General features: G+C 51.4%; 1 long non-coding RNA gene across 1 annotated transcript; it reads left to right on the forward strand.

Moving 5' to 3' along the window:
• The first annotated feature begins 30,238 nt into the window (after positions 1–30,238).
• Positions 30,239–32,282, forward strand: LOC120395004. The gene is made up of 4 exons (XR_005592456.1): positions 30,239–30,296; positions 30,473–30,545; positions 30,932–31,096; positions 31,513–32,282. It is a non-coding gene; the product is annotated as an uncharacterized LOC120395004 (long non-coding RNA).
• Positions 32,283–52,723: the final 20,441 nt, after the last annotated feature.

Below are 52,723 nucleotides of genomic sequence, written 5' to 3' on the forward strand. Positions count from 1 at the left end.
CACTCCTGCAGAAACACTGAGCAAAGGGCAGCTCCATCCCCACTGAGGCTATGGTGAGGACAGGAGGAAGGAAGCCACATGGCAGTCCCTTCCCCAGCACCCCCTCCAGCCCCAAACTCTGTCCCAAAGCCTGCACTCACCCCTCTGCATGCCCTCCCAGGGCCTGCACCCTCCACCCTTCTGCCCCACCCCGTGCCCAGTCAGAGCCTGCAGCACCCAAACTCCGTCCCACTCAGCCTGGGCAAAGCTCCTTAGTCTGGCTCCAGCCCCTCTCCAAGGGTTGCAGCTGTCTGGAGGTGCTGCCTTCACACCTTCTCATTCCACCTCATTCATTCAATAGGGCAATTGATTACAAAGTGGAGAAGATCTTATTCTACTTCTAGCAAAAGACATTTTTCTTTTACCTTAATTACACTACCTTAGGGGCCTGCTATAACATATTACTAGGTTCAATACAAAGTCATGTAAAGTTATACAAAAATGCATAATGCAGCGATTTATCTACAACTCCATTGATTGACTGCTGTGTGCAGTAATATAGTGACCCCTGGGTCTTTGAATGAACTATATGCTGGGGCGGGGTGCAGCAGCGAGTCGAGGCGGCGGGTGGGCAAGTGGCAGGTGGGCACAGAGGTGAGCAGTGAGCCAGCAGGGGGTTTAGGGGCGGGCATGGGGGTTTCTGGCAGGGGAGGGAGAAAGTGAAAGGAGGCGAGTGGTGGGTGGGGGACTGACTAGGAGGGACGCAGCAAGTCAGTGGGGGACTAGGGGGTGAAGAGGAGTGTGATGGTGGGGCCGGCGGGGAGGGTGGGTCCTATTTTACTGCTGTGATCTGGTCACCCTATGTGTGCCAGGTTTCAGAGTCGCAGCCGAGTTCGTCTGTATCTGCAAAAGAACAGAATTACTTGTGGCACCTTAGAGACTAACAAATTTATTTCAGCATGAGCTTTCATGGGCTACAGCCCACTTCTTCGGATGCATAGAATGGAATACTTCTTTTTGCCTATGGGTGCCGTTTCTCCCCCCTCCCCCTCAAACCTTCCTCTTTGGCCCACAGCTGTTTTGATGGGGTGGCGCTGAGGAAGGAGGGTTTGTTTCTGCGGCGAGCAGCGCTGGTGAGGCAGTGTTTCCACGGGGCTGGGCAGTGCTGGGAAGGAGGGCATAAAATAAACATTATTGAAGAAAATCAGTTGTACAACTATCAAAACAAATTATTTTCCTAATATGAAAGTGAAAATCTATAATTAATATTCTTTTAGAATGTGGTGACTTCTATCAATATGGGCAAGAGATCAAGAGATATTGGTAGAAAGTACCCAAGTGGGAGTAAGAAAAGAGCCATATACAATATTATGTAGTAATATATCATTTTGTTATGTATCTAGTCATGGAAAGTAAATAATACATGTAAGAAATGAAAGGTGGTTTTAAGTGTTTTTTTTTAAGTCATCCCTGCAGGGGCCCGTCAAAACTGTTGAATTAGGCCCACTTCCTAAAGCTGGCCCTGGGAGACAGGTACCTAGCGCCTCCCTCCCCCGCAGTCTGTAAGAGAACCTGTGTCTCCCTGTTTGGCTGCAGACTTTAAAGCCTATCATAAAGTATCCACATTTCCTCATATAGTGTTTATACAGACATTTCACAATGATATTAAGCACCAGGGGGTCATTTGTTTTCAGAAAAACCTCACCCCGTACTCTCGTATAACACAGCACTATTGTATCCAGTCAGTTGATTCAGTTGATTATCACATGAAGTTCAGACCAGTAAATCTTTGCAATGGACCCTTCTGAAAAATAAAACCCAGAAGAGCTTCTCTCTCCTGCTGGGCGTAGACACCAGGCTGCCTTGTCCCCCGCTTCTCAGTGTGAGCTTTGATGGGTCTGTGTGCGGCAGATGTAAACTGAGGTAAACACACAGTCCTTCACTTAGGATCGATCTGTTTAACAACTCCCCCGGCATATGGGTTTGAACTCATTTTAGTGACCATTCCAGTGTATGTCCATAACTCTTAGCACCCATCGTGTACATATATCCCACAGGGATATGAATGGTCAGAGAGTTATCAGTCTTCAAATGATACCTCACAATGCGTATTGTGCACAAAGATTGTTACAGTCGTGTGTAGGGTGTGAATCCTGGGGTCTAGTGTCACTGCACACATGGTCTGTCGGCACCAAAGATGAGGAAGAACTGGGGTGTGATGGGAGCCAGTCTAGGAGGCGGGGGACGGGGTTCAGATGACCAGTCGCAGAAACACAACAAGGAGAAGGGCGCTGGGAGCGGTGGCAGACAGACTGGCACCATTCGGACTGACAGTGGTAGTGAAGTTCACCACCTTGAAAGTCACACCAGGCACGTTCTCCTGGATCAATCGTTGTGGGCGTTCGGGCGGTTGTAGACCCGAGGTAACCAGGAGCAACAGCAAGTTCAGAAGGAGATGGCAAGCCTGCTGGACAGGCAATAATTAAAGAGTCAAACAGTCCCTGGGTTGAGAGGTCGTTTTGCTGATGTTTACAGGGAGCTCCTCCCGAGTGTGGGGGGCAGAATGGGAGGAAGCACAAAGGGGCTTGTTTGAAGATTTAACCAGGGAGTGATGCGGGTTAGCATCATGGGCCATGCAACTGCGGACACTGTGTGCCCTTAGCCCAGGGTGGGCAAACTGCCCTGTCTGCAGGCGCCGCACCTGGAGCTCCCATTGGCTGTGGTTCCCACCAATGGGAGCTGCAGGGGCGGTGCTTAGGACACAGGCAGCGTGTGGAGCCTCCTGGCTTTCCCTAGGCATAGAAGCCGGATTGGGGATGTGCTGCTGCTTCTGTGAGCCACACGGAGACATGGCACTCGCGTTTTTGTCGCTCTTATCTGGACTCTCTGCAATTGGGCCACATCTTTCCTGAAAAGTGGTGCCCAGAACTGGACACTAGACTCCAGCTGAGGCCTAATCAGTGCGGAGTAAGGGCAGAAGAATCACTTCTTGTGTCTTGCTTACAACGTTCCTTCTCTTGCCTCCATATTACAAGTGGCAAACAGAGGGAGACTAACCCCAGGTTTTTAAAAGGTATTTAGGCCACATAAATCCCATTGGTTTCAATGGGAATTAGGAACTGAAATCCCTTTAAAAAATCTGGCCCTAAGTGATTTGCTCAAGATCACAAAGGAAGTCTGCAGTGGGCGGAATTTAAACTCAGACCCCTCAAGTCTTAGATGAGTGCCATAACCTCTGGACCATCCTTCCTTTCTCCTGTGTGTGTCTAATGACGTGTTTCTGTCTATCTAACCCCAGACATAACCATGTCTCTGTCTATCTATCCCCATAGAAAAACATCCGTCTGTCTAGTGTCTACCTGTCTATCACCTTTTCATAATTAAAGCAGGAGCTATGCTACGTATAAGAAGTCAATTAAAACCACAAACTAGGAATAAACTCTGATAAGTTCAATAATCAGCATTCTTGTTGAAATCAGTAAGATTATGTTCACACTGGTTCACTGTATATTAACTGAAGAGATGAATGAAGAGCCAAGTTAAGCAGCAGGAGCTGAATTAAAACTATGGGTGAGACCCTCATGCCTACTCTGGCTTCTTGCACAGCCTAAAACTGGAGTTCTGCAGTGGGGAAGCAGAGACAGCAAGTGAGTTTGGAAAAGCTTCCGCCTCCAAAGAAAAGGACCCTAATGAATACCAAGTAAAACATCTCCCTCTCTCCCGTGCTCACATGCAGTATCTTATCATCCTGTACAACCTATGGCTACAAATCTCTATAATTTACCGTGAGTGACTGGAGACAGTGGCAGGACCAGTCTGTCCTTCTCAGAAGATAGTTCATTAGCAGAGTCATAAAGCAACTTCCTAGAGAATCTCCACCTAATGGGCCACAATGAATTGCAGGTCAAACAGCATCAAGAAAGATGATTCCCTTGGAAGCTAGGTGGGTCCTGATGATCCTGTTCCTTCTCCCGCTTCAAACTAAGAAGAAAACTCAACTATGCAAGAGAGATTTCATTCCATTGTTGGTGTGTATCCACCCGAACCCATGAGACCTTCCATGGGGGCAGAGAATGGTGCACTGGGAGCGCAGTCCAGTCTGTACTGTCTTTATTCACAAGATTCTCTCTCCAGAGCTGTCGACTGGGAATATTTCACCAGCACAAAACTTACTCTGGGAAATTTTAAATGAAAATGTTTGATATTCAAATAAATGAAGCACCTTTTTAGAAAGAAAAAAAAAGAAGAAAAAACCCTCCATTAAACAAGATTCTTTGAAACCAAGGGGTCTTGCCCCAGCATGCAGCCTGACTCGACTACATGAGGTCCCTTCCACCCTACATTTTCATCTTCATATGCACAGCGTATGAAATCTTTTAACTCGTTACAGCACAATGGACCAGACACGCGGTTGGTATAAATCACCATAGCTCTGCTGATGCTGATGGATCCGTGACAACTGATGCCAGGTGATGATCTGTCCTGATATTCCCAAACTCTGACATGCAGCGTTCAGGATAGTTTAGGCAGTTGGTCCCATTTCACTGCAAGTTATTTTGTGAGAAAGCGAAGACAACATTTTGGGGTCAAAAGCATCAGCACTTTGAGAACAGAAAAACCATCTTTTCTCTTGGTTGACAGAATGGATTTTGGAGTTTTCCTCGGGTATTAGAACTGCAAGAAAAATTGACCTCTCATCTTAGTCTTTGCCCCGTAATGTTAAAGCTTGTTGCAAGATAGAGATCTCGCTCTCTTGAACTCAAATGGATTGTGTAATGGGAGGTGGGGTTTATTTGTTCTGCCAACACCAGGGGACAGAATTCCTCAGAGCTCTGAATCACAAGTCAGGCACAAGCGGAGTGAGTGTGTCGTTAAAATACCAGTTGCATTTCCTGGCAGCAGGAGGTAGTTAGACACCAATATATGGTCTTCAAATATTGTTCAAGTTCTTAGACATGTTGATGCTTCCTTTTGTCTTTCCCTCTGTTTTATGCAGTTCATGTATCTGAAAATCCCCCCTAGCAAGAAGCACGTCCAATCACAAATACACTTAGAGGAGCATGGCAAGATTTTAATCAATATCTGCCAGGATTAGAGCTGTGAAGACGGTTTCTTTCAGAGCAGCAGGACTAGACGTCTGGATGTTGCACAGCCAAAGGGCAAGGAGCATTCTGCTGCTGAGCGCTGAGCGAGAAGGAACATTTGCAGCAGCAGCATGAGAGGGTCCAGGACTCCAGTAAAAAGTCAGGAAATGCACCTGTTGAGTCTGAACTTTTTATGAACTGAAACTTAACTCAGACTTCATGTCTCTATCTGAAACTTTTAATCAAAAAGCTCTGACCTGCGAACTACTCATGACCCCTCCCCTCCCAATAAGTAGCCATAAGTAGCCATCTCCTCTTTTGTCTTCTCCAATTTACATTTTAACCTGTTTTATCCTGTAGAATCTTGATTGATTATGCATAACCATTATAATCTGTTAATCACTTTGTTTACTTCTGTGTATAAACATTGATGCTCACCCCTAATAAACTTGCCACACTTACTCCGAAGCTTTGCTTTTAAGCTAAGGATTGTGTAAGCCCGTTGATCAACGAGTTGTTGTCTGGTCTCTGACAGATTTCTGAGCCCTATACCAACTCCGCACGAACTCGGGTGCTAAAGAGGTAAGTAAAACTTGCTTTTTACCTAACACACCTGCCGTGCCGTCCGATTCAGATCTCGATTGAGTGCTGCCAAGGCCCCAGCAAAGAGCCTGTCATGCCACATGCCATTTAGCTGAGCCCTGGTGGGATCCTTATCAGGCAGGATAATGAGGTGATGCTGCAGCTGGGAACAGGAAGATCCTGCCAATGGCCTAAAGGCCAGGATGTGACCTCACATCAGATCAGGAGGACCAGTTTGGAGACAATAGCAGTGAAAACTCTGCAGAGGGGATGTGCCTGGCCAGAGACCGGAAGTCACGTGGTTACTGCAGCTCTCGAACCCCTCCCTCCCAGTGTTCTCTAGAGAAATTGGACTTTCAACACTGAGGATTTGGTAGGTTATGGCCAAATCAGTTACTGTCCTGGATATTATGCCCTTCATTGCTGTGTGTGTCTGGGGGGTTGTGCAGATGCCACAACATTTGCATGGCCTCCTCTCCCTTCCCCTCCCCTCCACCAGCCTCTGCTGGGCACAATCCCAAGTGGATGCAGGGCACTGGGGTGGAAAGGTTTCGGAAAAGCCAGCTTTGCTGTTTATCCAAGAGTTCAGAGTATGGGCTGTGCGGCTTGTGCTGAAGCCCACGGTCGGTAACAAGTTCACAACTAGAAATCAGTGCCCCTCGGTCCGTTTCACCAGGCAGGCAGGTGGGGTTGGAGGTTCAAACACGGCAGGTCAATGCTCTCCATCCTAGCTCAGGCTTTGGTTGGTTTCCTTCATTTCTCTCCCAGTCCTGGTAACTTATTCTGGAAAGTTTCTCAGGCAGCAGGAATTCTCCATGGCCTTTCAGGAGAACTGGGAGTGCAAACCTGCTCAGGCCTTCATAATAGCCAGGTCCCTACCAAATTCAGGGCTCACTTTGACTAGTTTACAAACCTCTGGCCTTGAAATTGACCAACGTCACCATTTCGATGTTTCCACCTGACATTTCATGGTATTGTAACCATGGGGTCCCATCAACCTGGGAGAATGGGAGTTCAGAGGTTGTTGTGGTGGGGTCACAGCATTGCCACCCTCACTTCTGTGCTGCCTTCAGACCTGGGCTCCAAGGGCAGCAGCCAGCAACCTTTCTGAAGCTAGAGGAGGTTCCCACATGTGCAGGTGGGGCCCTGCTGTTGGCAGCACCTCAGCTCCTACCGACTACTTGGGAGCACCTTGGCTCCTACCATTTTCGGGGCATCCAGAGAAATGGACCCTTGAGCCCCAGAAAGAACTGCAAGGGAAGCCCTGAGCACTCACTGCAGAGGCCAGGCAGAAGCCCGAGCCCAGGCACCTGGGCGCCAGCAGAGTGGGGAGGGCATGAAAGTCCTGAGCCCGGTGCCCCAGCACTGGCTGCAGCCACAGGGGCCAGAAGCTCTGAGTCCGGGCACCCAGAGGCGTGAGTGGAGCAGAACTGCCAGAGCAACGCCCTGAGCCCCTCGCCGGGCTGATGCAGCGCACTCACTTCTGCATTGCCTCTGCTGGTGCGTCTGATATCCCCACGGAGAGGAAGTCCGGTCCCCAGCCGGGCAGAGATTCAGCTTGGAGGCCCCTACTGGGTTCTCCTGGCTGAGGTCCAACAGGACAGGGAGATCGGATTTCACAGGGCAGGGCTAATTCGATCTAGCCAAAAAGGCACAACAAGAACCAACAGCTGCCAGCTGAAGCCAGAGAAATTCAAATGAGATGTAGGCACACAGTTTTGACAGTGAGGAGACTAGCCACTGGAACAAATTACCCAGGAGAGGTGGAGTCTCTGTTTCCTGGTGTCTTGTCGTCAAAACTGCCTGTCATTCTGGAAGGTGCCTTTTAGTGACTTACAAGCAATTGGGCTTCATATGGTGCAAAGTCGTGAAATTTCATAGCCGGTGAAATAGAGGCCACATTAGGAGACTGAATTGTTTCATAACCTCTATGAAAAGCTCAGTGTGGGGTGCGGAACAGACTCTGCTGTTTTGCTGGGTGGCCTGGCTGGTCCCAGAATCAATAATGAGCAAGTGGGGTGATCAGGCTGCAGCTCAAACATCCAGCTGGGCTGGCCAGGGGCAGACATCAGGCCTGCCAGGGAAGGTGGAGTGCGGCAGTGACTTCACAAAGGCCTTTGGCAGGAACTCAGCCTATTGGGCAAAGATGATGAGGCGTCTGTGACCTCACAGAGCTCCCTTGCCAACAGCCAGGCAGGACAGGGATGCGGGGCAGGGGGAACCTCGCAGAGCCCTGTAGCCTTGCTGCAGCAAGCCTCCAGCTCGTGGTCTCTCAGAGACAGTTGCTGTAGGAGAGAGTCTGTGCGTGTGTTTCTCATTTCTGTGTGTTTCTCATTTCTCATTCCCCTCAGCCAGGAGAACCACAAAGATATTGTCATCTGTGTAGAAGGTAAGAAAAAATACAGGCTCTAAATACAAGATAGGGGACTCTATCCTAGCAGATTCAAAGGCATCACCACCCTCCTAGGGAAAAAGTTTGTGCTAATATCTGAGCTTTCCACCCTGCAACTTGAGAGCATTGCTCCTTGTTCTGTCATCTGCCAGCTCTAAGATTTCGTGAGAATCAATCTTTCATTAGGAAAATAATTCAAAAACGCAAATACAAAACACTTTGAGTGAAATCAACCCCTCCTGATCTTTACTGTCTGGGAGTGTGGGCCTTGGGGCCAGACTGAGACCCTCATGGGCTAGTAACACCCAGAAGCCAGTAAAATAATTCCAGTTCTCTTACCATCCAAGCCTCCTAATCCAAGGAACAGCTGAGGGCTGAGGAGACAGAATGTCTAACTCATGACTGAAAATACAAAGATGTGTTATTGGCTTTGGTTGGGGGACAAGTAACAAATCTGTTGGGATTCTTGCCCCAAACAACAATCGCCCATTGTCCTTTAGAGCACGAGGACCCTAACGCGCCTGACTTGCTCAAATCTCTCTCCTGCTAGGGCTGAGAGAATTTTCTCCATCCCCCATGATACCGAGGAAGAGAAAGAAGTGACCTCTCTGGTCACACAGCAAGAGCATGCCAGAGCTAGAAGAGAAGCATAAGAAAGAAGTTGTATCAAAATGTTTTGCATTTCAAACTAACAAATTTCTTAAACAAAGGCAATTTGATGTGTGGTTAGTGAAGTGAAATGATACATTCTTGTCTCCACGAGTTTCTAGATTGATGAACCAGTAGATCTATCCCTAGTTTTTATCCTAGATTGAGGAGGAAAACAAGTTTGCCTGTTTGAGAATTCCCAATGGTTTTCTTGAATTTCAACAAACTAGTTGATTGAACTGAGCGATTTGAATAAACTGAAAGGAAGACACTATTTTCTGCACCTTTCAAGGAAGCTACTGCTGCCCAAAGCTGGGTTAGCATTTCAGCTACTTTGCTTCCGGGGCCTTAGCTATCACATCAGTGGTGCGACTGTCTGAAAAGCTTGGCAGTGAACATGTTCTACTGAGCGTTATTTTTCTCTTCTATTTAAATTATTTAAAGATTGTCATAAATTGGGCCCTTATCAGAGGTTGTCAATTTCCAATATAATTATGACAGTGAGGAGACTAGCCACTGGAAGAAATTACCTGGGGAGAGGTGGAGTCTCTGTTTCCTGGTGTCCTACCATCATAACTGGTTGGGAAGGTGCCTTTTAGTGAATTACAAGCAATTGGGCTCAATAGGGTGCTAAGAGTGTGAAATTTCATAGCCCGTGAAATAGAGGCCACATCAGGAGACTGAATTGTTTCACAACCGATGCCTCTATGAAAAACTCAGCGTGGGGTGCGGAACAGACTCTGCTGTTTTACTGGGTGGCCTGCTTGCTCCCCAGAATCAATAATGAGCAAGTGGGGTGATCCAGGGTGCAGCTCAAACATCCAGCTGGGCTGGCCAGGGGCAGAGGTCAGGCCTGCCAGGGAAGGTGGGTGTGGCAGTGACTTCACAAAAGCTTTTGGCAGGAACTCAGCCCATTGAGCAAAGACAATTAGTTGGGAATTGGTCCTGCTTTGAGCAGGGGGTTGGACTAGATACCTCCTGAGGTATGATTCTATGAGTGAGGCATCTGTGACCTCACAGAGCTCCCTTGCCAACAGCCAGGCAGGACAGGGATGCGGGGCAGGGGGAACCTCGCAGAGCCCTGGAGCCTTGCTGCAGCAAGCCTCCATCTTCCCTTTACCAGTTAAAGGTTATGAGCAGACAATGGCTGGAAGTTGAAGCTAGACCAATACACACTGGAAATAAGGCGAGGAGCATTTTTAACATCAGAGTTTGGAGCAATTCACTGAGGTTGTGCTGGATTTTCCACAACTGGCCTCTTTTAAAATCAAGCGTGGGTGTTTTACTAAAAACCTGTTCTAATTCCTATGGGAATTATTTTGAGAGCACATTCTATGGCCGAAGTGAAACAGAAAGTCAGACGACAGTGGTTTCCTCTGGGCTTGGAATTAATCTGTGACTCGCTGGGGGCGTTTGGAATGTGGCCATTTTGCTTCCCTCTTCCTCCTTCCCTCTTGTCCCTTCTTCTCAATTGGAAAACGGGTCACCAGAAAAGCCTGATTTCCACCCTGTGCCCCTTCCATTAGTGCTGTAAGCTGAAGGGCATTGTGACTTGAGAGTGAATTCAGCCAGTCAGTGCTAACTCTCCACAGGTGATTTGCATAAGTCAGTAAATGAGCCTGCAGGTTTCCGTGGGAGCGATGCCCAAGGCAGGGCTCAGGCTTCGGGTTTATGCTCCGGGTTAGTGGAGTCAGGGAGCGACAGGTGGCTGAGTTACCTCTGGTGTCACAATGTTACTGCTCAGGTTCCTCTGCCTGCTGCACCACCTGGGCAGTGACTGTCAAGGGGAAGGTTTTGTGGATTTGAAACTTAGAAACCAGGAGCGCAGGAGAGGAATGGCTTAGAGAGTTTGGCAGTAAAATGTAGGTTTTGAGGCAATATCCTGTGCAATTGCTACTGGATCCGGGACGGAGACAGCATTCCTGCCCTCCCACCACCTCTTAGCTGGGCCTACATAAAGAGACTAGCTAGAGTTTTGCACGCTTGTTTGATTGAGTCTTAGCAAATTAGGACCAACAGTTTACTGCTAGGATGAATTTTGCTTCCTCCTCTCATTTACTAGAATACACGCAGTTTCTTTTTCTATCAGATGTAGTAGTTCTTTTTAAAATCAAGGGCAAGACCAATCAGTGGCTTTTTCACAGCCCAACCCCCGCCCCCCAAAAGAGATTTTATTTTTATTTAAACTGGGTGTTTTAAATTTATATTGAAAAAGTTTTTTTTTTAACTTATCCAGTATAAAATTTGAAATGATGACAAGTGATGTTAAGGCCTCTAGTTGCTCCAGCCTATTAAAGTAATTTAAATAAGTACATATATGAAGAAGTCCATGTTTGCTGCCAAGTGTCAGAGGAAGTCAAAGCACTGAACTGTTGGAAGTCATTGCCTAAGCACCTGGGCATCCAGAAGTTATTGAAACACTCAGCCAGATTTTGGCAGCACTAGCCTCTTCTGCGGGTGCAGAAAGAATATTTTCTTCATTCCAGTTGATGCAGCTACTTCATTCAAATGTAAGAAACTGATTGGGAGTTCGAAAAGGATGAAGGCTTCTTTTCCCCTTGTAAAATATGAATAAAGGCTAGAGAGGAGGAGGTGTGAGCTACTACTTCTAAAATCTGGAAGGACATTATGAGCAGGAACAATCAGTTCAGGGCACGAACTAGAGATACTTCTTTACCTCAGTTTGTTTGAAATGAAACCAAATGGTTGAGTCAACCTTTTTGTTTTCTGTATCCTGCAAAACCAGCAAGTCAACATGTTTGAATGGATCCCTATTCCTAGCATCATAGAAGACTAGGGCTGGAACAGACCTGAGGAGGTATCTAGTCCAACCCCCTGCTGCAGGCAGGACCAACTAACTTCATCATCCCAGCCAGGGCTTTGTCAAGCTGACCTTTTAAAAACTTGTAAGGATGGAGATTCCACCACCTCCCTAGGAACCCATTCCAGGGCTTCACCACCCTCCTAGTGAACTAGTGTTTCCTAATAGCCAAGCTAAGCCTTCCACAGTGCAACTTGAGACCATTGCTCCGTGTTCTGTCATCGGCCACCACTAAGAATTTCATGAGAATCAATCCCTCATTAGGAAAATAACTCAAAAATACAACTACAAAACATTTGGAATGAAATCAATCCACCCTGACCTGTAGTGTCTGGGGGTGTGGGCCTCTGAGGCTAGACTGAGACACTCATTGGCTAGAACCACCCAGTGAGCCAATAACAATATCCACTCCTGTTACCGTCCAAGCCACACGCAATCCAAGGAACAGCTGAGGGCTGCAGGAGACAGAAGGGTGCTGAGAGGGTCTAACTCATGACTGCCAACCCAGAGATGTGTTATTGGCTTTGGATGGGGACAAGGAGCAAATCCGTCAATCACTACAACAGGTCCCACTCAGAGCCAGGAGACTGGGAATCGAGTCCTGCTGGCACTTCCCAGCTCTGGCTTTCTGGAGGAGGAGGAAGACCCCAGCTCCCTAGCTGACCCTGAGGCACCTTCTGGGCCCAAATGGAGGTGGCCCGGGTACAGCTATGGAGTGTCCCAGGAGCGTTCCGCTAGTGGCATTGTATTGTTTTCACAGCCAGTTTCGATATCTGGTGTCTACCCCTTGCCCTGCTGTGGGGCATTGGCCGGCACCGTTGCCGGCCACCTGGGTGTGGAGATTGAAGAGGGTGAAGAGAGGAGCAACCCTGAGCATCTGCCATCCTGCTCCATCTGATCTAGAATAAGTAAGTGGAGTTCTCCAGAACCATCCCCAGTGTGGTGGGAATATCCCACCACTCGGCTCCCAGCCGTCCCTTGTCAGGGTTTGTTCCCCAGGTTGAGGTTCCTGTGCCCTGGGGTGGGATGTGACGGGAGGAGAAATTGCCTCAGCAAAGGGAGGTGGGCAGGGAGCAGGCAGGCTCGTTAATGAGAGGCTGCTTTGAAGCCAGACTCATGGCTGCTCCCCACTCTGTTCCAGGATGGGCGAATCAGGCAGATGCTCAGGAGGAAGGCCGGGCAGGTGGCTCCACAGCCAGAAGACGACATCAGGCAGCCTGCCCAGGCGGAGGCGGCCCCTCTGTCCCCACGGGCGGGAAGAGGCTCGTGGCCAGGGAAAGGGAGGAGCTGCTTCTCCTGCTGGAGGAGGCGGAACACAGTAGCTCCTCTAGCTGACCCTGAGGCACCATCTGGGCCGAAACGGAGGTGGCCCCGGGTTCAGCTGTGGAGCAGAGAGCCAGGGGAGGGCAGGAGCCGGGGACGGCAGCTCTGGGGCTTCCTTTGCAGGAAGCCAAGGAGCCAGGAGCTGCGCCCCAGGGCCCAGCAGGAGCCGCCAACCACCATGGCAGCTGAGGCCCTGCGCCAGCCCAACCCTGGCCCCCGAGGAGCCTCCCGCCAGCCCCAGCCTGGCCCCAGAGGAGCCTCCCGCCAGCCCCAGCCTGGCCCCGGAGGAGCCTCCCGCCAGCCCCACCCTGGCCATGGAGGAGCCTCCTGCCAGCCCCGAGCAGGAGTTGAGGGACTGCGGCGCTGCAGACACCAGCAGCTCCGCATTCTCCTGCGGGGCCAGAAGCTCCTCCGTGCGGTCTGGCAGCCCTGTCTTTCAAGGCTCCTTCTTTGGAGGTGAGGGGAGACCCAGGGGCAAGGGAGGAGGACTGGGGCGGTGGGGGACTAGTAACACCCTGTGCCCATCGGCGCGCCAAGGCGCCGGGACTGACCCACGTGACCCCACTAACACCAGTGGCGGTGGCACACACACGCCCCATGGCAGGGGATGCTGGGCGGAGTTGGGGAGCTCAGCCTCCTGATCATGTTGGGGTGGGGCTGACTGCCACAGGGCCCTGAGGCTGATGGGGCTGAGGGCATCTCTGGGAGGGGCAGGGTGGGGCCCTGGCCGCCATGCGACTCCTTACAGAGAAAGGGAAACATGGAGCCTTCTCTGTCCACTGCATCCCCCCAGCAGCAGAAGGGATTAAACTTTCTCCTTCCCTCCCTGGTGCAGATACCCCCAGTGCCCAGGTGTCGTGGCCTGAGGAGGAGGAAGAGGAGGAGTGCGAGGAGGAGGAGGAGCAAGACATCATCTTGGTGATCCAGCAGCACCTGCAGGGCAGAGCTGAGGTACAAAAATCCCCCAGCTGCGCTGCCACCCAGTCTGTCCTGCTCCTTGTTCCGTCCCCACCCAGGCAGGGGGTCTTGCACAAGAGAATCCCTCATCCCCAATGGGGGGACACATCTCCTCTGTTATCTGGCACCCCAAAGTGGGGACATTTGTCCCACACAGGCCAAGGTCCTCGCAGACACTGTCAAGTTCCAACCCCTGTCTGCGCAGGAGACACTGGTTTTGGGAGGCGGGCGGCTTTCCCTGTCCAACCCCATGGAGGTCCTGAGCCCTGGAGCTGGTTTGGGTCTGGGGTCCAGGGCATGTGCCTTGATCCTGACGTGCTGTTCATGGATCAGGGGTTCAGAGGGGATTGCGTTACCCCTCCGTGGCTGATCCCAGCCTTCCTTCCTCTTCTCATTCTCTGATCTCCTGCCTGGACTCTCCCAGGGATCCTACCTCCCACCCATTGCAGTTTGGCTGATCCATACTCTGCTGGGTACCAGGCCCTGCCCAGAGAACTGCTCAGAGCAAGGATTAATGAGGCAGCGGGCCTCCGGCCCTGAACTCGTGCGAAGTGTCCTGGGTGATGTGAATGGGAGAGGCCAGGATCGCCTTTTGAGTCTTGCCAGGGCTCCTGGAGAATCCTCCTCATTGTCCCCTGACTGCTGTAGCCCCGTGTCCCATGACTGGCCAGGTGCTCCCTCTTCTTGCAGGCTCTGCACAACCGCCATTTGCGGAGCCTGGACACCCTCCTCCGGGGCTGCCTAACCGAGACCCCCACCGTGGAGAAGCTGCAGCACCTCCTGGAGGTGAATAGAATGGACGGTCTGGGGTGGAATTGCCCCTGAACCCTGTGGGAGGGCAGCAAAGGAGAGACTAGAAGAGCCACGTTTCCATTGTGTCCTCCCAGCTTGGACCCAGCCGGCCACACTTTCCCAGAGCTGCCAGTGCAGGGGGAAGGAGCTGGGACTGTCAGCCAGAGCTCTGCACGGTTGCATTAAGCACTAACAGTGAGCACCAGGCCTGGCTGGGGCCTGAGAGACTGAACCCCCTTTTCAAGCTCTGCGACCAGGGCTCGGCTACTCCACCCTGAGCACAAAGTCTCAGCCCCTTGGGGAGGGGGAGAGGCTGGTTTGTAGAGCATGTCGCCTGCCCGCTGACCCTCCTGCCTCCTTCTCCGCAGCACATCCATCGCTCTCTCCTGGCAAAAAACACCCAGGAGAGAGCCAGGGCCGTCAGACCAGCGCGGCCCTGCTCCAGTTGCTACCTCCTGCCTGGATTTGACGTAAGTGACCTCTGACCCCAGCGTCCTGCAGAGTCAAGTTCCTCATCCCCTGGCTAATTGGTCCCCCCGGTCCGTAAGGGACTGCGTTCCATAGGCCGCTGGCTGGCAGGGTCGTGCCTGGCCCTTGTTATTCTGGAGCAGCGAGGCAGCGAGTGCTCAGCGAGGGCCCTTGCCCTGCTCCCTTTGCTCCGAGCTCCCTTGGGGACAGAAAGGAAGAGGGCTCTCGCTGCTCTCCCCCAGTGCCTCCTACAGAGGGGTGGGAGCAGAGCTCAGGTCCAGGGGCGCTGGGGCGCTGAAGGGAGAATGGTGATGGATTCCCCTCTCCTTCTCCTTCCACCAGACCTCCTCCACCTTCTCCAAGGCAGGTGAATTTGTGCTGCAGCTGGGTCTCTGTGCATACCACCCAGCCAGTGACATCAGTCGGCATGCCAAGGGTGGGATCAATTGGCTGCACAAGCTCCTGCTCCAGAAGAGGGGTAAGAAACCCAGCTGGGCAATGGGACCCCATGGAAACGAGCCTCTGGGAGACTAGCTCCAGCTGGCCATTGGGACGCCTCTAGAACTAAGGCCTCTCTGCTTAGACCCGCTGTAGCGGGAAAGAGGAACCCCAATAGAAACAAGGCCCCTCCTTTGAGACTCCCTCTGCTGGGCAATGGGACCCTACAGAAAGAAGCCCCCTCCTCTGAGACCGACCCCAGCTTAGATGATGACTCCTTCTATCCCCCTCTCTCTGAATTAGGGAGATGAGTGTGAAAGTGCCAGGGAAATTGGCTGCTTTATCTCAGAGCCCGGCTCTGTCCCCCAGCCCAGGGAAATCAGCCCACCCCATATGGGGCAGCCAGCTCGTGAGGGGACAGGAGCAGGCTATTGAGACACATGGAGGGAAAGAGCCCGTCATGAGGGCAGGGGCAGGAACAGGCACCACAGGAGATGGACACAAAGCTTGTAGGGTGTCACCAGTCAGGTAGCCAGGGCCAGATCCTGACTTCAGTGGGTGTGAGGGGTTCTCAGTATTAGACACCCCCATGAACAGGCACCCACTCCCAGAGCACAATGACCGTAAGGGTCACATGATTACTGTGAGGGCTGAAACAAATCCCCCTTCTGGTACTAACCCGCCTGGCATGGACCCTGCGATTCCATTGGGCCGCGGATGCCAGGAGGAGCCTGGCCAGTGTGTACCCAGAAGGAAACAGGCACTGAGCGGAAGGCCAAACCTCCCCAATGGGTGTGTCTTTCTCTCCCAGGGCTCAAGACCAGGAAGGCAGCAGACCTGTGGTGCCAGGACGGGCTCCATGACCCCAAGTGCCTGGGATATAGAAATCTGGCCAGGGTGGGAGAGGTAAGGACTCTCCGCCGGTGCATTGCAGCAGCTCAGGTGTGGAGCTGTGTCCCGCTGCAGTGAGTGTGTCATGGACACAGGGCAAGAGCCTGCTCCTTATTTCCACAGAGTATGTGAGGCTCCTGGGAATGTCCGTGGGGTGAGGCGTGGGAATGATCCAGATCTAAAAGACCCGAACCTCTAGTGGGTGAGCTGCAGGAGCTGTCGCTGCTGGGAGCAGCAGGGGTCCTGGGCTGTCTGTGTGAGCTGGGTTCCAGAGCGCAGACACATTCCCAGCATCTCATGGCACCTGCGGTGATCCTGCTCCATAAGAGCTATTGGAGGCCTCAGTGCCTGCAGCCTCCTACTGAAGGGGTTCCTGGTCCATGGGACCCCAAGGTTAGCTGCCCCAGGACTCTTCTCCACCTTGTGAGACACTAGAGGATTTGGAGCCTGGTTCTGGGCCATTGCAAGGGCTCTGGTTCTTTTGGTTTTAGGTCTTGAGAAATATTCACCGAAGACCAGAGAGGATTTCCTCAGGCGGGCCTGCTGGCCATCCACCACCCCCACAACCGCATCAGCCATGCTGGCCTGGTGCTGATGTATTCCATCGTGGGGAAGCCGGCCAGCTGCTAGAGGACGAGGTAACCAAGAGGGTCACCTGGGTAGAGACCCCAGGGCCTTTCACCTCAGGCCATTGAAAATCGCTCCCATCCCATCCCCATGCGCTGACCAGGGAGCAGGAGAGGTGACCCCAGACAGGTGCCATTGGTCAGTGCCAGCTTCTCCCCTGAGCAGCTCAAAGCAGGGCAGCCTGGCTGATGTGGTGGAGTCAGTCAGCAGAGGCTGCATAAGTGCCCCATTCACCAGAGCCACTGCCCATGGCATCACGTTAAGGACATGGGGATCCCTTGGGGAAAGGTGTCCACTTCCTCTCACCCCGGCACTACTGCCCAAAGCCTCCCAGCCCTCGGCTGGAGAGGCGAGGTGGCTGAGGACTCGGGAGCGGAGCTGGATTCCGCTGGGTTGGGAGGTAGAACAGTTCTCGCGGGGGGACTGAGAGGAGTGGGGGCAGGAGTTCATTCCACAATGGGGGGAGAGGGGATGGAAGTCACTCGAGAAGAGACAAGATTTCGTCTCGGGGGTGGGGCGGGGGAATCCGTCCCTCAGATGTGGGGAGGAAATGTTGCTGGCTCGGTGCCGTTAATACCCTTCGTTCTCATGGGTGTGGAGTCTCTGATTGATCCTTGTTCCCTTGCAACAGGAAATTACAAACAAAATCATGGGACAGCTATTTAATATCAGGCTCATGGGCAAGCTGCCCGACGCCCTGAAGGAGCTGTGCTCCGTGGGGCAGGATTGAAGGCCCCCCCCCTCGCATGACCAGCTCGGACCCCCTGCCGCAGGTACTGCTCTGTCTCACTGTGCCTGGGGGGAAGGGCTGGGGGGAGCGGCCTTAGAGCCCCCCGCAGCACTGAGAGAAACCAAGGCTGAGCACCTCGTTCTGGACACCCTGCCCCACCCTGACCCCTGGGGCTGGGCTCAGGCCAGATACTGGTTGGGAAGAATCAGGCTGTGGAGCTGGCCCAGAAGTGAGAGCATCCGCAGAGCCAGGGGCTGTGCTCAATAGCCATTGCAGTCTGGGAGGGGTGGCCTGACATGGGGCCCCTCCCCCATCATCACTGCTCAGACCTTCCCATGGCCCCTGTCACCTCTGATGCAGCGAATGTCCGACCATCCCCCACCTGGGGCCCAATCCACCCACCTGGTATCTGAGCCCTTCCCAGCCAGGAATGAAACTCCCCCTGAACACCCTGGGGCAGGGGAGGAGCCTCCCCATCCGGCAGGTGGGAACTGAGACGCAGAGGAAGGGCTGTGGGCCTGGTCACACAATCCTGGGTGTAGATCTGGGAAGTGGACTGGGTCCCGGCCTAGAGCCTTTCCCCCAGGGGCACCTTCACTTCTGCCCTTTATTCTCCCCTCCGGCCAGGGGGTCTGTGCGTGTGAAATGAACAGGGAGGGTGATGGGGTCCTGGCACACAGCCTGGATGGGAGCTCCCCTTGGCTTGGTCCCCAGGCTCAGAGACATCTTTGTCATCCCGCTGTCCTTCTGTTATTGCTAGGAAGGGAGTCCCCCGATAAGGGGTCTCCAGGCTCAGTAAGTCATCCTCATTCCTGCCCGCATGTCGCCCTGCCCTGCCCTTCCCTGCCCTCCGGTTTCTCGCTGTTGACTCTGGCTGGGCTCTTGACTCCAGTGTCTAGCTATGACTTTGGCATGACCCTTCTTGGCTCCAGATTTGGGTTCTGAACCCCGGCTCTTGCCTTTCTCTAGCCTTGCTCCAGGCCCTCCACCCACCCGCTGCACAGCATTGCCTCCTCCTCCTCCTGATCTTCCCCAACACCTTCAGTTTCAACTACATGGCTTCGACCTCTGCATGGATATGGACATTGGTTCATACTTCTGCCCACCCGGCTTCGACCTCCGGCCTGGACATTGACACTGGCTCCGGTTCTGCCTGCACATACTCAACACCTGGCAGCAGTAGACAGGCCCCATGTAGTGAGGCGGCCTGGCTCCCAGGCGCACCTGAGAGGATAAGCCAGATCAGCTGCCTCAGTGGGCGGAGCCACCGCCGCCTGTCCCCGCCCCGGAAGTCAAGGGGCGGGACAGGAAATACAAAGCCGGGCCCAGCGCTCAGTTGGAGCTCGACCGCGGGAGGAGACAGACGCTGGTGCCCGAGCTCCAGCCGAACCAAGCCTGCCCCAAGCCCGATACCCAGAGGACACCTGGTCGAACCTGCACCTAGCCCGGTACCCAGAGAAGGACTGGCCGAGCCTGCCCCGAACCCGGTACCCCGAGGAGAGTCGAGCCCACGGTACACCCCTCTCCTGAGGAGCCGATGCTGGTAGGCCCCGGCTGAAGCCGCGCGACACAGGCACCAGTGGAGGGAGAGTGGAAGTGGCCGGGGATAGCCGACCCCAGTCTGGCTGCCGCTGACCCTGAGCCTATGTCAGTGTGTTGAGGCCAGGATCCCCACTGACTGCAGCGGATCCCGCGGCTGCTGGGGCCCGGGCTGGGACACAGTGGAGTGGGTGGGCCTGTGTCCCCCCTGCCATCCCACTCATGGGTGGCAGTCTCCCCCTCAACCCCACCGCTTGGGCTTAGGAGCCTGGACTTCCCTGAACTGCTGCTCAGCCCTGCCTGAGGGTCTGAGCCCTGTACCTGTTGCTGCCCCGCCCTGAGCTAGGGCCTGGGCTTGAGACACTGAACTGCTGCTCAGCCCTGCCTGAGGGTCTGAGCCCTGCCTCTTGGTGCTGCCCGCCCTGAGCTAGGGCTTGGGCTTTACAGACTGAACTACTGCTCAGCCCTGCCTGAGGTCTGAGCCCTGCCTCTTGGTGCTGCCCGCCCTGAGCTAGGGCCTGGGCTTTACAGACTGAACTACTGCTCAGCCCTGCCTGAGGTTTGAGCCCTGCCTTTGGTTGCTGCCGCCCTGAGCTAGGGCCTGGGCTTTACAGACTGAACTACTGCTCAGCCGTGCCTGAGGTCTGAGCCCTGTACCTGTTGCTGCCCGCCCTGAGCTAGGGCTTGGGCTTTACAGACTGAACTGCTGCTCAGCCCTGCCTGAGGTCTGAGCCCTGCCTCTTGGTGCTGCCCGCCCTGAGCTAGGGCCTGGGCTTTACAGACTGAACTGCTGCTCAGCCCTGCCTGAGGTCTGAGCCCTGCCTCTTGTTGCTGCCCGCCCTGAGCTAGGGCCTGGGCTTTACAGACTGAACTGCTGCTCAGCCCTGCCCGAGGTCTGAGCCCTGCCTCTTGGTGCTGCCCGCCCTGAGCTAGGGCCTGGGCTTTACAGACTGAACTACTGCTCAGCCGTGCCTGAGGTCTGAGCCCTGTACCTGTTGCTGCTGCCGCCTGAGCTAGGGCTTGGGCTTTACAGACTGAACTGCTGCTCAGCCCTGCCTGAGGTCTGAGCCCTGCCTCTTGGTGCTGCCCGCCTGAGCTAGGGCCTGGGCTTTACAGACTGAACTACTGCTCAGCCCTGCCTGAGGGTGTGAGCCCTGCCTTTGGTTGCTGCCCCGCCCTGAGCTAGGGCCTGGGCTTTACAGACTGAACTACTGCTCAGCCGTGCCTGAGGTCTGAGCCCTGTACCTGTTGCTGCCCGCCCTGAGCTAGGGCTTGGGCTTTACAGACTGAACTGCTGCTCAGCCCTGCCTGAGGTCTGAGCCCTGCCTCTTGGTGCTGCCGCCCTGAGCTAGGGCCTGGGCTTTACAGACTGAACTTCTGCTCAGCCCTGCCCGAGGGTCTGAGCCCTGCCTCTTGGTGCTGCCCCGCCCTGAGCTAGGGCCTGGGCTTTACAGACTGAACTACTGCTCAGCCCTGCCTCTTGGTGCTGCCCCGCCCTGAGCTAGGGCCTGGGCTTTACAGACTGAACTGCTGCTCAGCCCTGCCGGAGGGTCTGAGCCCTGCCTCTTGGTGCTGCCCCGCCCTGAGCTAGGGCCTGGGCTTTAGACACTGAACTGCTGCTCAGCCCTGCCGAGGTCTGAGCCCTGCCTCTTGGTGCTGCCCCGCCCTGAGCTAGGGCCTGGGCTTTACAGACTGAACTACTGCTCAGCCCTGCCCGAGGGTCTGAGCCCTGCCTCTTGGTGCTGCCCCGCCCTGAGCTAGGGCCTGGGCTTTACAGACTGAACTACTGCTCAGCCCTGCCTGAGGGTTTGAGCCCTGCCTCTTGGTGCTGCCCTGCCCTGAGCTAGGGCTTGGGCTTTACAGACTGAACTGCTGCTCAGCCCTGCCTGAGGGTCTGAGCCCTGCCTCTTGGTGCTGCCCCGCCCTGAGCTAGGGCCTGGGCTTGAGACACTGAACTGCTGCTCAGCCCTGCCTGAGGGTCTGAGCCCTGCCTCTTGGTGCTGCCCCGCCCTGAGCTAGGGCTTGGGCTTTACAGACTGAACTGCTGCTCAGCCCTGCCAGAGGGTCTGAGCCCTGCCTCTTGGTGCTGCCCCGCCCTGAGCTAGGGCCTGGGCTTTACAGACTGAACTTCTGCTCAGCCCTGCCAGAGGTCTGAGCCCTGCCTCTTGGTGCTGCCCTGCCCTGAGCTAGGGCTTGGGCTTTACAGACTGAACTGCTGCTCAGCCCTGCCTGAGGGTCTGAGCCCTGCCTCTTGGTGCTGCCCCGCCCTGAGCTAGGGCCTGGGCTTTACAGACTGAACTGCTGCTCAGCCCTGCCTGAGGGTCTGAGCCCTGTACCTGTTGCTGCCCTGCCCTGAGCTAGGGCTTGGGCTTTACAGACTGAACTGCTGCTCAGCCCTGCCCAAGGGTCTGAGCCCTGCCTCTTGGTGCTGCCCCGCCCTGAGCTAGGGCCTGGGCTTTACAGACTGAACTACTGCTCAGCCCTGCCCGAGGGTCTGAGCCCTGCCTCTTGGTGCTGCCCCGCCCTGAGCTAGGGCCTGGGCTTGAGACACTGAACTGCTGCTCAGCCCTGCCCGAGGGTCTGAGCCCTGCCTCTTGGTGCTGCCCCGCCCTGAGCTAGGGCCTGGGCTTTACAGACTGAACTGCTGCTCAGCCCTGCCTGAGGGTCTGAGCCCTGCCTCTTGGTGCTGCCCCGCCCTGAGCTAGGGCCTGGGCTTTACAGACTGAACTACTGCTCAGCCCTGCCTGAGGGTCTGAGCCCTGCCTCTTGGTGCTGCCCCGCCCTGAGCTAGGGCCTGGGCTTGAGACACTGAACTGCTGCTCAGCCCTGCCCGAGGGTCTGAGCCCTGCCTCTTGGTGCTGCCCCGCCCTGAGCTAGGGCCTGGGCTTGAGACACTGAACTGCTGCTCAGCCCTGCCTGAGGGTCTGAGCCCTGTACCTGTTGCTGCCCCGCCCTGTGCTCGGGCATGGGCTTTACAGACTGAACTGCTGCTCCGCCCTGCCTGAGGGTGTGAGCCCTGCCGCTTGGTGCTGCCCGCCCTGAGCTAGGGCCTGGGCTTTACAGACTGAACTGCTGCTCAGCCCTGCCTGAGGTCTGAGCCCTGCCTCTTGGTGCTGCCCGCCCTGAGCTAGGGCCTGGGCTTTACAGACTGAACTGCTGCTCAGCCCTGCCTGAGGTCTGAGCCCTGCCTCTTGGTGCTGCCCGCCCTGAGCTAGGGCCTGGGCTGTACAGACTGATCTGCTGCTCAGCCCTGCCAGAGGGTTTGAGCCCTGCCTCTTGGTGCTGCCCCGCCCTGAGCTAGGGCTTGGGCTTTACAGACTGAACTGCTGCTCAGCCCTGCCCGAGGGTCTGAGCCCTGCCTCTTGGTGCTGCCCGGCCCTGAGCTAGGGCCTGGGCTTTATCGACTAAACTTCTATTCAAGCCTCCTGTAGTGAGGCGGCCTGGATCCCAGGCGCCCGAAGAGTGACCCCTCACTGGAAAGGGGACCCGCACCGGACCCTTACACCCCACCATTAATCATGCCTAATCCCGCCCCATGACTCCTTAGTCCCTCCACCTGTCACGGAAGTCCGCCCCATGGGGTATTACCGTGGTCAAGCGGCCACATGACTGGAAGCCAGGTGTGTCATGTGACCCCTCTAAGAACTCCTCCCACCACCCTCTACCAATCAGGATGGGTTTCCTCCCGGAAGGACCACCCCAAGAGGGGATTCTGACCAATCAGGGTGAGTTCTGGGGCAGGGGGACCCGTCCGGGAGTGGGCGTATGACCATTAAGAACTCCTCCCAGGGCCCTCTGCCAATCAGAGTGCAGCACCATCACCTCATAAGTCCCAGCGCTGGACAGGCAGGCCATCTCTCACCAAGGACACATGGTTTAGAAATCGTGGGAAGGCTGCTGAGAGAAACCTGGACTCCTTCACCACCCCGTGAGAACTTGGACTCTGTCTTCACCCGAGGTCTTTGACCATCCAGCGGAGAAGCGCTACATCAGCGACAGTGCCGAGGAGGAGGAGGGAGCGACCGAGGAGCCCTTTGGCCCAGCCATTGATGGATCGCGGAACCCAGAACCCAAAACCCAACTGCTTGTGAGACCCCCCAATGAGCATGGTGGCCTCTCTTTGTCCACCCCCTTAGAGGTGGAATGCGACTGCGGCTTGGGGGAGTCACCGGCGCTGCGTGAACACAGGTAAAGGAATGATTAAGTCAGGGTGAAAGTAACTTCCAGGACTTACTGGTACTGCTGGAGTCCTGAGGGTGTGGCCTCTCAAGATTGAAAGGTCCTGGAGCATCGGCTGTGGCTGGGAGCCCCAGGGCCTTTAAATTCCCCGCAGCTCTGGCAGCCGGGTTCGGCGTGGATTTAAAGGGCCCGGGCTCCCATGGCTGTGGGAGCCTGAGCCTTACCCGGCTGGAGCCAGGATTTAAAGGGCCTGGGCTCCTGCCGCTCCAGAGCCCTCAGCCCTTTAATTCCCTGCCCCAGCCTGGGTGCTGGAGCTGCGTGCAGGGGAATTAAAGGGCTCTGGGATCTACGCAGCCATGGGGAGCACTGAGCCCATTAAATCCCGGCCCCAGCCCAGCTGCTGGAGCTGTGTGGGGAGAAGGGGGAAGATTTAATGGGCTCTGGGTTCCCAGCAACCGCAGGAGCTCTGAGCCCTTTAATTCCCAGTCCCAGCCCAGCTGCTGGAACTGCGGGTGGGACGGGGGGAGATTTAATGGGCTCTGGGTTCCCAGCAACTGCAGGAGCTCTGAGCCCTTTAATTCCCAGCCCCAGCCCCAGCCCAGCTCCTGGAGCTGCGGGGGGAATTTAAAGAGCTCTGGGCTCCCGCGGCCGTGGGAGTTCTGAGCCAGAGATGAAAGTAAGCTGGTGCGGGCCAGTACAGCATAGTGACAAGAGCCAGTGCGCTGTGCTGGACCGCACCAGCTTCCTCAGTGGGGATTTAAAGGGCTCAGAGCTCCGGCAGCTGCGGGAGCCCAGAGCCCTAAATCCCTCCTCCTCCCACCGCAGCTCCGGCGGCCGGGCTGGGGCTGGGAATTAAAAGCTCGGTATTCCTGCAGCGGCAGGAGCTCTGGGCCCTTCAAATCCCGGCCCCAGCCCGGCAATGCTCTGGCTCCCGCAACCGTGGCAGCTCGCGCCCTTTAAATCCACACCCGAATCCGGCTGCCAGAGCTGCGGGAATTTAAAGGGCTCTGGGCTCCTGTAGCCACGGGAGCTCTGAGCCCTTTGGTCGCAGCCCCAGCCTGGCTTCCAGAGCTGCAGGGGTATTTAAAGGTCTCTTGGATTCCCGCAGCTGCGGGATCTCGAGCCCCTTTAAATCCTGGCCCCAGCCAGCTGCCAGATCTGCAGGGGGAAATTAAAGGGCTCTGGGCTCCCCGCAGCCGTGGGATCTCTGAAGCAGAGATGAAAATAAGCCATTATGGTCCAGTACGGCATACCAGGAAGAGCCAATATGCCGTGCCGGACCACACCGGCTTCCTCAGCAGGGATTTGAACGGCTCAGAGCTCTGGCGGCTGCAGGGAGCCCAGAGCCCTTTAATTTTCCCCCGCAGCTCTGGCAGCCGGGCTGGGGCCAGATTTAAAGGGCTCGGTGCTCCCCGCAGCCGTGGGAGCTCCGGGCCCTTTAAATCCACACCGGAATCCGGCTGCCGGAGCTGCGGGGGGAATCTAAAGGGCTCGGGGCTCCGCAGCGGCCTGAGCCCTGGGCCCTTTAAATCAACCCTGGGCTCAGGGGCAAATTAAAGAGCCTGGGGCAAATTAAAGACCCTGGGGCTCCCATCCACAGCTGGTGTTCCAGGACCTTTAAATCTTGAGAGGCCCCACCTCTTCCGGTTGAGGCCATGCCCCCTCAGGATTCCGGCAGTACCGGTAAGTCCTGGAAGTTACTTTCCCCCCTGCTGTGAGCCCTTTAAATCCCAGCCCCAACCCAGCTGCTGGAGCTGCGTGGAGGGGAATTTAAAGGGCTCTGGGCTCCCTACAGCTGCCGGAGCTCTGAGCCCTTTAAAGCCCTGCTGAGGCTGAGGCGTTGTTAAAGGTCTCAAGCAGATTCCTGGCTCTTTGGCGGGTCTGGAGGAGGTGTCCTTGTAGCACTGACTAAGCATTGTCAGAAAAGTTGCCCAGGCCTATGGGGGGTGGGGGGGGAACCATTTTACAAAACTGAACTTTACCAACTTTCTCACCCACACCTATGTATTCACTTCAAATACAAAACCTCACAGAACAACCAACCAATAAGCAAAATATATTTACTGGGCTTCATCCATCCATCAGTCACTGATGCTGGTGAATTTTCCCTTTCAGCTGTCTCGTTCCCTTTTCTTCTGAGCTTGTTTTCCCTCTGCTCTAGGGATCTCTCATGTTTCCACCGTACTGTGGAGCAAACAGCATTATTATAAAACACAGGAAACCCTCTTGTAAACTTCAAAACTAAATATTCATTAGGGGTTTTTTTCTGTTTAACAAGTCACAGCTTTAAACCAAATCACCCAGTCCAGGCTGTACGACAAACAGGTTTTGAGTTTATTTCTACCACTTAAAACGTAAAACAAAAAACAACAAACAAACAACAAAAACCTCAAACATTTTTTAAAATACATCTCAATTTGCAGAATAAAAACCAAACTGCTTTTAAAATCCATTTTAAACCACATTTTGCACAGGAAAAAACCCCTGTTGGTTTGAAACAAACCAAGTACTTTTACACCCTACACCTATGCCTTGCCCAGACCCCTCTCACACACAAATCAGCAGCTTTAGAAACACACCAAACCAAGTTTGCCTCCATATACTTTTCAATAACACCCCTCCCCCCACATGCTTTTAAAAACCAGTTGCAAAAAAGTTCCCTTTCACTAAGGGATCCAGTGTTGCAGGCACATGCTGGTCCTGTTCCCTCCATGTGTGTTTGGGCCTTCAGGTTAAAGAACAAGCAAAAATGTTAGTGACTATTACCACCAAATCCCTATACAAACTGTGTAATAACTAAAGGTTTTAAAAACAATATTAAGCACAACTATAGTTAAAATGGTTTCCCTTGGCCTGGTGGTGAAGTGCAGCTTAAAGTTACTGGGTCCATGCTAAGCAGATCACGCTGCAATGAAGATAGGCACCATTATTTTCCTAAGACAGCCTGGGCAAAGAGAGGCATTATACAATGTATAGTTTCAGAGTTCAAGCCAGCCAGCCGTACCTCTGTCTGCCGTCCAGCAGCCTTTCAAGAAAGTTTCTGTTGAAAAGAACAGTCTCCAACAGACCTGAGGTTTTTAGACCATCTTAGCCCATTGTTTCCAACAGACTTCAGCATAGTAGCTAGCAGCTTAATTTAATTCCCACAGCTCTGAACTAATAGATCCTTAAGGACTTTAGGAACCCGTCCATAGCACCCCTGTGGTGATCTGGGGTGGGGGGACCAAGCTGTCTGCACAACAGGGCTTTTTTTTTCTTTTTTCTTTTTTCTTTTTCTCTGTAAGTTAAAATAAATGTTTCTGTGGGGCCTTCTTGAGTATTGAACAGTCCCCATTTCCAAGCAGGGGGCCCTTTGCAGAGATCAATGAATGTCTTGGGGCTTGAGTTGTTTTTTTTTTTAAACACGTTTCTTTCATGCTTAAAGTTTGGAGTGGGGGTGTTTTCTAGAAAGAATGACCCAGAGCATTCGACCAACTCCAGGGCCATATTTAATCTGTCCAATAGTGTTCCACCAGCTCCTGGGGTCATATTGAAACTGTCCAATAGCATCTGTGAATTCCTGAGGTTTTATTTCATTTCATATTAATCAGAACTCACCATCCACAACCACCCACCCACATCAAATTTAACCCTATGGCACCAAGGGTAAGTAATCACAGTCACCCTGGCTATTCAGTGAGGGGGGAGTGGGGTTTAAACCCACTCAGTTCAACAGGATAAGTCAACTCTATTGTACTCAAACACAGGTCTGAACAGCCTGTTTGTTTTACTGTAAGCACATTTCTTAGGATTCCCCCCCCCCCACACACAACGTACATTTCAGCTTTTTGCTGTAAATGGGTCACTTTTACACACAAAACCCCCAAGCGCTAGGTTCTCACACACAATTGATTTTTGATTTAAAAGACACACAGCTCCTTGAAACCAAGCCAAGATGCTTCATTAAAACTTTTAGCTCACTTAAGGGCCAAAGGCCTCCAAACAGAAACACAGAGAGTCACAAAGCCCTTTTCAATAGGGTTTGTTTTTTAAATGTACAGCTACCAAGTTTTCTATCGTGTGTTTGTCCCCTCACCTTTCTCTAGCTGAATCCTTTTAGATTTCTTACAAATAGTCTTTTCCTTAAGCAGGGATCTGTAACTTTTTGTGCGGACTAGATGGCCAATATCACGCCGTGTCGTGGAAAAACGCCCCCGCGTTGTATTTGGATCAGAATCGCCCGAGGCCCCTTTATTACGAGCATGCGGGGGGGGGGGGCACAGCAAACTGGCGTCCCCCTGAATAGAGATTTTTCAACAGGTTTTATAGCAAAAAACCCACAGTTCATGATACACACGTCCTTGTTCACATGATTGCCATAACTGGAGAAATGCTGTGCAAGTGAGTGGAGACCCTGACTGTGTTTTAAAGAAAATGAACCAGAAGGTGCCTGCAATTTTTCCACTCCAGCTGTAAGCAGGTTATTTTCTTTAAAACACAGTCAGGGGCTCCACTCAATTGCACAGCATTGATCAAGGTCCCCTCTTGCGCTGAATGTTCTTGGCTTAGGCACAGACATTGCACAGCAGAACCTCCGGCAATAACCGTGTTTCATCATCTTTCCAAACCCAGCTCAGCACATAGGCCCCAGAGCTTGTGGTTTATATCCACTAAAGTCCAAGTCACCCAGTCATGGGCCGTTGGCCTGGCAAATCTATGACACGGCCCTCGCATTCTTCACAAAGCTTTTCCCTCAGGCAGTGCTTAAGGGCAGCATAAACAGCAACACATACAATAGTCCGCGTGACTTTTTTACGCTCACAACGTGGCACTGGCTCAGTTAGTTCTATGCCAAGCCTCCTCCGAAACACCTCATGGCCATCATCCTCAGAGTCCTCTTCAACAATTTGTATCGGCGTTGAGCAAAACCAAGGTGGGCGGTTATCTTCGCTGCTTCATGCAACGCTGTCCAGGGTTTCCAGGCCATGTAGGAAGGCATCATTGAGCTGTTGATTTTCATAACAGAAACAGTGTAAGCAGCCCACTGCTTGTTTTTAGATTTACACGACCCCCGGTTCCTTACCCATTAGAAGCGATCACTTCTTAACCATTCATTAACCTGTGTGGCGTCCTTTTTGTTCACCTTCTCCCTGCGTACAGTCATGAAAACCGGTCCTAAGAGCAGGCCCTTTTGGGAAGAAGAAATGTGGGACTCTACGCCTCTCTTTAGACAATCAGCTCCTGAACAAAGCAATCATTTGAAACCATTACCCTCTGCTGTGAATCCCACAATTGTTGGCTCACAGGAAATCTGCAAAGAGTTTCATCAACCTTCATCTGCAAGGATTTCCAATCTAAGGCTCGTTTGGGCAAGGGACAAATGGAAGACAGATTTCAAAACAGACGATGGACATTTTAATGGTCTGATATGCTAGTTGAGCTAACTAATGGTCCCCTGACCTTGCAGCACTTCATCAGTGATGTATTTGGGGACAGTGTCATCTATCACGGGTGACATCGTCTCTTATTGGAGAACCCAGAGCAGCACACGCAGCACATCCGAACCTGGAGGTTTGGAGCATGGTCTCAACGCAGAATTGGAAAAGCGGAACCTCCAGCCAACTCTCCACAGAGTTTTGGGGGTACATCCTCTCCCCAGAAGATGTTACAATTGATCCAAATAAGGTGGAAGCCATTCATAAATGGGGCGAAGTTGGAAGCCCTCAAGAAGTGCAGCGCTTCCTAGACTTCCCTCGTCCTGTGAAATCGAGACGTGCTGGCTCTCAGCGATGCTTAGACGGAAAACCACGCACCCCACACAGAGGTTGGAACCATCCACTCCCAGGTTGTCCTGAGGAGCCATGATTTCTCCAGGAGCTGGGTAAAGGGCACCGGGATCAGTCTGTCAAAGGTAGGGGAGGATCGTGTGAGGAGAGGGTCTAAGAGAGGAGGAGCGTGGGCTAGGCTCTGTATTTGGGCTTGGCAGGGATCGAGAGAAGGGAGAGGGCTGTTGGGGACAATGCGAGGTGGGAGGGGTCGGAGATGGGGCAAGGCCTGAAAAGTTCAGCTGCTTTAGATCAACTGTGCCAGAGAATCACTGGTTGAAGTGACTGAAAGCTCTGAGCTGGGGCTGGCCAAAATCCTCCTCCTCAGATGGGAACATCCCAAAGTCTGCAGAAGCTCAGCCTCTGAGGTGAACGTTGTGGCCCAAACCTCTCTCTGCTCTGTACCTCACAGGATTCCAGCCGGCTGTTCCAATCCAGGAGGAAAACTGCCACGAAGTCTCCCAGCACCTGGGCAGTGAAGTGCCACTTAACCCCGCTGTGATGCACAGACCTTGCCCTGGCTGTCTACACAGGGCTGAATTTCACCCCTTCTGAGTGTAAGGAAATAATTGGCTGAAGGCCTTTTTCTTTCTGGATGTCTGTCTAGTCGGAAAGAACCATGGGGATTTTTAACCTGTTTCGCTCCCATGCCTGGTGCTTTAATGATGCAGAGAAGGGCTGATGCATTGGTTGATTTCCCCACCTTTTAATCTACTCTCTTTTAACAGGTATTCTAAGCCCCCCCCACCCCCGTGCATCATATGGGCATTCTTGGGGGCGCAGATTACATCAGACCTGCACCTGAATAAATAATAGGGACTGAAATATGCAGACACTAAAGTTCTGCAGCCAAATTCTCAGGAACCTTCCTCTTCAATATAGGATCAGGATTTTGTTTTGAATTGTTTTATTTTATTAAAAAGTGCTGAGCAGATGCTACACTGTAAGAAATGGAAACAGAAGCAAAAACTGAAAGACTGTTACTAAAACCAATGAACAGCTGCAGAGAGTGGAGACCCGGCAAAGCAGACAAATGAATACTGTGAGTAAATAACCTGAAAGCAAATGAGGAAGAAAACCTCCTCTGGGTAATTGTGGCTCTTGGGACCAAAATCAGGTTCCTGGTACGTAGCCTGGCTGAGATCATCCCTTTGCCCTGGATCCCAGACCTGGGATTCAAATGTCATTCTCTGTGTGGTGTCCTTATTTTATTCCTAGGAAAGGGATCCCCAAAGGAGGTGCAAGGATCCGGGACTCTAGTGTCTGCCAGAAGCTTCAGCCACCTTCACAGGTAGAAGTCACTGGCTTTCCTACAATGCCACTAGTGCTCTTCTTGATCTCCAGATCTGCTCCCTCCAGCAGGACAGAGACACCCCTTAACTCCCCGAGTCCTGATTTCCTGCCATTCAAGGGGCTGAGGTTTGCATTGCCTCCACCCCAACCATCCGAGACTTTTCCTATGGGAATCTCCTAGAGCAGGAAGAAATCTGTTCTTCCATTAGAACCAGTCTGCTCAGTAAATCCACCCACATTGACCTCATCTCAGCTGCTTTGTTTATCCGAGATTAGTGGTATCTTTGGAAAACCCTTAGGGTGTCGGGGTGTGAGGTGGGGCAGGGGATGCAGGAGCTCCAGCAGATTCCCCTCAAGAACACCACCCTGTCTTTCTCTGCTCAGGTTAGAGCTCGCCGTCCATTGCGGAGGTGAAGACCGGATGGGAGCTGCTGGATTGACCTTGATGTGCCATGTCCTTGTGTGGATGAAGGACCTACATCTCAGGGGTGGCCAGCAGCAGATGTAACACCTGTGTCCAGGAATGGGCTAAATAACCTACATTGAGAGGTAAGTAAAATCATGGCCACATGTAGACATCACGGGTGGTGGGGATTGACCCAGGGTCCTTCAGCACAAGCCCCTCTCATTCACTGTCAACAAATCCAGCTCCACCCACTAGACCACACCCCATTCCAGAGCCCCAGATCCCAGGAGCCCTGATTCTCAGACCCAGGGCTCACATCACAAGGCCAAACCTCATCCTGTTATGGGCGCTGCAGAAGGGAGGATTGGCAAAAAAACCTCTACATTCCCCTGTCAGAGACTGCGGCCCACGGGTGACAAGTGAATGAACTGAGATCTCCCCTGTGGGAATCCGAGGGCTGCACATTTGGGGTTTCACATGGACGGCCTCTGGCAGCCATTGACAGAGTGTTCCTGGGAGGAGATTTTCCGTCTCTCACAAAGGGTTTCTGTTCCCCCAGATCTCAGCCGCTCAGCAGAATGCGGGAGAGCCGAGTGCTGATGGGCTAGAGGGTCCCAGGAGTCGCTGTGCAGCAGTGGCAGGGTCTGCAGTCACCATGGGCCACACCCTGCGCTCCAGACAACCCAGGCTGGTTCCCTGGATTGCAAAGGGGACTCTGGCTTGGGGAATTGGTGCTGGTGCCTGTGTCCACAGCTGGGATGTTTTCCTGAGGCTACTCCATGGTCCAAGAAGCACCATGAAAGCAAGAGGAGAATAGACATTAGAGAGCAAGGCCGGGACCTCTGCGGGGCTGCTGCAGTCAAACATCCACAGCCAGAAGAGAGACGATGGGAAACGCACTTCGCTGGCTGGCCACAGCCGCAGCAGCTGTCTCAGAAAGCTCTGCTCATGCTCCAGCCAGCAGAGGCAGGACAAAGAGCCACACAGGGAGAGCCTGGGTTGCAATTAGCAAACTGCAGTTTTTTCAGTGGATTATGCTGCCCTGACCATCTATTTCCTGCAATGTGCACATCCAGCCTCCCTGGCTGACCTCAATGGGAGTTAGGTTCTCCGTGCCCACAGGACAGGGCTGGCCTTACCATGAGGCGAAGTGAGGCGGCTGCCACAGGTGCCAAACTGTGGCAGGGCACCACTAGGATCCAGAGCGTAGAAAATTGTGTCTGGTGCTGGTGCATATGTTTTCTCTCTGCTGGAGATGCACAGAGATGGTGGAGTGCTGTGCTGGAGGAAGGGGGAACAAGAGACATAACAGGCAGACAGGAGAAAAGGGGAGAGGGAATAACAGAAAGCAACAGGAGCTGCAGGGAGGGAGAGGAGGAGGAGCCTCTTATGTACCTCTCGAGCACCCCCAGGAGTCTGGACAGATTAACACCAGCTTCTCAGGGAGCTTCCTATTTCCTGCTGCTTCCCTGAACCCGCTTGAGGAGAATAGGCAGTCAGTCAACTGAAGTAGTAGGAGCCAGTTAGGCCCTTAAGATGCTGATATCTTCCCTCATTCAGACCCTGCTACCAGCCTGCTTATTTGTCCCCTGCCACTCTAGCTGGCACAGAACAGCAGTCATGAGTGAAAGAAGAAAACGCCCCTCTGAGGCAGCATTCAGAAAAGGAAAGACAGCAAAGGAAGCTTTTCTGTCTAAGCAGGAAGGAGCTCTCCTGAGATACAGACACAAATGTTCACGTTGAGCCTTCCGGCCCCAGTGAGGATGTGAGTGGTGAGGAGATGCCTGATCTTCCAGGTAGTCAGAGTGCAGGAGACCTGGCAGCTACTGCAGCATCCATATCTCCATCTCAAATGGATGTAACCATGCACATTTCTGTAGAAAAGTGTAGATCAGAGAAGAGTGTGGTGGAGGCACAAGATACAGCTGCTGCTGAGTTTAGTTCCTTAAATCTAGATGATCTAGGACTGTGGACCCACTTGAGCAGTAGCCTGAGGGACTTCCTTGTACTGCCTGGGCCACAGCAAGTGAAAAACTTCATGTTCCCCAAAGAAAATGAAAATAGAAGTTTCCATCCAACACATTCCTGGTGTGAAATCCCCAATGGTGACAAAGCGGAGAGGCCATGGCTTATGTACTGTGATAGACCCAGGGCAGTTGGGTACAGCAGAATAGCAGAAGGCAGATATACTGGCCACTGGATTAACAGTTTTCTGTTCCCTGACTGACCAGAGCAGGGGCTGCTCCAGGCTAATGAGAACACCTGTCTTTAATTAACCTGTAACGAGTCAGGTGAGGCCATTAAGTAATGTGACCACCTGACTCTAAGGCCCTGCTGATACTATAAAAAGGGCTCACTCCAGTCAGGCAGAGGAGAGCCAGAGGAGAGGAAGTGCAGCTGAAGGGCTCGTTACTGAAGACACCCTCAAACCATCGTTAAAGGAGCCCTAAGGTAAGGGTGAAGAAGGGAGAAGTAGGAGAGCTGTGGGGAAGTGGCCCAGGGAAATGTAGCAACTCTGGCAGTGAAAGGTTGGCTGCCAACAATTGCTACCATTAGGGTCCCTGGGCCGGAACCCAGAGTAGAGGGCGGGTTCCCCCCAACCCACCACTACAGGAACAGCTCCTGGAAGGGGAAGTCAGGTCCCTGTCAGGACAGGAGGCTGAACAGAGACTGTGGGAGTTCTCTCACCAACCTCCTTGCAGCCTATGATGAAAAGGGCTTAGTAGACTGTAACTGCTGCAAAAGGTCTGTTAGTCTATAAGGTGCCACCGGATTCTTTGCTGCTTCTACAGAACCAGACTAACACGGCTACCCCTCTGATACTCTGGCCCTAGAGAGAGAAGGGCTACGTGGAGGGTCACAGTGAGCCACTGAGGCTTGCATAAACCGCCTAGAAGCGCAGGACCCACGGGAGCAAGGTCAGAGCTCTGCCAGTACTCAAAACCCCAGAATGCTGCATACTGTTTTTGTTGCAAACTCTTCCAGTCTAATGTTCCAGCCACACTTAGTTCTACAGGAACAAAGGACTGGACAAATCTGGCTAGAAATGGGGCATGCCACAAGAAGGCAGCAAATCAGCAGAGAGCATTCCAGAGGTGGAAAGACCTTGAGATGAGCCTAAGGTTAAAGGCCACCAGAGATGATGAGCATCAAGAGAAGATTGCATCAGAGTTCTGAAAAGGCTCTTTGCCATTGTGAGGGGGCTTGCTACCCAAAACCTAGCACTGTGCGGCACTTCAGATCAGCTGCATGTGCCAAACAATGGGAACTTCTGCATAGAACCTCCTCACCACACAAGTTCCCCAACCCACCACCCTTTCTTTAATCATAATAATAATTCATAATAAACAAATGACTATTCATCGAAAGAAAGAAAGAACGTCCTAGTTCTTACATCTCCTGCTTTCTTTGTCTGTGTCAGTCTTCCTCAGATCATAGGGGCTTTGTATCAGGGAGTGTCCTTACTTTCTCTGGCTTGTAAAGCGCACACTAGTGATACTGACCCGATAAATAATGGAGACATCACACACACACAAATAACCAAGCCCTTTGTTATGGAGACTGTTCTCCTCAGTAAAGCAAGCTATAAACATTAGGAAATGCACAGAGGACTAAAAGGCTGCAAAGTGAAGCACTCTCAAGTTAGGAAATACCAGAATAAGCATTGCCTGTGCAAGGTTAACTCTGCAAGAAATGAGGCAGGGATCCTACAGGCAACAGACTCCTTCAATACCCAGCCCCAGAGCAGAAACCCCTGTGCGCTGAATAAGGCAGGGGTCCTGTGGGAAAAAAATACTATGGGATCATGTCATTAAAGTCTGCATCATCCTGCAAATGCACAAGAGGACTGAATTGAGGGTGCCAGGGCAACACTTCTTTGGACATTTGCTAACCTGAGAATGCTTCACTTTGTAACCTTTTCATCCTGTTTAAAAGCCTTGACTTTGTATTTCCTAATGATTTTATTGATGAAAGCAAACGTGAGTAACATTAAATGAAGGTTTTTTGTTTGTTAATTTCCTTTGGGTTTTTTTAATAGAAAGAAAATCTTTTATCTTTGTGCCGTGTAACGGGGTGACACCCCCCCCCCGCTCCAGCCTGGAAGTTGTTGGAAAAGCCCTGCAGAGGGCTGGGGCTGGGCAAGGTAAAATCCTGGCTGACTGGGGGAAGTAGCTGCAGCTGGGGCCATGCCTCAAACTGAGCGACAGGGGCTTATAAGAAAGCCAGGGAAGCCGGAAGGATCAGTCTCTCTCTGTCGGTCGAGGGAGAAGGGCCTGGCTGCCTGGTGCCGTGGAGGTGAGTCTAGGGAGATTAATAACATCCTTTTCTGTAACGCAAAGTTGGAAACTATTCAATGTGGTTCAGTAATGAAGATGTTAATGAACACGGACCCTACCAGCAATCTCTACTTTCTACCAGAAATTGCCACCAAACTGGATGCATTACCAGATATTAATGCCCTTGCATTACTCTCTTTCAGCTAGAGAGAGAAGTTCCACTTCTAGGGTGGTATTTGCCAGAATCATTCTTCATTGAAAATAAGGTGCTAAATTTCCATTTCTCCAGTATTTCATTACCTCCTGAATTGTCCCTGAGTTTAAAAAAAGGAATGGTAGTGGATCAGTAAGCTTGTTAGACACATCACCCAGAACAGCTGATTTGTACAGTAGGTATTCACATTTCCCAAGTACTTCCTTACCAGCTGTTTATCAGCAATAGTTATTTTGCAGAGTCAGCATTCCTTACTAATTGCTTGGACTTCTTTTCTAGATTTTGTATTGAAGACAAATTTAGAAAGAGTTTTGGATCTCAGTCAGTTTTCTGCCACTATGTAACATACAGATTAACTAATCAGTTTCCAAATCTCAGAGCAGCAGAAGATGCATCCAATTATTGTGAGCCTTAACTTTATCTGACAAAACCAACAAACTTGGAAGCAAAGGAAAGGGTCCGTTTCAGCTCTATCAGTGCTAGAACAGAATTACTCTTTTTCTTCTAAGTCTGGGGAATTCAGTGCATGTACATGCTTAAAAGCATATATAATGGCAGAAAAAGGGTAGAGAATGAAGGCCACGTGGGCCACTCTTGGCAGAAGTCCTCACACAATAGGTATGGATGATATTTCAGGGCACAGATATCTCTTGTGAAATTGTATCACTTTGATTTGTATGGTTTTTCGGGGTGTGACCTTCAGTGCCAGTGAAAGATGCTGGCCTGGTAGCCCGGAAGAATGAAGATTTCCATTCATTCACAGAACAGGTTCTACACAGGCAGAACAGGCTTCACTACCAATGTTCCTCACCTCTGCCTGGAGCCCTGCTAGGGCTCCAAGCAGTTCAACGTCTATTGCTCATTGAGACTCAGGGCCTCTGTTGGCAGTACGCACAGGATTGCAATTAGTGTCAATTCCATTTTTGTGATGTGGCCAATTTGCTAAGAACTGGCCTGACATGTTTGACCCAGGCTGTTTTGTTAAAGTTGTTTTTTCTTCAGTGCCCCTTAAAAACAGAGCAGGGAGCCCCCAGACCGAGCTTTAGAAATGTGCCCTCTGGTTTGACTGGCTGCCCCCGGACCACCCCACCCGCCGGGGGCTTTCTTTGCCATCCCAGGCTGCTGTGCCCTGCCCCAGAAGCTGGCCCACATACTGCTGGCCCTCGGCACAGCGGCAGGGATCACTGTCCAGCCTCACCCCCTGCCTGCAGCGCTGCTGGCTGTTCTGGCTGTACTTACTGTCCGCGAGCTCTCCCTGGCCAGCCTCCTGGGCACGCGCGGGGACCCCGGACTCTGCGGAGAGAGGAAAGAGGCATCATCAGCATGCGCTCCATGGTGGGAGGGTGTGTGAGTGTGCTTGGTCCGAGCTCCGCAGTGAATCAGTGAAAGGTGTCAGTGTCTGGCCGAGAAAGACAGGGCAGTGGGCAGGGGAGCAATGCGGGGACGCGGGGGAGGCCGGGCAGGAGCAGCCTTGGGCACAAGGACCCCGAGCCACCACCCTTCTCCACTGAGCCCCAGTGCCCCTTCCCTGCTGCACCCCTCCACTGTGCCCCTGCACCACTCCACTGTGTCCCCAGCCCCCTCCACTAAGCCCTGGTGCCCACTCCCCACTGTGCCCCTCCACTAAGCCCCTGCACCCCTCCACTAAGCCCCCACCACTGAGCCCTGGGCCCCTTCCTGGCTGGGCCCCTCCACTGTGCCACCACTGCCACTGTACCCTCTACATCCAGCCACTGAGCACTGTGCCCATCCACTGAAGCACTGTCCCTGTGCAGCCCCCCAGAGCCACTGAACCTGCTGCGCCCCATGGTACTGCCCACAAGGCCAAGCTCTGAACTCCTGCAGTACTGAACTGATCATGAGGGGATGTGTCACTTTGGAGAATTCAACTAATTCTCTATTCTAGTAATGCCCACAGGCCCTGATCCCGAGCAGGGCCTTGTGCTGTGTGCTGTACCGACTTAGACTTAGACTTCTCTGACTGTGACTCACCTCAGTTTAGTTTCCTGAGGACTGAAATGCTTTAGTTATTGGGCTCAATATAGCAGTATCTGTGAGAAATGTAATGGCCTGTGCTATGCAGGAGGTCAGACTATCTGAGCTAGTGCAGTGACTCTCGATCTTTACAGACTACAGTACCCCTTTTGAGAGTCTGACTTGTCTTGTGTACCCCAAGTTCCACCTCACTTAAACTATCTGCTTACAAAATCAGAGCGAAAAATACAAAACTGTCACGGCACACGACTACTGAAAAATTGCTTCCTTTCTCAATTTGACCATATAATTATAAAATAAAACCATTGGAATATAAATATTGTACTTACATTTCAGTGTATGGTATATAGACCAGTATAAACAAGTCATTGTCTGTATGAAATTTTAGATTATAGTGACCTCGCTACTGCTTTTTATGTAGCCTGTTGTAAAACTAGGCAAATTTCTAGAGAAGTTGACATACCCCCTGGAAGACCTCTATGTACCCCGGATTGAGAACCACTGATCTAGTGGTCCCTTCTGGACTTAAACACTATGAAACTATGAAAAATGTTTAAAAAAACAAACAAACAAAAAAAGGGGTTAAATAGAGCAAAATCTGAAACTTTAGCTAAGTGCTGGCCTAGAATATCTCAGCTTTGCTACAGCTGCTGCCCTTTTTTGGCAGTAGTAACTAGCAGAAAGAGAGGGAGTTTTGTGCTGTTCTAGAAGAAATGGTAACTAGCGCTCATCCATGCAAGCAGTCCAGTGAAAAGTGTTTTGTGATCAGTTTGTAACTAGGTCAAGTGAGAGGATTGTGTGGTTGCACTAGGCCTCTCAAGCGATTAAAAACATTAATTGTGATTAATTGTGCTGTTAATAATAGAATACCATTTATTTAAATATTTTGGATGTTTTCTACATTTTCAAATATACTGATTTCAATTACAACACAGAATACCAGGTGTACAGTGCTCTCTTTATATTTATTTTTTATTACAAATATTTGCACTGTAAAAAACAAAAGAAATAGTATTTTTCAATTCACATCCTACAAGTACTGTAGTGCAATCCCTTTATCGTGAAGGTTGAACATAAATATGTAGAATTATGTAAAAAACCCATAAAACCTGCATTCAAAAATTAAACAATGTAAAACTTGAGAGCCTACAAGTCCAATCAGTCCTACTTTTTATTCAGCCAATCGCTCAAAGAAGTTTGTTTATATTTGCAGAAGATAATGCTCCTTGTTTCTTGTTTATCTCACCTGAAAGTGAGAACAGGGGTTTGCATGGCACTGTTGTAGCTGGTGTCACAAGGTATTTACATCTTAGTTGCACTAAAGATTTATATATCTCTTCATGCTTCAACCACCATTCCAGGGACATGCATCCATACTGATGATGGGTTCTGCTCGATAACGATCCAAAGCAGAGCGGACCGACAAATGTTCATTTTCATCATCTGAGTCAGATGCCACCTGCAAAAAGATGATTTTCTTCTCTGGTGGTTCAGGTTCTGTAGTTTCTGCATCAGAATGTTGCTCTTTTAAGACTTCTGAAAGCATGTTCCACACCTTGTCCTGCTCAGATTTTGGAAGGCACATCATATTCTTAAACCTTGGGTTGAGTGCTGTAGCTATCTTTAGAAATCTCACATTGGTACCTTCTTTGCATTTTGTCAAATTTGCAGTGAAAGTGTTCTTAAAATGAACAACATGTACTGGATCATCATCCGAGACTGCTATAACATTAAATATATGTCAGAATGTGGGTAAAATAGAGCAGGAGACATATAATTCTCCCTCAAGGAGTTCAGTCACAAAAAATAATGCGTTAATTAAATTTAACGAGTCATCAGCATAGAAGCATGTCCTCTGGAACAATGGCCGAAGCATGAAGAGGCATATAAATCTTTAGTGCATCTGGCATATAAATATCTTGCGATGCCGGCTACAACAGTTCCATGTGAACACCTGTTCTCACTTTCAGGTGACAGTGTAATTAAGAAGTGGGCAGCATTATCAGGGCTGGCTTTAGGCCGATTAGTCCAATTTCCCTGAATCGGGCCCCATGCCTAAGAGGGCCCCACGCTAGGGCCCCGTGCCTTAGGCACCTTTTAATTTTTTTTTGTTTATTTACCCAGCCGCAGTCCAGCTTTATGAAGGGCGGGGCATGATTTGAATACCCGGCAGCAGTCCGGGGCTTCAGCAGCATTTCAGTGGTGGAGGGGTCTGCTCCGGGGCTCTTTGGTGGCGGGGGGTCCTTTGGTGCTGCGGAAGACCCAGAGCAGACCCCCCCGCTGCTGAAGCCCCGGACCACCACCAGGTATTCAAATTGGGCCCCATCCTTCAGAAAGCCAGCCGGAGCATTATCCCTGTAAATGTAAACAAACTTGTGTCTCTTAGCGATTGACTGAACAACAAGTAGGACTGAGTGGACCTGTAGGCTCTAAAGTTTTACACTGTTTTGTTTTTGAGTGTAGTTATGTAACAAAAAAAATCTACATTTGTAAGTTGCACTTTCATTATAAGAGATTGCACTACAGTACTTGTATAAGGTGAATTGAAAAATACTATTTTGTTTATCATTTTTACAGTTCAAATATTTCTAATAAAAATTATATAAATTGAGCACTGTATACTTTGTATTCTGTCAAGTATCAGAGGGGTAGCCGTGTTAGTCTGGATCTGTAAAAGCAGCAAAGAGTCCTTATAGACTAACAGATGTATTGGAGCATGAACTTTTGTGGGTGAATACATGTATGCATCCGGCCAGTGGGTATTCACCCACAAAAGCTCATGATCCAATACATCTGTTAGTCTATAAGGTGCCACAGGACTCTTTGCTGCTTTTGTATTCTGTGTTGTAATTGCAATCAATATATTTGAAAATGTAGAAAAACATCCAAAAATATTTAATAAATGTCAATTGGTATTGTTTAACAGTGCAATTAATCACAATTTTTTTTAGTTAATCATGTGAGTTAACTGTGATTAAATCGACAGCCCTAGTTTGCACTAGTCATCCGGTTTACTCATAAAGGATAAATGGACACAAGTCAGATATTAGGAATGGCAATATACAAAAACCTGTAGGAGAACACTTCAACCTCCCTGGCCACACAATAGCAGATCTTAAGGTGGCCATCCTGCAGCAAAAAAACTTCAGGACCAGACTTCAAAGAGAAACTGCTGAGCTTCAGTTCATTTAAGCAGCAAAGAGTCTTCTGGCACCTTATAGACTAACAGACGTTTTGGAGCATGAGCTTTCGTGGGTGAATACCCACTTCATTGGATGCAGTTCATTTACAAATTTGACACCATCAGCTCAGGATTAAACAAAGACTGTGAATGGCTAGCCAACTACAAAAGCAGTTTCTCCTCCCTGGGTGTTCACACCTCAACTGCTAGAAGAGAGCCTCACCCTCCCTGATAGAACTAACCTCATTATCTCCAGACTGATTCTTGCCTTCATATTTATACCTGCCTCTGGCAATTTCCATTACATGTGTCTGACGAAGTGGGGGTATTCACCCACGAAAGCTTATGCTCCAATATATCTGTTAGTCTTTAAGGTGCCACAGGACTCTTTGTTGCTGTTTAATCATGTCTGTCAAGGTGCATTCTGGGAACACTGGGCAGTATCCTTCCCTCATGCTCCAAGAATATACATGGCATCAAAAGTACATGGTGCAAAGAACTCGGGGATGCTTATGGCACAGAGTTTGGAGGAAGGAGGACCAGCCAAACTGCAGAATGTCAGTGTGCTGAACCAGCTTAAGGGCATACTGCTGGGTCAGCCCAGGCCTTGGGCCACCGTGACACATGGTCAGCTGCCTCAGAAAGTACTCACCATGGCGGGTTTTAGAATCAGCCACATCTCCTGTTAAAAACCAGTTCCCAAATCCTATGGACACAGTTAGAGCCAACCAAGCCAGCAGGCTGTAGACTGGGTTCAAAGTGGGAGTGAGGCCAGGGTTTTCCTTCGGTAGCCTGTCTGTGAGTGATTATGGAGGGGGGAAGAGTCCAGGATGACACTGACGGGACATGAAGGAGGGGACTTTAAGGGGAACTGAGGAGTGGCGTTTTTGCCAGACTGAGTGGACTACAGGGCATCCAAGAGAAGGTGTCTGCCACAGAAGAGCAAGAGGTCAGGAATAGAGAGGTAGATTTGTGAGGTGTTTTATGTGCAAGTATTTATAGATGGCTTAAGGCATGGGGCAGGGGTCACTTGCTAAGGAGTGGGTGGATCGGCTTATGTGGCCTGCATCTTGCAGGAGGTCAGACTAGATGATCATAATGGTCCCTTCTGATCTTGAATTCTATGATTCTATGATATTGGAAAGTAAGGTAGGTGAAATGTGAATTGCTATGGGCTTATGAAAAGTCAATCATTTCAGACATTTTATTACGGTCTTAGAATGAAATAATTATTCTAAGAGCAGAACCATATGATTTTGTACAGATGGATTTTCAGACATTTTTGACGAAGTTTTATAATGGATTATTGTAAAACTGCTTTAAACAGATGATTTAGAACAGGTCAGTAGGGAGATAGCAGAAGGTTGGAGATAAAGGTGTCTCTTCTTTGTGGAGATTGGGGAAAGTGGAGTCCTCCAGGGTTCTGTATTGGGACCAGCATTTTAAAACTAGTTTAAATAATGGTTTAGATGAAGTTCTAGTTAAAGTACTCACAGTGATACAGACCCCAGTGCTGCAAATATTTATTCACATACTTAATTTTATGCAGATGAGTAGTGCCATTGGCTTCAGTCAGATTACTCAGGGAGTAAAGTTAAGCATATGTATGCTTGCAGGATTGAGGCCTGCATTTGAAGATGATACTAAACATTTTGGGGGGTTATCAGTAACTCACTGAAGTTTAAAAGGGGGGGTGTAACTGTAACCATAGCAATGATGCCCTCATTCGACATATGGCTACTGGGTGGTAAAGCCATTTAAATGCCTTTTCAACCTTAGCTTTTGTACCACAGTCCCTATAGGAGAGACTTAGTGGATTGCTGCTAGCACATCATTATCCTATCATTCAGCATCAAAAGGCCTCCTTGTGTCTATCACTCTTTTCACAACAAAGCACCATGAGGAAACCACAGGATACAGTTTTCAGAGTAGCAGCCGTTTACCTTTAGTCCTTTTGGTATGATGTCCATCTGTTTGCATTTGGAAAGGAAGATGTCTGTCTGTCTGTCTCTGTTTGAGTTTTTTCACAGTACACGGTACAGTGGGGTTCCACTGTTTGCTGCTGTCATGGGATCTCACCCCCACTTTGAGCTTGTGGGTTCAAAGATGGGGACCCACAGGTATTCTCCCCCCACCCTAACCCTTAGGGTAGGATTCCTTCTCGCTGCCACCAGTCAGGTTAACGTGTCTGACGCACTGCCTGTCCCCCAAGCTTCCCCTAGGGAACCCAGATTCAAACCCCTTGAATCTCTACACACAGGGAAGCAGCCCACTTCCCCCCTCCCTCTCCTGCTCTCTCTCTGCTTGGAGACAACCCTTGTCTCCACAGAGTGGCGCCTAGCTTCCTTCCCCTGAATCTACAGGTAAGAAACTTAACCAAGTCCTGAACTTAAAAGAGTTTATTAAAAGAATAAAAGAAAGAAGAGAAAAAATACACAATCTCTATGAATCCAAGATAGACATTCATAGGGTCTAATCTTATTAATCCCTGGAGAAATTTCTCCCTTGTCCTCAGTACAAACAATACAGGCAAAATTACGAATAATCAATACAAACACACAGAATTGCAGACACAGGATTCTTATATGAAATTACCCAGTACTTCTAATACTCACTAGCTTGAATAGAAGAAATTAGTTCAGAAAGATGAGCAGACTTGGTTAAGCGTCTAGACTGGTGTAGTTTCAGACGGCTAAGAACTCAGAACAAAGAACACAGAGACCCAAGTTCCCGCTCTCTGTGATTTTCAAATTCTCTTCCCTGATTGGTCCTTTGGTCAGGTGTTTCACCAGGTCTGTGTTAACCCTTTACAGGTAGACCTTAACCCTTAACTAACTACTTATGACACGCCCCCCAAATCACCAACAGTGGGAGCACTGGCGGTGATTTCCTCCTAAACTGCAAAACCAACAGAGTAATAAACACATGCACTATTACATATACTACTAAGCATATAACATGTAAAGAACACTTTTTAGCCACTAGATTCTGGGAAACTGTCACGAGAGAGTGCATCAGCAACTTTGTTGGAAGCTCCTGAAATGTGTTGAATGTCAAAATCAAAGTCTTGGAGAGCTAAACTCCATCTGATAAGTTTTTTGTTGTTTCCCTTGTTAGTATGAAGCCACTTTAGTGCAGCATGATCTGTTTGTAGCTGGAACTGCCGTCCCCAAAGGTATGGGCGTAGCTTTTCCAAGGCATACACAATGGCATAACACTCTTTTTCACTGACGGACCAGTGGCTTTCCCTCTCAGACAGCTTCTTGCTGAGAAACACGACAGGATGGAAGTTGTGATCCGGTCCTTCCTGCATTAGTACCGCTCCTACCCCACGTTCAGATGCATCAGTGGTAACTAGGAAGGGTTTGTCAAAGTCCGGGGCCCTTAATACAGGGTCAGACATGAGCATCGCCTTAAGCTGGATAAAGGCTTCCTGACACTCATCAGTCCACTTAACTGCATTTGGCTGGGTTTTTCTGGTCAGATCAGTTAGTGGAGCAGCGATTTGGCTGTAGTGTGGTACAAATCGCCTGTAATATCCGGCCAACCCTAAGAAGGATTGGACCTGTTTCTTTGATCTTGGGACAGGCCACTGTTGGATAGCCTCCACCTTGGCCTGTAGGGGGTTGATGGTTCCTTGACCCACCTGGTGTCCTAGGTAAGTCACTCTGTTTTGGCCTATTTGACACTTTTTGGCCTTAACAGTTAGTCCTGCCTGCCTGATGCGCTCAAAAACCATTTTCAAATGTTCTAGGTGTTCAGGCCATGAATCAGAAAAAATGGCCACATCATCGAGGTAGGCAACTGCACAGTCTTCCAATCCTGCTAGTAGACCATCCACCAGCCTTTGGAAGGTGGCAGGTGCATTCCGCAGTCCGAATGGAAGCACAGTAAACTCATACACCCCTGCATGGGTGATGAAGGCAGATTTTTCCCTGGCGGGTTCATCTAGTGGAACCTGCCAGTATCCCTTGGTTAAATCAATGGTAGAGATGAACTGGGCACGTCCCAACTTTTCCAATAGCTCATCAGTGCGTGGCATTGGATAGTTGTCTGGACGAGTTACAGCATTGAGCTTACGGTAGTCCACACAAAAGCGTATTTCCCCATCTGGTTTGGGAACCAGAACCACTGGAGATGCCCATGCACTGGTAGAAAGGCGGATGATACCCATCTCCAACATGTTGTCAATCTCCTGTTTAATAGCAACTTTGGCATGAGGTGACACCCTGTAGGGTGGGGTCCTAATCGGGTGAGCATTACCTGTGTCAATGGAGTGGCAGGTTTGCTCAGTCCGTCCTGGGTTGGCTGAGAACAAGGGCGCGAATTGAGTGCACAGCTCCTTGATCTGTTGCCGCTGCAGACGGTGTAGGGTTGTGGAGAGGGTCACCTCTTCCACACCACCATTTCGTTTACCTTCGTAGTAGACACCTTCAGGCCACTTGGTGTCATCTCCTTCCTGAACTGTAAAGTGACAGACCTGTAATTCTCTGGGATAAAAGGGCTTTAGAGAGTTAACATGAAACACTTTAGGCTTTAAAGAGGAATCAGGGAATGTTATGAGGTAGTTAACAGCTCCCAGGCGCTCCTGGACCATGTATGGTCCTTCCCAGGACTCTTCCATCTTATGGGCCTGTTGCCACTTCAGCAAACACAGGAGGCTCTCACAGGAAACACAGCAAACACAGGAGGCTCTCACAGGAAATTGTCTTTGATCAAGAAGCATCAGGGGGGTTGTTCACACCATCAGCATCCTCTAGTGCTGCCGGCTAGCTCAGATCGGCGCTTCCTGTCCATGCTGGGTGCTGCCATTCGCTGCTCTCACCTCCCACTCCCTGGGCTCTGCCTGTGTCCCAAAGACCAACCGCACCCACTGCCGAGATGGGCAGGGCTGCAGGGGATGGGGGTGGGGAGGGGCGAAGGGTAACAACAGGAAGATGCCAGACCAGTGCTGTGTAGCATGAAAGGGCAGGTCATGAAACCCGAGACTGAGGTTGGGCCCCGGGGGAGGAGCCGGTAGCAGCAAAGCAAAGGGCGGTGATGGGAGCTGGCCCAGCGAATGGGGTTTGAAGAGGGATCTGAAGGTGGATTGAGAGGCTCCTTTGAGCCCTGGGTGGGAGAGAGGCCAATCCAGACACTGGGGGCTGCAGAGTTGGCATCGAGGTTTGTTGCATGGGTTGGTTCCTGAGCTCGATGCCAACTCTGCCCACATATCTACACCAGCAACACCATCACAGGACCTAACCAGATCAGCCACACCATCACTGGTTCATTCACCTGCACGTCCACCAATGTAATATATGCCATCATATGCCAGCAATGCCCCTCTGCTATGTACATCGGCCAAACTGGACAGTCTCTAAGGAAAAGGATAAATGGACACAAATCAGATATTAGGAATGGCAATATACAAAAACCTGTAGGAGAACACTTCAACCTCCCTGGCCACACAATAGCAGATCTTAAGGTGGCCATCCTGCAGCAAAAAAACTTCAGGACCAGACTTCAAAGAGAAACTGCTGAGCTCCAGTTCATCTGCAAATTTGACACCATCAGCTCAGGATTAAACAAAGACTGTGAATGGCTTGCCAATTACAGAACCAGTTTCTCCTCCCTTGGTTTTCACACCTCAACTGCTAGAACAGGGCCTCATCCTCCCTGATTGAACTAACCTCGTTATCTCTAGCTTGCTTCTTGCTTGCATATATAAACCTGCCCCTGGAAATTTCCACCACTTGCATCCGAAGAAGTGGGTATTCACCCACGAAAGCTCATGCTGCAAAACGTCTGTTAGTCTATAAGGTGCCACAGGATTCTTTGTTGCTTTTACAGATCCAGACTAACACGGCTACCCCTCTGATACTTGTTAATCACTATGTTATATTTGCACCTGGCAGAGAAGTAGATAAACACAGGGAGAGCTGATTTAATCACAGCCAACTGCTGTGGAGACTTTGGGCTAGTCTACACTACAAAACTAAAAAGAGCAGGAGAACTTGTGGCACCTTAGAGACTAACAAATTTATTTGAGCATAAGCTTTCGTGAGCTACAGCTCACTTCATTGGCTGCATGGAGTGGAAAATACCGTAGGAAGAGATATAGACGGAGAACATGAAACAATGGGCGCTACCATGCAGCAGGGGTTCCCAGTGCGGTGCCCGCATAGTGGATGTCATCCAGAGGCGTCGCTGCTGAAATTTGGCGGCATTTCAGAGGGGGTGCCTCTGGATGACATCATCTTGGGAGACTGGCCAGTCCTTGCTTACAGATAGCTCCATTTTCATTACCACGACAAACAGTTTTTTTCTCTCCTGCTGATAATAGCTCACCTTAACTGATCACTCTCATTAGAGTGTGTATGGTAACACCCATTGTTTCATGTTCTCTGTGTATATATAGATCTTCCTACTGTGTTTTCCACTGCATGCATCCAATGAAGTGGGTTTTAGCCCACGAAAGCTTATGCTGAAATAAATTTGTTAGTCTCTAAGGTGCCACAAGTTCTCCTGTTCTTTTTGTGGATACAGACTAACACGGCTGCTACTCTGAAACTACAAAACTAAGTTCACCTAAGTTATGTTGACCTACAGCTGTTATAGTAATTCAATCACTTTTGCATGTCCACACTAGGATCCTTGGGTAAGTGATGTGCATCCTCACTTGCATCACTGTAGAGAGCAGTGCACCATGGGTAGCTATCCCACTGTGCAACTTGCCACCATCTGCCACAAGGAGTTTTGGGAAGGGTTTGCAATGCCTCATGGAGGCAAATGAGTCACGCAGGGGTGACTGGGAACATGGTTTCAACATCCCATGATGCACTTTTATTCATCCCATAATTTTATCTGCATCCCATAATGCAATGGTACCGGCGACCCCTTTCACAAACAAGCCCCTGAGTGTGACCCCCCTTTATAAATTAAAAACACATTTTTATATACTTAACACCATTCTAAATGCTGGAGGCAAAGTGGGGCTTGGGGTGGAGGCCGACAGCTCACGACCCCGCATGTAATAACCTCGCAACTCCCTAAGGGGTCCCAACTCCCAGTTTGAGAACCCTCGCCATAATGTTTCGCGCCTCTTTTTAAAAGCCCCACAAACCCACACATCCATCATCTCTGTGAGAAGCATGGATCCTGCACAGCTCTGCACTAGTGTGATGAGCATTGCAAACACAACACACCTGATCCTGCAGTATTTCCAGAGCTGTGAGAGGAGCCGTGCGGAATATGATGATTCCTAGCTTGCTGTGCCCCATGGAAAGAAACAATTCAAGGTTGTTGGCAGTCACAGAGCAGCTGCAGATGGTGGAATACCAGTTCTGGGCCTGAGAAACAAGCACTGACTGGTGGGATTGCATTGTTATGCAGGATAACGAGCAGTGCAAGGCCACATTCCTGGAAGTGAGTGTGGAGCTCGCCCCAGCCCTCCAGTGCAGTGAAACCAAAATGAGAGCTGCACTGACAGTGGAGAAGTGAGTGGCGACCACTGTGTGGAAGCTTGCAACGCCAGATTGCTACCAATGAGTCGGGAATCAATTTGGAGTTGGAAAATCCACCATGGGGGCTGCTGTGATGCAAGTATGCAAGGCCATAAATCGCCTCCTGCTACGAAGGACTGTGACTCTGGGCAATGTGCAGGACATCGTGGATGGTTTTGCAGAAGTGGGTGTCTGAACTGCATTTGGGCGATAGTTGGCAAACATATCCTATTTTGGCACCAGATCACCTGGCCACAGGCTATATCAACAGAAAGGGCTACTTTTCTGTGGTATTGCAAGTGCTGGTGGATCACTAGGAATGTTTTACCAACATCAACGTGGGCTGGTCAGGCAAGGTGCATGACGCATGGATATTTAAAAACATGGGCCAGTTCATAAACCTGCAAGCAGGGACTTTCTTTCCAGACCAGAAGATTACCATTGGGGATTACTGCCCATAGTGATCCTGGGAGACCCAGCCTACCCCTTACTTCGTGGTTCATGAAGCCATCTACCAGCAGAATGACAGCTGAACATGCCTTTGGACGTTTGAAAGGCCGCTGATGCTGTCTACTCACAAGATTAGACCTTAGTGGGAAAAAAAATCCCAATGGTTATAGCCAGTAGCGTAGCTGTGGGGAAGCAGCTGCTCCCCCACCAAGCACAAGTGGCGCCTTTTAAATGTTACTCACCCAGGAGCGGAAAAACAAAGGCGCCACCCGCTGCGGTGCTTTTACTGATTGGGCGGTGCTCGGGTCTTGACAGCGGACTGTCACTCATTTCGGGTGTCTTCAGCGGCACTGAAGCTTCATTACCGAAATGCTGCCGAAGACGTGTGGAGCGAGTGAAGGTCCCGCCGCCGAGGTGCTGCTGAAGACCCGGCGCACTGCCCTGTCAGTAAAAGCACCGCAGCAGGTGGCGCCTTTTGTGTTTTCGCTCCCCCTCTTCCCTCCATCTAGCTACGCCACTGGTTCTAGCTGCCTGCTGTGTGCTTCAGAATCTCTGTGAAGCAAAGTGGGAGAAGTTGCCGCTGGGGTGAAGGGTGGAGGTGGAACAGCTGTCTGCTGATTTTGAGCAGTCAGATACCAGGGCTATATGATGATCTCAACGGGGAGCTATTTGGCTCAGGGGGGCTTTGAAAAGACCATTTTAATAGTGGGCCACAGTAATGTGTGTTGCTGTTGTGTACTCTGCCTGGCACTGCTTTTTGCATCCCAGGTTGAACCTTGTAATGAGTGCTGTGTGTGTAGTAATATAACGGTGCAAATGCATCTATTGCTATCAGTGAATAGTGTCAGCCCCAGCCGCCATATGTTGTGAACTAATAAAGATGAATTAAGTTAGACTTTTGTGAATAAATAGACTTTTATTCCAAATCCATGCAAATATTTGTAACCGAATGAAACTTTATAAATACAGGGGAAAGAACCTTTGAAGGGGAAAGAACAGTCATGTCCATTTCAAAAACACATACACCAGCCATGCCTCTCCCGTCAGTGTATGTGTGGCTGTGAGTGATTGCCTGTATGCTCCCATGGGGTGGAGTGGTAGGGGTAGTGCAGCGGTCCCAGACATCACGTGGCATGTGTGTGTGTGTGTGTAGGGAGGTCCTGGAGGCGAGCAGGGGCCTGTTGAACCTGAAGGTCAACAAGAGTCTTCAGCACGTCTGTTTGCCACTTGAGAAGTGCTAGCATCTCCCGCTGCACGTCTCTCTCCTTCTCCTGCACTGTCTCCTCTCCACGCTATCCCTGTCCATTCTGTCTGTGAGGGTGATTCTCCAAGCCCTGTGCTCAGTATCCAAAGCACCAGAGGCTTGCAGAATGTCTTGGAACTTGTCATTCCACATTCTCTTTCTTCTCCACCTTATCTGACTGAGCCGCTCCACTGGTGTGGGTGGAAAGACCCTCAAGGCCCCATTTCCAGCTGCAAAAGAGCCAATGCACAGAGGCACTATTGCGAGTGTATTCACGAGATAAATGGAAAACTTGGTAAACTAAACTCACTTCCCTTTATCCACACAAGTTACAAGCATTCCGTTCTCATTTCTCCTTGGGATTCATGTAGTGCAGTGGCAATGGTGCCATGGTGAGTACAGCCTTGGCGGGAGGGAACGAGTTGGGACAATATGTGGGGGGGTGGGGGGTAGCTCATGGACATGAGTATTTGCGTATAGTGCAATTGAACCGAATACTAGCACCATTTCCCACAGGCAGTGGTGATTTTAGCTGATATCTCCCTCCTGAGGGGAACAGAGGCTGGAAGGGAACAGCTCCTGCATGCACTGGGCTCCAGATTGGGTCTGTGTGCTGCTAGCTTGTGTGCTGCAATGGTGCCTGCTGAAGTAATTGCTGTGGTGCATGGGGAAGTGTCCTATCATGGTGGAAGAAGCCCTCCCCAGAAACCTTCAGCAGAGGATTACAGACTACACTCCTAGCATATAAGCAGCAGGCACACTGAGGTGTACACACTCACAACACATGCAGGGCCCTGCTTGGTGCATGGAAAGGAGCAGCTGTAGGTGCCTGTGGCCACAGTGTATTCATTTGTGTTTTGCCAGTGCACTTATCATACCTTCAGAGAGATGTCACTCTGGGCACTAGGGAAGAGTATTTGCTAAGGTTAAACTCCATCAGGGGTTCCCTACAGGGCCGGCTCTAGGTTTTTTGCTGCCCCAAGCAAAAAAAAATTTGGCTGCCCCCCATCCCAGCCTTGGGCTCGCGGCCCCCCCTCCACCAGTGCCCTCCCCCACCTGCAACCCCTGCGGCCCCCGCCCTGGGCTCTCTCTTTCCTCCCCCCGCACTTCCTGCCACCACAGCCCTGGGCTCCCCCCCCCCCCCCAAACGTGACCTCCTCATTCACCACAGCAATCCCCGTTACAATTGCAGTGGGGATCAAACCATTTCTCTTATTTTTATTTCACTTTAGTATAATTCTCCCCGCCTTCCCCCTGGCAACTCCATCTCTAGTGCTCCAAATGCACATGGAAGCTATAGGGACTAACCCTCAAACCTTGTACCCCATAAGGGATGGGGATCTAGTAAAGAGGGTTCAGGCAGCGGAGCGGGTGTGGGGGCGCTTGGGGGCTCTACACTGGCAGAGAAGCGGGGTGTGATGTACTTGCGGAGGAGGGTGGAGGAGGAGAGGGGGTATCAGGAGGGTTGCAGGAGAAGAGGGGCAGGGGAAGGGGGAGGTGCGGGAGGAGAGGGCTGGGGGAGGGTACAAGGGGAGAGGTGCGGGGGAAGGGAGGGTACAAGGGGAAGGGGTGCAGTGAAGGAGCGATGGGGGGAGGTACAAGTGAAGAGGCTGCGAGCGGGATGGGGGGGTGCAAGGGCTGAGAGGGGCAGGCGCTGACAGCTGCTTCCCCAACCCCCTGCAGGCAGAGCCGAGAGGACGGACACTGACCCCCAGGTGCCCAAGCCGTGGGGGTCCCCCGGTGGGGCAGTATCCCCCCTACCCCGCTCAGAGCCAGGCTCTGCCTCTCCCCACCTAGGGCAGGCAGTGCAGGGCTGAGGCGAGAGAGGTGTGCGGGGGCTGGGTCCGGGGGCAGGAGGGGGCAGCTCCCTGGCAGCAGGGGCGGCTCTAGGAATTCCGCCGCCCCAAGCAGGGCGGCAGGCCACAGGGGGTGCGCTGCCGGGCGCCGGTCCCGCGGCTCCGGGGGACCTCTTGCAGACGTGCCTGGGGAAGGGTGCGCTGGTCCCACAGCTCCCGTGAATCATCCGCAGGCAGGCCTGAGGGAGGTCCACCCGAGCCGCGGGACCAAGGGACCCTCCGCTGTCATGCCTGCGGAAGGTCCGCCGGAGCCACCTGCCACCCTGCCGGCAAAATGGCGCCAGAAGCGCGCGCTTGGCACGCTGGGGTCATGAGCCGGCCCTGTCAGCGCGAGCCGGGATCCGCGCCCCCTGCCCAGCCCGGCGGCTCCCTGCACAGCCCACTGCCGCGGGGAAACACCGCCCGCCCTGGGGAGACTCAGAGCAGAGCAGCAGGACCCCTCCCCCCTCCCTGCATCCTGGGCCCCTCTTCCCTCGCCTCCGCAGCCCGGGCCCAGCTCCAGGAGATGATGCTTGGGCTCTCCAGCGGCAGGGCAGCCTGAACTGCAGTCCAGCCTGGGCAACTCAGGCTGCCATGAGCACCATCTAGTGACTGCAGCCAGAACTGCGGTGTCAGTTCCAGCTCAGCCTGAAAGCCTCAGCCGACAGGGAACATCTTGGTTCAGGGCCGCTTTTTGCGCCCCAAGCAAAAAAAAAAAAAGGGGGGGAGTACGGAGGAGGGCAGGAGTGCCGCCCCTTGGAAAGTGCCACCCCAAGCACATGCTTGGCGCGCTGGTGCCTAGAGCCGGCCCTGGTTCCCTAGATTCTCTCTCTCCCTTGGCTCTTTTCCAAAGGCCCTTCCAATATTTTGTTGTTAATTATGTTGACTTTGGATATTCTTGTTAACCATATAAATGCCCAAGCCCTTTCTTAATTTTCCTAAGTTCTTAGTCGCAATTTCCTGTGGCAGTGAGTTCCACAGTCTAATTATGCATCATCTGGAAACATAGTTCCTTCCCCATCTTTTTAATCTCATTGAATGTCCCCTTGTTCTTGTGTTATGAAACAAGGAGAACACTGGGAAGGCACAAC

Source organism: Mauremys reevesii, unplaced genomic scaffold (assembly GCF_016161935.1).
Source record: "Mauremys reevesii isolate NIE-2019 unplaced genomic scaffold, ASM1616193v1 Contig89, whole genome shotgun sequence".
In the NCBI taxonomy this organism is placed as follows: domain Eukaryota; kingdom Metazoa; phylum Chordata; order Testudines; family Geoemydidae; genus Mauremys; species Mauremys reevesii.